This window comes from Arachis stenosperma, chromosome 8, assembly GCF_014773155.1.
Source record: "Arachis stenosperma cultivar V10309 chromosome 8, arast.V10309.gnm1.PFL2, whole genome shotgun sequence".
NCBI lineage: Eukaryota > Viridiplantae > Streptophyta > Magnoliopsida > Fabales > Fabaceae > Arachis > Arachis stenosperma.
Window position 1 is genome coordinate 38,119,138 of NC_080384.1, and position 65,019 is coordinate 38,184,156.

The following is a 65,019-nucleotide window of genomic DNA, read 5'->3' on the forward strand; positions in this document are numbered from 1 at the left end:
CATGAAATGAGTTTGTCGGCTTCTTTAATTTATGTTCCAACATTAACAATTCTCAACAAAACTTTAATAGATTATGGGAAGCATTTCAAGTGCACCGGGAGTACCGGTGCACCAATTATTTTAACTGTTGATCTGAATTATAAAAAATATATATAATATATATTAATTAAAATCAACGGTTAAAACAACTGGTACACCGGTGCTCCTTGGAGCACTTGAAATGTTTCCTAGATTATGATCTAGCATATAGCCTATCATAAACTTTAATTAAATAGTTGAAAGGATGGATGACAAGATGGATCAGAAGAAAGTAAGAAAGAAACAATATAATGTCATTACTCATTAGTAATGCACTACTTGTGAAGTTAGTTGGTCATCTAGTCATACAAAATCAGTTATTTTTTGTTGCAAAGCACAAACTTATATAATGTATGTTTAGTTGGGGTAAAACGTGATACACATTTTGATAGATAAGATTTATATAATTTTACATATAAAAAATTTCCCTTCATTTTTGTTGCCAAAACAATTATACCTTAATATATATTTATTTAATTTTTGGCTCATCAATTGGAATTAAAAGCATTCAATAAACTAAACAAGTTAAAGGTTACCTTATCAAAATCTTGTGTTAACTTGTAAATTCCTATAATAATAAGTTAAGTTCAGATTCCAATCAAATTTGTGAATTTCAAGTTGTTATAAAATTTTTTTAAATTAAATTTATAAAAGATTATACACAGAAAAAATTATATCTTTAAAATACTCTATTATTTTCTAATACAAGAGATTTTTTGAGTTTGAGTGAATTTTTTTCATAAATATTTTTTACTTTATTATTAACTTTATGCTGAATTTTTTAAAAGTTTAAATTGATAGAAGGTGATACAAAAATAATTATATTATTTAACACAAGTAAACCTAAGTTCCACAAGTTTAAATTAACTATTTCAATGGCTTAATTTATCCAAAGGTAAAGAACTTGTTTGATACATTTCAGAACTGAAATTCATGTGATCATCATCATGTCTAATATCTATACATACATACAGTTAAATCCGATTTAGGTGGAAAAACCTTTCAGCCCACCGTTTCTATCGTGGGACCTTGTTGAATTAAATACTCGAATACCCGAATCTTGAATTCAATTCAAGTACCAGAAAAAGTCTATTCTCTTTTAGGTGATGATTGCAGTCATATGGAGTAAGAGACATGCTTTGAACACTCTCAAAGTGAGTTCCATCTTTGTGTTTTTTGTTGGGGGTAAAATGAATAGTGTGACACAAATAGAATAATATTATAGGTCGAGATAGAGATAATAAAGAAAGAGGGTCCTTAAGACAATTTAATGTGTGGGACAATGTTGAAAAATAAAATATGTTACTAGGCTTGTAGGTTGTATCACAGTGTTCCTACCTTGCTCTAAATGGGATTAGCGGCTACCAAACTTTCCAATATAAACTCTTTTAGATTTGAGTTTTTTTTTTTTTTTTTTTTGGTGCTATGTTTTTAAAATATGTTGAAGATCATTCATAATCGTTCACCCTTAAAAATTTACTTAAACATTATATACTGTATATTAATAAAAGTGGAGTGAGATTAAAAAATGCATTAATTATGTTTTTGAAAAATAAAAATACTGTTTGTACACTAAAATTAGCTACTATATATTTGTGAATAAATATATGTGTAAGTTAACTCATTTTTAATATATATTTTATATTTTTATGTATATTTAATACTGGTAGCTGATTTTAATGGCTAATTTTAATATACACATAATATAATTATTTTAAAAAATATGAAAGTATTTCTTGACGAGTATAAAATAAGATATAAACAAGGTATATATATAGTATACTTTTTGTCTTTAACGTTTGCGATTTTTGTCAAAAATACTCCTAACATTTAGTTCTATTCAATTTTGTCTTTAATTTTTTTTATTTGTGTCTAAATTATTCTTAGACATCAATTTTATATAAAATATTAAGAACAAAATTAAAAGCTTTTAGGAATAGTTTTGACATAAATAAAAAGCATTAGAGATAATTAGAGATAAAATTGAATAAAATTAAACATTAAGAATATTTTTGAAAAAAATTATAAACATTAGGAATAGAACGTATGCTTTACCCGTATAAATATTTATATATTTCTACTCAATAAATTAAACGTTTGAGACAAGTAATTTTATTATATAATATCATAATTTTTTCTATAAAAGTATTTAAAATAAGAAATTTCTATATAAAGAAAATAAAAAATGAAAACAATTTGAACAAATTCACGTAAGCCAAAAAGATAAGTTGATTCACGACAATAATACTAGTTAAAAGAAGCTTGTACGTAGAGCATGATTGTTATGTTTAGATAGTGCTAAGTAATGTGGATATATGTAACATTGTATCACAAGGATTAAAATTGACCTGTGTTCAAAGTTATGAGGTTGTTTGAAAACTAAGTGGGAGAGCTTTGCATGGTGGATAAGTTGGTCCCATTTGTATATTAGCAAATGCTTCTAAAAAGAGAATGAAGTGGTGTGTCTAATGTCTTGTCCCCTCAAGAATGACCCCTCATGAAAGAGTGGGGTTTCATAATTATGTCTTATGTTATTTCGTATCTTTAGAGAACTACCTATATGTTTTTCTCGTGTCTTTAATATGTGAATAAATATATACCTTTATATTTACGCGGTTTTATATTGCTAAAGTACAGTTTTCACCTTAAACATTTTCTAAAGTTTTTGAATTTATCACTAATTTTTAAATTATTTTAATTTTACCCCAGATATTGTAAAAAAATTGAGTTTATCTCCCTTCTTTTTCAAAAGAATAGCAAGTAGTATGTTTAATATGTGTTTTAAGAATATATACGGTCAAAGACTAATTCGTTGTTGATTTGAGCTCTTTGCGGTTGACTAATGAATTGCTGCATATACAAGACGGGATTCGAACTTTCAAAATTTGCTTAAGCAAACGAGTGAATTGACTACTCAACAACTTTTTTTTTTTTTTTGTAGTCAGGGCCATTACTCTTTGATATTAAGTTTAGTGTAGTCGCAGGCTCACAGCATTTTTATTAGGTGGGTGCATTCTGGATCTAACATTTCTTTTTTCTTGGGATGTGTACCCTACTTCGTATAAAGCCCTGATCATTTTTACCGCAAAAGGGTCTAATTCTTGTTGGCCCGTTTTATTTATTAATCTTCTTTTACAGCGTTTTGTTAGGCCTGCTGTCTAAAAGCTGATACAAAAAACCTCAGAAAATGTTCGAAAATGAAAAACTGAGCCATGACTCTGGACTAACTTGGCCCAAACTCAAATTGATTGATCACATTCAAGTTCTTCAAATTGGGCCTTATTGGGCTAATATAGCACATCAACCGTTATAGAAATTCTTTGGAATTGTTGTCAATATAAATTTTCTTCAATCCGTCCAAAAACTAATTTCTTCTTCAAGAAAGAAAAGGACAAAAAGAATAAAAAAAAAGCATTAGTTATATTTGGATCATCAATCAAACTTGTCTCTATATATTTGGACCTTTTTTGGGTAGTAAAATAATATTATTTTGATGGGTCAAGCATCAGCAGATTGGAACCCTTACTCAATATAATAAAACAAAAAATTTGTTTTACCGAAAAAAAAAACATAAAATTTGCAAATACCAACAAAAAAAATATTTCCCAACTCCAAAAGTAAAAAAAAGACACCTGTATATATATATACTATCTACATGACCACATCCAATGATTGAAAAACAACAAATATTAAATCTAATGACCAAAAAAAAAATCTCATGACCAAAATAACAATTTCAAAATTAAGTCCATTTTAAAATAGAAAGAATTTGATTCACTCTAAAATATAGACAGAGCAACGAAGGCAGATTATATTCCCTAATAGCATGTGGATGAAACTTTTGATAAAAAATAGTAAAAAATAAATTATTAAAAATGAATATATATATATATATATTATATATATATATATATATATATATATATATATATTAACTAAACTCAATTCAAGTTTTTGGCTTTCAACATTTTTCATATAAGTGTGTCTTTCTCAAGAACTCATATATGACCATAAATTCTTTAAAATATAATGTAACATGAGTCTGATATATAGCTGTATGCTTTACATACAACACCAAACAGCTTTAACAAAATAATTGATAACTTTAATTACAAATTCAAAAGTTCCAATTTATACCAACCAAAAAATAAAAATCTGACAGTTGTTTACCAATAGCCCAACAACTTATGAGATTGTCAGAACAGCCATGGAGGAAAAGAAAATAGCTCCGTCTCTGTTTGATTTTATAATATATGAAAGGTGTTTCATTCTCTTTTGAATATATCTATAAATATGAGATTAGCAATAATTGCTAGTGAGGAAAGGAATGTAATGTGTAGGTCCAATTAATGTTATGTCTACTTCATATTTTCATCATTACTTATAAATGAATGGTCCTACAGTGTCATTGCCTTTTATAATTTATCCAATAAATATACATCAATATTTATAAAATGAATGGGTGGAGAAAATAAACTAATAAGCATTATTTTTTTTTAGTGTATAAGATGATAATAATGACGTACAGATGAGGTCACTGTGTGCAGTATGGTGGTAGCCAGAAACTAATCAGCATTTGGTAACAATTAACATCCTCTTAATCATAGATTAGCTTATTTTAATCATAAGATCGAGAAGAATGTATATATTACAACTTCTTGTTCAAACTGTACCTATAATAATTTTTAGTTGAAATCATGGTTAGATAATGATTAAGAGGATATGATTACTTCATATGGAGGCAGTTTCATGATACATATATCCATATTATTAAGACACATTGATTAATTACCACATTAGTATTTTGACGAAGGTGATGAAATCTTAGCTTAACCTTATATATACATGTAAGAGATTGCTTTCTAATAATGACAATTAAATCCATAAATAGAATCATAATATATATTCATATTAGTACTCCAGTTATTAAGTTATACTTTTTGCTATTTTTAAATTTTTTAAAAATATAATTATTTATGTATATTTTTTTATCAGTTAATTTTTTTAAATACTTCTATGGTATAATATTAAAATTTTTATGACCTAAAAGTTAAAAGTTCTTTTTTTTTTTAGTTTTTCATGATATTTTTTAACTCGGCAGGTCAGTAATTAATCCGTTGCGGATCGAAACTCTATTTAAGAATTTGTTATTGGCCAATGAGTTGTTGCATGCACAATGCGAAATTCGAACTCCCAATATTTATTTATACTAGTGAGTTAACTACTGAACTAATCCAAATTGGTTTAAAATTTAAAATTTAATGATCATTACTAAACTCCAAAAGAAAAAGAAAAGTTAGCATTAGCTAAAACAAAAAAGAAGTAAATTTATGCAAACCTAAAAAAAAACTTGTATGAAAGGATATCTTAAAGATTGATATAACAATTTATATGTTTCTTTTTATTAACTTAAATTTTTTATAGGAAGATTAAATTAGTTAAAGATCTATCAATTAATTAATTAACAACCATTACACCCTTAAATATTAAATTGTCAATAATTACATACAATTAGGTTATTAAATAAAGCAAGAATTGGAGGTAGTGACGATGCTAGAAGAAATTTTAGAAAACTGCCGCATTATACATGTGTATGCTTAAAGGTTGTCCTTAATTAATTGGTGAAAGTCTAAAAGATATTCCTATGGTGTATATAAAACATCACACAGCTGTAGACAAAGTAAAAGAAATAGTATAGGGTTTCTCTTATTAAAGGAGATTGAGTGAGAAAGAGAGAAGAATAATAATGCTAAAATATTATTAGCTCACAAGAGGACAAGAAAAGGAACAGCTTTCAAAGGGCGTCATCAAAATATTTAAGGATTTTAAGGAAGGTTGAGAGAATAGTGGGGGCCAAATAATGACTACAAGGAATGTTTCATCAAAGAGGGTCAAGATCCATGTCAAACCCCATCCCACTAGAATATGAACAGAGATGAATTCTTCAATTATTTTATAAGCATTATGTATGCTTTAATTTCACCTAACTATTAGGGTTTATAATGAATTTGTATTTAAAAATAGTTTTAATCAAAGATTGTTAAAAAGCACTAAATATTATTAGGGGTTTATTTACCGTAAAAAAAGTATCCATGTATTTATTTAATTGATTTTTATATACATTTAATTTTATTAATTTAATCATTAATTGAATTGAAAATTTTCATTAAATATATTAAGTGTATAAAATCTTTATATGTTTACAAATTATTAAGGTTCTGGTAAAGTAAGAGTTTGGAGAGAAAACCAAAAAAAAAAAAACGATGTTTGAAGTATAAAATAAGGGTTAAGTATGTTTTTCATTTCTAAAGTTTTGGGTCAAAATTAAAATCGTTTTCGACTTTTTTTTTTGTATTAAAATCATCTTTAATGTTACAAAATGTTATAAAATCGTCTTTTTGTCTATAAACATTATTTTTTGGATAATTTTACCCTTAAACAAAAATAAAAAAATCCTTCTTACCCTCACCACTAACTTCTCTGTATCATTATCATTGCTACGCATCTCTCTTCCTCTCCCTCTCTCTTTTCTCATCCCGTCACCATTGCCACCATAATTATCACACCTTCTTTCTTTCTAAATCACTATCACTCAGCCACAAACTAAATCCAGCAACAGCAACAACCAAATTCAACAATTTCAGTAAATTCAGCAACAGTAACAACAAAATGAATCAACAACAATAGCAACATCCACAAAATAAATGAACAACAAAAATTTTAAATTTAACAACAATTTAACAATCATTAATCGCAACTTAAGATTCAAAATCAACAACAACAGAAATTTAAAAACAAAAAAGAAATGATGGTTATGTTTTTCAAAAATTAAAAGAAATATAAAAAAAAAGAAGAACGAACAGAGAAGGAAGAAAGTGATAGTGCAGGAATCTACTGCCATCAACCTCTGGCCGCCGCCGCCTTCAGTGCACCGATTCTACCCTCCGTCTTCCTCCCTTTCTTTTCTTCTTCCTCTTCCTTCCAACTGCCACCCACCGTCGCCGTCTGTCGAAAGCCAGCAGCCACTACAAGCACCGCCTCTCCCTTTTCCAAAACTCGATCCCAAACCCGCACCCTCTGTTCTTTCGAAACTGCCGCCCACCACCTTTGATTTCTGGACAAGGAAGAATTTGAGGGCCTCCTATTGAACACCCCTCGTCCTATCACAATGCTTCCCACTCCAATTCCACTTTTCCTCTCACCCATCCCGACGCCATCTTAAATCAGACGCTGATAATCGCTCTAATGCAAAACTGCTGCAGTGCTTCGTCATCACCCCCAAAAAGAGCGAACCAGAAACAAAAATCTTCTTCTCAGTCCTTTCTCTCGCTTACCCAAATTTCAGAGGAAAAAAAAAATAAAAAATTTTTGCATAATCGTGCTCCCATTTAAACCCAGATCGAGTTTCTTCAGCTGCTGAATCCTGTTCCATCAAAGTTACAATATTTTATGCGTTTCTGAATCATAGAGAGTGAAGAGAAGGAAAATTTTGGTTTTGATGATTTGGTGAGGTAGAGCAGGAGTTTGGAGAAAGAAAGAGAGAAATAGGCTCGGTGATGATGATAAAGAGGGTTGGGGGTTGGGGGTTAGTGGGGAGGGAAAAGGGTTTTTTTAAGGACAAAATTGTCTGAAAAAAATTGTTTATAGATAAAAGGATGATTTTATAACATTTTGTAATATTGAGAATGATTTTAATACGAAAAAAAGATCGGGGGCGATTTTGATTTTGACCCAAGTTCTTAGGGACAAAAAAAGTACTTAACTCTATAAAAATTATAACAAGTTTCCCTCCTTATTATTTATTTTTACTTTTTTTGTGTTTTTTTTTCCAATTTTTCTCATTTTTTATTCTTGATACAAATTTAATTCTAATCGGTTTTTTTTAACAAGTGAACTTAACACAATAAAGTAGAGCGACGAAGTCACAAACAAAGTCTCAAACAATAAATACAACGACTTATAACATAAAAATAATCCCTATTGTTATCTCCGGCATTGCCATCAACAACCAAAAAGATCCAAACTACACCGTTCTCTATAACTATTCAAAGATCTGAGAAACACCTCTTTCACTCCAGTATCCTTGTTATTGAAGATCCACTTGTTCCTCTCTAGCCATACATTCCAAATAATTGCGAAAAAGCATATGAGCCACTTGTTACGCTCCTCTTTCCTATTAACAACTTCTGTCCAACTCTCAAAGTGTTCTTTTAGTGAACTCGGAATAGCCCACAGCCTCCCAGAGTCAGGTAGTCATTCACACCACACCTACCAGGTAAACTCACAACCAAGAAACAAGTGATAGATATGTTCGACTTCTTTTTTACACTATACACATATGTTATCATCGTGGCTAATAATTCCTAGCCTATGCAATCTTTCTTTGGTATTCACTCTTCCTATCAAAATAACCAGACAAATAACCCCACTCATGGTAGAACCAAACGTTTTGGTGAAATTGTAGCTGGTGATGTCCTTCGGGAGTATTTTTTACAGCAACACCTGCACAAAGGAGTTAGTTGAAAAAATACCTTTCTTGTAAAACTTTCAAATAACTCTATCTTGCATATCACAAGCTAACTTCACAAACCTTAAGGTCTCATGCAATTGATCCACCAATTCTAACTCCCATTGGAATAAAACTTGCCTCCACTGGAAGTTTCAAATCCAGTCTAACCCGTCCCAAAACTCACAGTCTCCTATGACAGATCCTCTTTGGTTTGAAATAGAAAAGAGCCTCATAAAACGCATCTTTAATGCACTACTTTGTAGCTAAATATCTTCTAGAAACCGGGTCCTTCTTCCATCACCCACCCCCATAGACAAACTAGTAATCATCTTATCTTTCATATTACGATCTTTGAACTGCAAATGGCAGATATCCTTCCAGAGACCCCGTGTACTAGGCAGTTTTTGAGATGATAGCATCACATTAGGGTACAAGTTATGACAAGAGCATATATAATCTTCCATAGGTGACACTCCTCTTTTCAAAATCGCCACCACCACTTGAAAAGGAAGGTTGTATTCCTTACCACGGCATCACCCACCCCCAATCCTCCCAACTTTTTAGGAGCCTGAACCACTTTCCACTTGATCAATGGCAAACCATTCCTACCTTCCTCCTTGCTCCATAAAAATTTTCTCTGCAATGAAATCAACTTGTCTGCTACTGCTTTCGGCATCTTATACAGGTTCAAATAGTATACCGGCAAGCTATTCTGTACTGCTTTAATAAGGACTAACTTACCCGCTTTATTGAGCACATTTGCCTTCAACAAGCTAAGCTTCTCCTCTACTTTATCAATTATTGGTTTCAAACTGCTCACTTGTCTTGGGTTTGCTTCTAAGAAAATACCAAGATATTTGACTGAAAGATTAGCCTCCTTACAACCCAATAGGTTGCACATATTGTAGGTCCAAGGCTGGTCACAATTGATTGGGATCAAACTTGACTTATCGAAGTTGATACTTAACCCCGACATCATCTCAAAACATCTTAGCAACCTGACATAGTTTCTAATGGTCTCCTCCTCCAACGGACAGAACAATATAGTGTCATCTGCAAACTAGAGAGTGATAACTCTATATTATCCTTACTAACCAGTAATAGTGAAATACGTCTGTTTCTAACTGCCTCCCCAACCATCCTATGCAAGACATCAACAAGTACAAATAAAAATGGAGACAGTGGGTCACCTTGTCTTAAACCCATCTCCATCTTAAATGGTTATATTAGTGAGTTGTTTATCGATATCGACATAGAAGTTGTACCAACACATTCCTTCACCCATTCCCTCCACCTCCAACCAAAGCCCATCTTCTGTAACACTATATCCACGAAGCTCCACTTAACCCGATCATACACCTTCTGAAAGTCTAATTTAATGATCGCAGCTTTCTTCTTCTTCATCTTTAACCATTGTACTGTTTCGCACGCAATAAGTGCCCATCATGTATTTTTCTACCCTTGACAAATGCACTCTAAGTCTCCCCTACCAGACCTGGCATCACTGATATCATCCTGCGGACCATCACTTTAGAAATTACTTTATACACGCAACCTACCATGCTAATCGGCCGGAGGTCCTTAATCTCTTTGGCTCTAGTGAACTTTGATGCTAGGGTCACCCACGTAAGATTCGAATCAGAAGGCAGCCTTGATGAATGAAAAATTCAAGTACAGCTGATGTGAACTCTGCACCAATTTTGTCCCAGCATTTTTTAATGAAATTCATGTTGTACCCATCACTTCCAGGAGAGTTAGATGACTCACAATCCCAGACCGCCTCCCTAACCTCCTCCATTGACGACATTCTCTCCAATGCTGTAGCCTCTTCTTTGTTGATCCGATTTACCAATCTATCCCTAAACCCCACAACAGGCGATCTCTCTTGATGATACAAAGCCTTATAAAACTCTCTGATAGCAATCTTGATCCGCACTTGATTTCTTATCAGCTTTCCATTAATCACCAATGCATCAATACTATTATTCCTCCTTCTTGCCGACGCCAAGTTATGGAAGTACCTAGTGTTCTTATCCATATCCCTCACATGCCTAGACCGCGACATTTGCTTCTAGTGTATTTCTTTTCTCACATACCACCGCTTACAACAGCTTACCAGAGCCTTTCTTCTAGCCTCAACTGTATCATCATACACTCCATTGCCAGCCATCTCATCTAACTTCTTTATCTCCTCCTCAAAGCATTGAATTTTCTTGTCCATGTCACCAAATTTGTCCTTATTCCATCTCTCCAAAGGTAGCGTTAAAGCCATCAATTTCTCTGTAAACTACAGTTCTCCAAGATTCCTCCATTCCTCCCTAATCATTCTTAAGAAACCCTCATGTGTAAACCAAGAATCTAAGTTTCGAAAAGATCGTGGTCCACCTCTGAATTTGGAATCCTCTATTATAATCGGGTAGTGATCTGACAAACCTCTCGCTCCACCTTTTAATTGAATTTTTTGAAATTCCTCAAGCCATTCTACACTTAACAAAACTCTATCAATACGACTGCAGGAGCCGCCTCTGAACCAAGTAAATTTTCGATCATACAATTGTAAGTCCACTAACTGCATATCTTGAATCCAGCTACAAAGCTCAGTTCCTCCCACATAGCCAGTTTCTCCATTTTAGTAAAAGCACCATATACTAAACGGAATGTACAATTGAACTTATTTTTTAAAAGTACTCCTTCACACATAACCATCTTTCTCCTTTGTAATAATTACTCGTTTTAAATTGCATGTCATCCCACATTAACAACAGACTTCTGGATTTGCCTTCCGACTCTACAAACTCTCACCCCATAGCATCGCTCCCCCAAATACGTACCACATCAAACTTAGTCACAAGTTGCATCTTAGTTTCAACCAACCCTAACATATTCACTTTTTGCTTTTTTTTTCAGTTCTTTCACCATATTCAATTTCCCAACACTCCGTAACTCCCTAACATTTCAAGAACTAAAAATTATTTTAAAATTGTTTTACCCACCTTTTTGACGTTTTTTGGTCTGCATCTTCTTGCCTTCTCTTTCTGCTTCGCTAATCTCCTCTTCTGAGCTAATGCCTCATTCTATTATTGAAGAATTGTCATGATATAATCTTCATCATTGTACTGGACAGCTCCTGATTCAACAGCCAGCGCCCACGTCTTCCTATTTTCCAGCATCTGCTCCTTTCGTTCCCAATCCTTACCATCACTGCTTCCCGGATTTGCAACACCAATGTCCCATGCAATCCCAGCCCCGACCCTGCCTTCATCAACCCCCACACAGTCCAAAGTTAAACTGTCTATAGATGCGTCATCTTTGCCTATAACACGACCAACTTGCAGACGAGCGATATTTTTCCGAGGCACTACACAACGCACCGCCGCTTCCTTGTTAATGTTGTCGTCCATGGAAGAATGCTGCCCTGCCATCGCCGCGTTTGAATGATACCCAGGTGACGGGACAAACTCCGTTGGTGGGCATGCCTCCGGTTGAAGATCGCGGGCAGCAATCACCGCTGCAGATCTAACAGCACCGTGTCCCACACTAGCCTATCGTTCCTCACCGGCTACAAGCTCTCCCAGGCTTTGCGAAACCGTTCCACCGTCACACCCTGAGATCTCCCCTTTAACTTGATAACGAAACGCAGTGCATAACCCAGGACTCAGAGCGGGTTCAACCCGGTCACCCCTCGCCCGACCCGAATTCACCAGCCCACCTCCCATAGCCGCTTTAGTATGAGTGTTAATGTGATCTGGGCTTTTAACTAAGGAAAGGAAGCCCACGCTCTCTCCTTTGGCACACCTGTTACAAGCTTTTTTAGGCCTACTAAGAAGCCTGCTTCGGGTTTCTTTTTTTCTCCAACAATCATTTTTCTTTGGCCCATCATTATTATAATCACAGCTAATTATTTTTTCTGATTCAGCATCATTAATTATCAAATCATTATATCCCATAAAATTCTCACTACCCTCTAAAACAGAATCATCCGTTTCCCTTGCTGCACGAATTTGAATTGAATTGCAATTACTCCATTCATTCAAAATATTCTCTGAAATTACTACTCTACCCTTATCTGTTTCTTCCTCCCTTGGCACCGCTATCACCAACTCAGCCACCGGATCTCTGCTTTCCACTCGATGCATGGTACTCAAATTGCTAGCAACCATCTCGCATGTTTTTGGGATATAAGGATAACCTTCTTCTTCAACCTTGCACTCCACTCCATAGCTCTCATAATCAACCTCTTTAACCAGGACATCGAATCTGCTAGTACCAATTGTGACATGAATTCACTCGTTGATGATGTTCATGATACAAGTATCTATTTGCACCTGTCCCACACTGAATGAGTGGCACGATTTAGTGGCTTTGTCACATCCAATTACTTCTTTCCATTGGCTTCCTATGATCCTGAACGTCTCTATTGACCATGTATGCATAGGAATACTAAAGCACTCTAACCATACCCTTCGAGTTTCACTGCGCTCCTCCTCATCCCATCGCCATACGCTATGGAAAATTTTTAGCAAGTCATTCATTTTGAACGTGTAAATTTCTTCTGCATTCAAGACATTATCAAAGGTCATGAGTGCCTTATACGCTCCTAGTTCTTATACTTGCACAACTTGAGGCACAATCTTCTCAATCATAGACTTCAAAGAAGAAAAGTCAATAGCCTTTGTCGACCCACCTATTAGACTCCTCTGTAGCCAATCTAGGTTCTCTTTTGCCATCGGAATTTCCATCTTCTTTGTCCACCCATTGCTATGCGGATCATCTTTTTTTCCATCCTTCCTCATATCTTCCACATTCTTCCTCTAAGACCTTGTACTTTACTCAACTTGAGTTTGAATCTTGACAATGTTCTGGACGACCTCTGCCTCATGAATTCTCTTCTTATTCTCCACTTTGTTGATACCTAATTTCTTCGACTGAAACAACCTTTCCTCGTAGCCTCATTCTATTCATCTCCGCAATAGCCTTCAAAGCTTCCCCTTTGTTGTATACCGGATGAACGCAAACACATAGATATTACCATTTTTTTGTTTTCGTGAGAGATAGATATCATTTATACGTCCAATCTAGTTGAACAAGTGGTACAACTCCCTTTTTGATATATCTTCAAGAAAATGATCTACAAAAATAATGAACGATTTATTTTCCAAACGACAATACTCTTCTCGATTCCAAACCCTCGGATCTCTACGAAATTGCCTAGTTCTACCCCTCCCAGTATTTCCCCCTCCTTCTCGCTCTCTCATTTTTTCTCTCATTTTTAAAAGAGGCCCTTTAGCTAATTCTAACCGATTACTATTCCAATCAATCAAATTCAGATTTGATCAGATCGGGTTCAATTGCAAAAATATACTAAGACAATCCGATTAAATTTAATCGGTTTAATTTTTAAATTTACTCGAATCCGATCCAATCGAGTCTGATTATACCTCTAGTCTCAATTTTTTAAAAGAAAAATTATCCAATCTAATACAATTCAAAAGAACAAATAAAAAAGAAGCTCAAATGTAAGACGTAATCAAATTAAACATAGATATAGAAAAACAAAAAATTAAAAGGTATTTTTCAAAATTTTCAATCAACCCTATGATAAATTTTTTAAAGATTAATTTTAAATGTAAAAGTACTTTGATTGATTGTGTATGCTTATTAAAGTCTAGAATTTTTCATGCGATAATAATATCCTCAAGAGCACCTTAATTCGGAAAACTAATCCTATAAATTTAATCATCAATTTGAAAATATAAAAAATGGTTTTGATTAATAAAAATTTAAAAATATTTTAATTTTTTTTAAAAACAATAAGATAAAAATATTCAAAAAACATTACACAATCATTATTCTAAAAAATATGATTTCAAATATTAGAGAAAAAAAATAATATTTTACTTTTGAAAATAATATCGCGTAGCCTATTTACTATTGAATGATTATGGTCATTCCGTAACCATTTAAGAATTTGGCGATCAACGATATTATAAAGAATAACAACTCATCATATTTTAGGTGACGAGACACAGAGGCCACTAACTTGCCCTGATGCAAGTCAAATTCTTTTTATATTTTCTCTTCCTTATCGTCATCGCACTCATAATCATATCATATATGCCCATCATCCTTACCTAGCTACCTTAGGCATCCTCCTTTTTTATATTTTTATTTTATATAGTAGAATAATACTCCGCACGCATATTTTCAAATCAAAGAATTTTCAACTAAGTCAATGAGAAGAGAGAGATGGTAACAAAGGACTATACATGAGTCAAATTAAAAAAATTTTATATGCTGAATTTAAATAATAAGAAGAAAAACATGCTAATAATACCAAAAAGTTCTATTTTTGTGGGTGTCGGGATTGATTAGGATAACAAAGATTTAGACAGGTTTGTGAACGACAAAAAATGTTTCCACACTTATTAATTGATTAATATTGTCCCACGTTAAAAGATGGGTACGGTGTTTATAATCTAATTTAATATACAGAAAAAGAATATTATCAACCTTATAAGTTATAATGGTGTGGCCATTCGGAACCATTAGGAGTGACCTTAATAAACATTATTGGCAGAAATATCCTTTTATTTGTTTATTTTATTTTAGGAAATTGTTGGGAAAAATATTTAAATACTAATAATTTTACGTTATTCTTTTGTAAGTGTCATTTTGCAAAGGACTTTTTGTTAATTATACAAGATCATGAGATGGAATGACTTAGTAATAAGAAGTTTTAGTATTATGTATTCAAATTCCATTATCGTGAATAATGTCAAAACAATCCATATACCATCTTATTATAAATTGAAAGGTATTTTATAGTTTCATTATATAGTATATGTTTCGAGGCGTATCTTAAACCAAAAATAATTCATGTGAATTGGACTTTTGAAAAAGAGTTTAAACAAAATAAATATAGAATGGATTAAAGAATACCTAAAGTGTTAAAGTATTTATAGAGAGAAAAAGTATAGGTAAAAAATAAGAATATTAAATAATGTGAACAATGAATATATCGGATGTTTAATTTATTAAGTGTTTAGATAATTATCTTAATGTTAGAATTTAGGAAGTAATTTGAGAATGAGTATTTTTTTATTTTATTGAGTTAATTTTTAAACATATTGTTTACATTGTACAAAAAAATTATTATTTACTTAACAAAATTTTTATAAAAAAAGATGATGACTTAATTATATGTAGAAGTCATCCTATTTGACGATAGTTAGTAATTACTTACTATATAAAAAGTTACACCATGATATATTGATTACTGCCCTTGTAATTATAATTGAAGTAGTGGGGAGAAAAATAGTTACTTACCCCTCAAGTCATATCAAACTTGGATCATAGAATCGAAACTCATTAACAAGAAATTAAAATAAAAAAAGATAAAGGGATAAAAAAAGACGATACAAAAAGACACCGTAAAAATATAAAAAGATAGATAAAGAGTGTTTTTTATAAGATTTTTAAGAAATTTGTTAGGCATCAAGTTACAGGCATCATAGAATTCATCATAAAAATTTAGGTGAATTTTATGATGTCTTTCATTATAGTGTCTAAATTGCCTAACTTATTTTTAAAGATAAAAAATAAAATATTTAAAGTAAAAAATAAAATATTTAAAATTTATTAAATATTATTTATTTGTCTTTTTTAATAAGTTGGGTACAATCTCAAAGATACCGTAGTATTCACCTCATATATTTAATTCAATTTATTAATTGGATTATTTTTAGATATTTATTTCTGCAAATTTTACATTTTAAATATTTATTTTTAAAGGAAAAAAAATACATTACAAATCTTATATTTCTCAATAATATAATCATTTACTTCTTGTAATATTTTTTAAATTGAGTTAATATCATTTGCTTCTAACATATGTGACAGAGCTACATATACACAAACTAAATTCTGTCATTAATTATTGATGAAAATATAATAATATAGATAAATTAAGCTAAAAAAACATACTTAAAAACAACGGTCCTTAGCTTTGACGATGCCACTTTTCCGAAGCAGACACATATAGTTGATATAGATATGCGGCTGTGTATTGGAAGCTAATAGGGAAGTGGAAATCATAGTTGGTTTCTTCAGAAAAGAGTGTGATTGGTGAAGGGACTTTTATTCCAAAAAACTGATGAGCAATAATAATAATTCCATTCTTGGTGGGTGAGTAAGCATATAATAATATAAAAATAAAAAAATACAATATTAGTATTGGCAGAGAATATGGGTAGAATTAACAAACAGGATCGGCCAAATTTAGGGAATAAATGAAAGCTTTGTCATCACTTTCAAGAAACATGTATGTAAATGTCTAAATGAATGTAATAACACCAGTGCATGAATCCCTCCTCAGTTTGTTGATTATCAAGTTCAAGTTGTTGTTCTCAACCAATTATTTGGACAAGGGTAATTAGTGAAGAGTTTGAAATTGGCTTCGCTTCGCTTCATTATTTGTTTTAATATGCGGCTAAACAATGGAGTTAAAATTCGAATTCCTAATATTTATATTTGTGTTATAAATATATTTATTGTGGATGTTTTAACGAGGAGTTAGGTTTTTAGTTAAAAGTTAAAATTTTGGCTATAAATATTTTTTTTATGTTTTTTAATGTACATAGTCAATAATAAAATTACATATCATTTTTTTTTATTTTTTCTCCCCTTCTCTCAAACTCTAATCCTTATGAGAAAGTATTGGAAGATAATAATTTTAGTATACAATGTGTACAATAAAAATAAAATAGGAAAATTAAATTATAATTAATAATTAAATTTTTTATTAATTTCAAATTTTAAATTTTAAAAAATTAGGATTGGCAATTAAACGTTTAAATACGTACAGTTAATCAACATCTCATCAAAATTTCACACTCATTGGTGTCTGACGTTGACGTCATAGCAATTCCCGGCCGACCGTTCTACTGCTGCCGCCTGGTTCTGGCCGACCAAAACCGCACGTGGTCTCTCCGTTGGCGTATCGGATATCTCGGTAGGTTCTTCCTTTCTTTTCCGTCGCCGCGGCCACTTCCAGTTACAACGCAACTAGTAACAGTAAAATGCTGCACCCCCTAGATTCTGGCAGCCGCGCTCAGATTCAACTCGCACCCAATGGCCTTCGTGAACGTTCCGTTACCGTCAGAAAGTAACAGAACTTCATCGTTAAGTTTTAGGAGGTATTTTTTCCACACCTTCATCACAAATGCGTCGCACGCGATTCTGTCCACGCCTTTCACCTTCAGCTCCGCTGACTGTTGGACGTGCTTTTGCAAGCAGGTTGGTGTGAAGGCTCTCGGGACGGCAAAAATGATGGCTTTTTTGCCCTTCGTTAGGTCAGAGATGATGGTGGTTTGAACCTCGCCAGCGTCATCTAGGTAGGAGAAGGTCGCTTTCGGAAAATCTGAGATAGATCTAAATCCGACAAATAATCATCCAGATACCTATTAAAATAAACATCTGACTACCTAATAAAATGAACATCTAACATTTGTTAATTATATTTACTTAAACTAACCATCCTTGTAAGAATTACAATAACCATCTGTCAACCTATTGAACTGAACATCCATCAATGGACACGTGGAGGGAAAGCATGAGTGGAAAAGACATGGGTGCCAGGCTGTGGGGCTGCAAGGTTAAAATTTGAAATTTAAAATCGGAAAATTTGAAATTTGAATTTGAAATTTAATGGTTATTTTATCGTATATTTTGGAAAATTCGGTAGTAAGTAAAAAATAGTTAAAATTTGAAAATGAAGATAAAAGTTTTTTATTATTAGAATTTAGGAGATTTTTTTATTTTTTAATCTACCATGGGCCAATAAATCAACCCATTGTATATATTGTTAAGATTCTTCGTTATCTTCTTAGCGAAGTTCAATCCTTATTTTCATAACACGTTATCAACACAAGTTGTTAAGTTCTACTCTACGGTTAAATAATTATATTTTTCTTACTACTCACCTTATTTTCTCTCTTTTTCTTAAATATTATTGTCAATTTTTTTATATATACATTCACGTATGTTTCTTTATATATATATACCACACATAAATAATTATTTTATCATTTTTTTTACAAATATTTTTTTTTATTTTAATCCATATATGCATATGTTTTTGTTTTAAATTCATATAAATAATTCATATATGCATATAATGTAATATCATGTACGTAAGCCATTTTTTTTTCTTTCCTCGGTTTTGTAGGTCAGTTTTTTCTTTTATTTTCGATAGTTTTTCTTTTTTTATTTAATTTGTTATATTATTATTTTTATTTGATTTATTTACATTATTTATTTTTTATATAAATATAATATTTTATTTAATATTAATATCATTTCCTAAAGTAGATGATAATTAATCATATACAAAATTATTTTTCGAAATTAATAATAATTAATTATTAACATAATCATTTTTCGAAGTGAATGATAAACATTATTTTTTTAAAGTGAAGATACAGTACCTGTAGTGCTAGTATCACAATTTTATTTACATTTTTAACAATAAATATATAGTTTTAATAGTTTATTTAAATTATTTTTACTATCTTAAAAAGAATAATATAATTTATCAATTTTTTTAAACAAATTTATTTATTTATTTTACTTATTTTTCTTTCTTTTTATATGTATTATTAATATTATTATTTTTAATTATTTACTTGCTTTTATTTATAGAGCTATCATATTAAATTTGTAAAAGTTTGAATTTGCCACTCTTGATTTAACCGACAAAAATTATTTAGAATGGATGTTTGATACTGAAATCCATTTGGTATCCAAAAAATTTGGAGAAACCATAAAAAAAGAGGTACAATCGTCAAGTGAAGATAAGGCTAAAGCACTAATTTTTCTGTGTCAGCACCTCCATGAGGGGTTGAAAGTAGAATACTTGACCATTAAAGATCCACAAGAACTATAGACAAATTTAAAAGAGAGATATGAACACGAAAAAGACTACTATTACCTAAAGTTCATTATGAGTGGATACACTTAAGACTGCAAGATTTTAAAACAGTCTGTGAACACAATTTTGCACTTTACTAAAGTTCTTCTACTCTCATGATCTTCAACAAAGTAGTGATATAGACGTTCAACAAATATGTTCTAATGATAATTTAGCATATATGTTCATTAAAGCACTACCTACTTCAACATTTGAGAAGGTAGTATACAAAATAGGAATGCGCCGACTAAGAGATATCAAGTGATGTAATTATCAGGGGGAGTAATACGGACTGTATTCTTTTCCTTAACTATGATTTTTATCCCACTTTAGGTTTTTCCTAATAAGATTTTTAACGAGGCAGTTACCTAACATATTACAAATAGTGTACTCTTTTTTCTTCACTATGTTTTTTTTAGTAAAGTTTTTTAATGAGGCACTAGTCTATTATTACTACTAGGAATATCCAAGGGGAGTGTTATAAATATATTTATTGTGGATGCCTTAGCGAATTGTTGGACTCTTAGCTAAGAGTTGGACCCTTGGCTATAAATAGCCCATCAGCTATAAATAGCCACTCTCATATTCTCTAATGTACACAATTAATAATAGAATTATCTACCATTCTCTTTATTCACTCTTCTTCTTTCCTCAAACCCTAATCCTTATTTTCATAACAATTTGAGATAATTACTGGATCAACTTAAATAGTTACTAAAGGACCCATTTAAATATTATACACCCAAATTAATAAAATTATATTCTAGGAAGTACAGACACTTTGTTAACTAATCGTGTTGGCGTATTGAATATATTTTGAATGTGATACTCATTGACATTCGTCTTATGTATATTTTTTGTATCTAACCATATATTAATAAAAAATAAAAAATTTTCAAACGTAATTGGACACACTTAAATACTATCATTTGTTAGCATACCAATTTTATTCTTAACATGTATTTTTAAAATAAATTTAAAAATAATATATTATTATTTATTAAAACAAAAAATTATTTTAAATACTTTATATAATTAAAAAATTATTTAAAATAATTTAAAAATTAATTTATATTTTAATATTAATAAAATATTAAAATATTATTATAATTTATCTAAAAATAATTTTATATTTTATATATAATATCTTATCTTTATATTTTATAAGAATTTAAAATTTGTTGGGTCCTCTGATATGTATCAAATATTATATTGCATAAAATAAGATAGAATCAAACAAAATTTTTTTTTTAAGGTGTCTAGCAACCAAAGATTATATAGATAGGTGAGTTCTATGATATTTTTGTTAAGATGTTTAAATTGTCTAATTTTTTTTAAATAAAAAATTAAATATTTATAATAAAAAATAAATTATATAAAATTTATTAAATATTATTTATTTATTTTTTTAATAACTTAGATATAAAATGATAGATACCATAACATTTATCATATAAATATTAGGATAAAATTATCATATTGACTTGATGGACGAAGTCCTTTCAGATATATCATTATTATTATGAGTAGTTTTTTTTTTTTTTTTTTATCAGAAACTCCGCTTCATTATTGATGTATGTTCAGATAATCAAATAAATAAAATAAAACAGATCCTATAAATACAAAATCTTATTTCAACTAACACAAACACAACTTAGGATTGAGTGTGGTCGTAGTAAAAGGAGAAGAAAAGAAGTTGTGGGATCAAATGAGATAATAATAGAAGTTTGAAAATAATTGGAGTCTCGGAGATGGCATAAAATTAAATTATCATTGGAAATTTGAGTTATGTTAGGTGAGGTTAAGGTTAAGTTAGAGTAGAAAGAAGAGTTTAAAAATTTTAGATATATTTTTAGATATTGAATAATTTTGTGAACTAAAATATATTTTTGATAAATACAATGATAGTTTTATTTTTTTTATAAATAAATTTATTATTATTTAAAATTTTTATAATTAAAAATATTATTTATCTTATTTAAGTCGATTGTTGGTGTATTCAGATTTATTTTATTAGAAGGTATATTTATGATGGTGAAAATTCAGGTGAAGTCGACTTTACGTAAAGTTGATATCTCAGAGTCAGTTGTTAGATGAAAATTTAGTCAAATCAGTCACATCATCTAACAGCTCTCAGGTATCAACTTCACGTGAATTCGACTGCACGTAAGTTTCCACCATTTATGATATGACCTACTAATAAAAATAGCTAGCTAGTTTAATGGTGGCCAGACAATTAGTTCCTGATCGATCATTTTGACTTCATGATAATTTTATTTGTGTGTAAAAATGTATATGAAAGGGCTTAAAGAGGGTTGAAAATAGCTTTTGTTCATTGTACTGTTCTAGTTAGATAATTTATTTTGGCTTAGGATAATGACATGAGAATGACTAAAATTGAAGTAATTAAGTTTCAACTTTCAAATGAATTTATTATTTGTCAAAGATTTAATATGAATAAAATAATGTATTATATTATATTAGGCTTCTCTCAAATAGGTTAGAAGTGAAAAGAAACTACTTCTGTGGTATGCCACGTGTGGGTATGACCATTAATTAATCAATCCACGCACTTAAACCAACAGTTTTTGTTTTGTGAAAGAAACTATTTTTAATATTGTAATTATTTAGCTTTCAAAACGAATAATGTTTTAAAAATCAAAAGAATTTTTTAAAGTTAAGAAAACCTAAGTTAATTCTCAAACCATTTTAAAGAGGAAAAAGTTTAAATATTAAAAATGATAAATTTATACGTGAAAAAGGAATAAATAATTATTTTGGTTTTCTAAAAAAATTAATTTGACAAAATAATCCAGAAATTAGAGAAAGGTGTATGACCTCCAAAATATCATAAATTTGCGACAAAATTCACTAACTAATGCATGTGATCTAATTGGTGGTCTTACAAATGCATTTTGTCACAAATGTATTAATATTTCGGAGGTTAATTTATTTAAAAAAAATACAAAATTATTTGAGAACTAAATCAGTCATTTATTTATATCTGATTGATGTTATATTTTTTAAAAAAGAAAGAGCAAATTGCTATATTTGCAAAATCCTTATTGGGTGTTTTAAGTCAAAGGCTTTGATTGTAAGCCATTCAATATGCAACCCCAAATATTCACCGCTAAGTTAGTCAAACTCCAAAATTATATCAGTTGACTTCTGTTCTAGGGTTATACACCGTTGACTTGTAACTAAGCAATTAGTAGTAGTACTACCAAACTTTGAGATCATCTATTGGATCATCACTAACAAGAATCTATCACATCAAAACTATTCAATTTCACATAGTTATCTATATGTGAAAAATATCTTCCACAACATGGATGATTAAACCCCATTCAATCATCCAACGTACCTAGGATTAATAACTTAATTAATCAAATCCATCACTTTCAAATTATTCCACAGCGGTTAATTAAGTGAGTGATATTATCTCATTGATGTTAATTAACAAAGACATAGTTAGACAAACATTATTGGTGATGATGTTTGAGAAGTAAACCAAATAATAATTGTTATGAGTCTTTTGGCGTGTAAAGCAAAGCGTGTTTCAAATACACTATCCCCAATTGAAACTCTGTGATTGACTTGTTAAAATTAAAATAATAAAAAATAAAATAAAATATTGGAGTTGAAAAAACAAGTCAAACACGTTGCCGGAGTAACAAAAACACATGGAACAATTGGACTCAACCAATTAAAGGAGCTTTGATGGCTTAATCTTATTCTCTATCTCCAATCTCAATCAATGTGACACACTCACAGAGAGTACCGAACATGTTTCAGCATGTACTTCATTTCAAAAATAATAAAAATAAATAATAAATTGGAGACGAGAAAAAAAAATTGGTTCATATATTAAAATAATGGAATCTACATATTTTCTATTTTTTTTATAAATCCAGACATATTCAAAAACAGAAAAATGTATTTTAATTCGTGTATAAAATAAAAATAAATTAATATAATAAGTAACAAATTTAATTTGTACTTGATAACATTTTAGGCATTTTTCTTCCTTATTCATATGATTCACTCGTGTGGCTTTTTATCCTCATTATTTCTTTACTCATTCATGTGGGGGAGGTCACTCCTCACTAGTTTGTGTCTTCACATATACACATATTTTAGCCTTACTTTCATCATTGTATTGTCACTTTGCACACCTAATGCTTACTTCATTATGACCTCATTTCTCTATTTTTCTTTTCTATTTTAGTTTTTAATATTTATATAACATTGTTTGTATTTTTCTATTTTTATTTTCTATTTTAGTTTCTAATATCTATATGACATAGTTTTTGGCAGGGCTTTCATCAAATGTTTAATTCGCTAAATTTGAGTAAAAAATTAGATAAAGTTTAATTTAGTCTATGAACTGTCTTTAAAAAAAATACTTGCAATAAATATACACTACCTCATTCAATTAGTTTTTTTTTTTTACTTTTGCATAAATTTTACATAATTTTTTTTATTTGTCTTATCCTAATTTTTTTTTGTGTTAATAACAATCAAGTTTTAAACTTCTTAGTTATAAAAATTCTGATAATATATCATAAAATTATTTTTCTTTCAAATTTAAACTAATAAAAAAATACAAAAATCATTATATCTCTAATACAATAATCCTCTTAATAACACATATATGTTGTTCACAAACGGTTGGAAATTACAATTTACATAATAAATTGTTAATGATTGCCAAAACAAAGCAAATAACAATGCATCCAAACAGGCTATACTTTCATGCATATATGCAATGTTTTTAGAACTATATATCTATATAGGTTAATTATTAGTGGGTTTGTCGGAGATTGTTTTCTTGTCTTCATTTGGAATTTTATGAGTGATTAATAAGTGGAGCTATTATCATTCGGTTAATCATAGGAAACACCTTATTTTGGCATCTATAATTTGGTGACTTCCACGTTACAGCATATACACTATGGTGGCTCCCAATAAGCTAAGGCCTAAGGGTCTTACCAAATTTTCCAGATCTTATTGCTATTCATCAAAGACAAATTAATTTTCAACTACTCATCGAATTTGAACACAATATGTGTGCAAAAATTTGTGATGCAACAAATTAAATACAGAACGTGCACTACTTGTCAATTAATTGTTGATTCTTATTATGTTTGTCTTGATGGATCTATATAGATAAGGATGTTTCAATGTTTTTAATTTTGACCATTGCTTCTATTGTCAACCATTCCCACTTCATTATATTCTTCATATTAATTGATGATTTGCTGAAATGTTGGAAAGTAATCAATCAATTGCAAGTGGTGTATCATATGTCTTAATCTGGGATGAGCCTTCAACTTTTTGGAGAGTTCATTTTCATCATCAACTAATGGGATTGCCAACTTGGGCTGCATTGTTGAAATAGTTGTAGTTTATGGGTTACACAGATTTTGGTGGCTTTGGGAGTGACTGGTTCTCAGTTTGGGAAGAATATTCCGACAATTTTAACGTACTTCAATTAGATATATATAAGGAGTTAATAACATGTACTAAGCTATATATTGTGAGAATGTTAACTTCTGAAAAAAGATAATATAATTTCACGATATCAAAGAATGAAATCGTCTTAAAGTAGAAAGTAATTATTAAAGTAGAAGAGTTCAAAATTTTATAAGCCTTTTATCTTATGAAATCTCATATAGCTAGGTTGGAAGAAAAAATGAAACATATCTTATAAAATGTGAAAATTTTTTTATGGACTCATTCTAATGAGTAAATGTGTGGAATTTTGCCATCATTTCTATTATCAATAATAACATCGTAAAGGCGGAGTGTCAAAAACGCAAAATGAATAATATCCACAATCGAATCAAATTAATAAGCAGTTACATATTTTAAGATAAAAAAGATTTAATTTATATCATATCTAAATCTAATTTGATCTGTTAGTACATAAAATCAAATACTTAATATAGCTATTATATTCGTGAATTCGATGTAACATATTATTCGGTAGATTTTCTTATTTCTTTTTTTGTTATTGGTTAGCTTATTTTATTATTTAAAAAATAATATTGAATAATACTTTTTAAGTAAAAGAAAAGAAAAGGAAAAAAAAATAGTATATTCCTCAAGAAAAATTAGAAGTAAAAGTTTTATTTTTTAAATTTTGAAATGCATCCTATCCTCATATTCGATGTGATTCAATCCGCTATATTTCTACTCTATAATATGTAGCATATATATAACATGAATATATAAATCATTTGAACATATAATTATATTAATTAATTTAATTTTAAACACAAATCACTCTTCATGTTAATTTATAAATTGTATTCCAAATATTAATTAATATAATTATGTTTAACAAAAAAATATAATAAAATAAAAAAATCAACTATAAAATTAATTATTTTTTAGTTCATATTAATATTTTTAAAATTTTAAAATTTAAATTCTAAATTTAAATCTAAATCCTAATATTAATCAATTAAAAATTAATTCTCTGTTTTTATTTAATAAAAAAATATTCAAACAAAATACTGCTCATTTTTTTGGATACGTAAATTTTATGTGTTGTGCATAATTATAGAAGTGGGTGATGATAGACATGAATGTGAGAACAGTTTTTTTTTGAACTATGAAATGAAGAAAACGGACTGTTCAATTTTTTTATTAAAAAAAATTAAAAATACAAATCGAATAGTTTGATTTGTGTGAGAGAGAAAATTGAAAGATCTAATTTATACTTTTAAATTTTTTTATTTTGAAAACAAAAATAAGTTGATCCAATTTTAATATTAATTTTTTTTAATTATCTAAAATACAAATCAGACAGTTCAATTTATGTGCTGCAAAATTTTTTAATTTTTTAAACATAAATTAAAAAATCTAATTTACTTTTAACACCATAACTACATAAAATATTCATACACTCTATAACTACGTCCTACACTATTCATTTTTATATCTAAATTAAAAAGTGACAAAATACATCAAATTGATGCAAAGAATTCTCCCATGGGGTGCATTAGGGGTGGGAATTAGGCAAACGAAATGATTAAGACGGCAGAATAGTATTTAATATTTAAAAAAAAAGTAATAAAAGAGAAAAAAAGAAGGTCATTTTCAGGGCTCTGACTCTCAAGAGAAGAGAACAGAACAGAAAGAGAGAGGAGTGGGTCCCATTTGTCTTCGCACGCCTGCACGCTCCGTGGGTCCCACTCGTTGACTCATTTTCCCAATTCCTCAAAGGTTTTATACTATTTCATAATCTTAATCATTTTTTTTTTATTTATTATTTAATTATTTTCCCAGTCTCTTCTTGTCTTCTAGTTTCAACGTGATTCAATTACTTTCACACTAGAACCATGTAATTCGTTGATAAATACCAAGAAAACTTCACAATCAGATGTTAGTATATATATATATATATATATATATATATATATATATATATATATATATATATATATATAAAATTATAATTGTATAAATTATTTTATATTATCATTATATTAAAATTAAATTCTTATATATGATTATACCATTCGTTTATTTTCTCAGAAAAATAATTTTTTAATCTAAGTTAATTATATAGTAATATATGATCCAAGATCAATAAGCCCATCGATTGTCATAATGTCAGTGTAATAATATGGCAATCATCTCTCTTTTTTAATACACAAATTTATGGGAGCCTCCTGTTTAAAAGTAAACTTGTAATTTGAAACAGTTACCCAAAAAAAAAAAAACTTGTAATTTGAAATAAAGTATATCATCAGATGAAACAAACGTGAGATAATCATAATTGTTGCAAAAGAAAATAGTATATATACAAGATGAAATTTCTGGTATCTTAGCTTTAACAACTCTCTTTGCTGCTAAAATTTTTCAACCGTTTAATTATAAGATTTATCCACGCCTTTACTTTCATGATGATGAAATATCAAACGCAATTGAATTCAGGAATAAATCCACACATAGTAAAGTATAAAGAACATATATAACATACATACATACTAGCTAGAAACAAGAAATAATATGATTGTCTAACTTAATTTAGTAGGAGGAAGAATGATTCATGTCAGTTGAGTGATTTATTTAGTTTTTAATGGGTAGGTGGAATTCCTTCCAAACGTGCTTCATAAAATCTAGTTGCTATTGTTATTGACAATTAATCAAATAATTATTTATCTATACTTACTTTTAAGATTAGGAAATGGAGTTAAAATCCAAAGTCACTTTTGAAATTGGCCACTTAATAGTCATACATATTTTTGTTGGGAATAAGATATTTTATAATTTATTAAGGTTAAATGATGTTATTTTATTAAGTATTTAGTCTCAAAATTAAAGTGATATTATTTTGTCTAGTACAATATAGAAGGATATGTGCCAAGTTATTCACACGTTTGAGTAATTTAATAGAAAGGAACGAAAAAATATTATGGTATAACTTTTTTAATCTCGATGATGTTTATAGTACAATTGAAATATCAAAAATCTTTTTGGTATAAACAGTAAATATCAAATACTATTTTAAAATTTAACTCTTAGAAAATGATTTCAATGCACTAATTCATTTTTAGAGTAAGTTAAACCTATTTAATTATAATATGAAAATACTTGAATATTCTTGAGTTAACTATGATGAATGAATAAATTAAAGAAGACGTATTGGAATACTGCACCTAGGACCATATTTTTATGGTTACGTACAAAAACTAAATATAAGATGTTACTCTTTTTGCAAATTTGTCATCGGTATAGGGATTACTTCCTCCAAATAAAGACGTGCAAATCTTGAATGAATCTAAAAAACAATTTCACCTTTTCTAGCGGTCAATTAATTGAATAAAATGATTATATCATTTGTCAAACATCAAATCCATATTTAAATCCCGTTTTAGATTTCACCAGGGACGGGAAGTGAGCTATCCTCAGTTTATCTGCATTCAATTTTGACTTATGAAAATTAAGCTAGATTTATGACTAGATGCATTAACAATTAAATTTGTTATAATGTTACTTTTTTTTAAATTTAAGTTGATAAAAAATATATAAATAATTATATTTTTAACGCATCTTTTTAAATACAAATTTTTTGGGTTTATTTAAATATATATATATAGTTTTTTTCTTTATCTTATACTAATTATTTTTTAAAAAATAATAAGGATCAAACTATAAATCTTTCGATTATAAACATTTTAATATCATATTATGACACTATTTTTTTTAAAAGTTCAAATTAATAAAAAGAGAGATATAAATAATTATATTTTAAATCGATTTTAATAATTTATTTTTTAAGCTAACATTCTACTCACCCAAAATTTATAATCGAGTTGACTCAAATAATATAAATATAATATATAATTCTATATAAATAAATTATAATTTATGTATAAAATACTATCAATTATATATATTATTTATCTATTAAATATGGTTTATACTTTTTATCAAAATTATACATAAAAAAATAATTATAAAGTTTTATATCAAAATACACTACAAAAATACTGATAAAATCAATGACTGAACTGTCGATAATATTAAAAATCAACGGCAAAATTGACAGTGCGATATGTCGCTTTTAAATGTATCGATTATTTAAAAATCTAATAAAATCAACGGCTTGTCAGACTGTTAATACTTTTTAAATAAAATTGACAACTCTTTTGTCGATAATATGAATTTAAGAGTTTTACATATTTACTAAAAGCAACTCCATGTTATGTAAAATCGACATCAAGTGTGTCGATATTTGATTTATTAAAATTGACAAACTAACTATCAATTTAATTATTAAAGTACCGACATCGTCGCCGGCTATTTTCTTCTGTCTATTTTTAAATTAAAAAACGATAACATTATCGTCGATTTTAATAGTCATATTTTTTAATTAATTTTTTCATTTCAAAAAATAGACAATTAATGCATATAAATTTTTAAATATAAAAATAAAATTTATACTAAATATTAGATAACGAGGCAAATATACTTTTAAATATAGAAATAAAATTTATCCTAAATATTAGATGATAAGTTTGCAAACTTATCAATATAATAAACAATCCTCTAAAATAAAGATTCAAGACAAGATAAATAACTAAATTTAGACTTATATTCGTCTAAATCGCAATCTATTAATAATACAAAATATTCAAAGTAAAGTAAATAACTTTACTCGTACTCATCTAAATAGTCTTTAACTGAGTCGTTGGGATCGTCGGTATCATCCTTCATCTGAGAAGAACCATGTGGCTGTCCTAGTGGTTGCGGAATAGGAGGGGATTGTTTGCATAGAGTTGTGCTTCTCTTAGAGTTTGGAAAAGTAAAAGGAGGGTGGGGGAGGGGCGCATGATCTAGAACTACTAGGACTCATGACCCTCACATACCCAATCAAGTTGTTGAGTTGACGACTAAATTGGTCCATTTGTGAGTTATTGGTGTTGAGATCCTCACCCAAAGATTCAACAGTCTGTTGCCACTTCATTTTCTCCCTTTGGTAGCGATCTTCAAACTCTCTATATTTAGCAGCATGTTGTTTAATTTTCTGCTCAGAGTGTTGTGACCCGTTCCCTAAGATCCAAAATATCGGTGCTGGTTGTCGTGGTTGGCCCATTAATTCGGAGTTGCGCCATGGAAGAGTTCCTTACCTCACCCATGTCTTATACCTACCTCTTCATTTTCCACCCACTATCTCAATCCATATATTTTTCTTAGAGACAAGTGGTGGATCTGTTAGACCAGCTTCTATAGCATCCTGTCATTCTTGTTCAGCGTGAAATATGCATTCTTGAAATATCTTTTACAATGAATAGAAATGATTGGTAAACTACTATAAGTATCAATAATACAAAAATTAAGAAGATATATGACAAAAATAAGTACAACCCTACAATAAAAGAAGGTATCAAGTCATTCTTTTTTACACATTTTAATTTATAGAAGACTAATTACAAGGAAAGAAGGTAAGTTACCTTTATCATTCGGAAGTGTTCATTAACCTATTAAGTCTTATCCTCTTTGTAAATATGAATATGTTCAAAAAATTCATCCATACACAATAATCTTTTAAATGATACATTTTACATAATATCAATCAACATGGCAAAAATAAACTACCAAAAATACCAAGCATAACTATGTAATAAATTCCCTAATGTTGCAAATTATTATTATTATTATTATTATTATTATTATTATTATTATCAAATAATTGTAATAGGCCTATCAAAATCTTTGACCAACATGTTTATTCTCTAATTACAACTCACCATATATAGTATATGGACCAAAACTAATCACTATTAAATTACATAAACAAATTTTTAAATAGAGATTATTAGTGATGTTAATGACCTAAAACTATGATCCCTTTGACCTAAATTATTATTCTATATTTTTCTCTTTTTTATGGTCATTTACCCTGATGTTGTATTAATATTTGTGCCATTTTTAAACATTATTTAGATGGTCTTGTTACACTAAAATTAAATTGATAGGAGGGCAATGTCTAAAGATTCGTATATTTTTAATTTTGTTAGTCAAATTTTCACTTCTTACCAAAAGATTATGATTAATTGACTATCCTATTATTTCTAAATAAGCTACCAAAAATACCAAGCATAACCATGTAATAAATTTCTATATAAAACTTACTAAGCATAACCTCGCTTTTAGAAAAGTGGTGCCTCCTGCAATGTAAAAGAAGGTACCTCAAATCGATTTTTTAGTAGTTGTATTTCTCGTCTATAATTGTCTATAGATATCAGTATTATAACATCTCATCAATTCACCAAAAATTTTTGGTGGGATCCAATATGCACGAGCATTTTTTTTTGAATGGCATGAAACATACCTCATAGGCATTTGGTAGTCCTAAACCTCCAAACTTGATAGATGTCATTCTCTTCTGTGTCAAGAATGTCAAAATTTTTTTATTTTAAAACAACAAATAACATCTTGCTATTATAATACGTACTATGATATATAACATTGTAAAATACGTAAAACAAGATAGATAAAATTTATCCTCTATTATGTCCACCATATTTTTTGAGTATCATCGTCTGCCTTATCAAAATTCAGCCAAAGCTTGTTGTAGTTTTTCTTGAAAATCTGAGAAATGCATTTCAAACCAGGCTTAGGTGGGTGCCAATTACATCAAAAACAAAAAAAATAGTAAACACATAGTACTTAGTAAAGATGAAACAGTAAAATTTAAAGGAAATAACAAACCATTTGATACCATCATATCTAAGCCTGGGAGCATTTGTGGCGGAGTGACCAGTGGCAATTGATGTTCCTTGACCCTGAGTATCTTGGGTACTATCAGATGTGGTTTGTCTTTTCTCAAAAAATCTTTTTTGACTGGGAGTTAGATCACTTTGCACACAATGTGAGGCAGTCTTAGAAGGCTCATCGACTTGTTGAGCGCATGATCTTAACACACCCGAAGTAGGTATCATGCATATCTGGGGCTCTTGATGAGAGAGGGTACTAGTGGCAACAAGTGACAATCTCTCACTACTCAGAATAATTGTGCCTGATAATGACCCAACGAGAGTGTATAAATCTGCATACAAGTCAACGGGGTAACCGGTAGAAAGCCTCGGCCTCCCCTTTCGACCTTAGCAACAGCCACGACCATAAGCAAGTTATTATCCATATCATTACCGATACAACAAATTACAAAAAATATTAAAGTAAATTAACATATTTACAAACTAAGAATATATTATTATCTTCTATCATAAATAACTTAGTTAGACTTATCACGTTCTAGCTTATTATTTATTCATTCTAGAATAAAATAAAATAAAACATTACGATTTAGATATCAAAAGAATAAAAAATAATACACCATTATATATTTAACAAATATGAATGTTATATAAATTCTTATTGGAATTTCATCTGTTTTTCATTAGATTTCGTATTGTTGCATTTTTGCCAAGTGAATTTATAGGGTTCCACACTTTGAATCTATTTGAATTTGGTAGCCATAGTACACTCATATCTTGACTATTTTCCCATTCCCAATTCTCCACAGCCCTCTTATGTTTAATACCTCTTTTGCACTCTAAATGCTTCTCCAAGTGTAACTGAAAAAGTACCCTGTTGATGACTCAAGAAAGTTTGATCTAAAAAAATATCGGACTTTAATGATTCAAGCTGCTATACATTCTAGTTTCTTCATTACGCGCCACCCCTGTTTTGCTAGCAGCGCCGAACTGAACGCCTCAAAATTATTTCTAAATCAGAGCCCCTCTTCACTCTTGCTCATGCAAAGTTCTTCCTATTTGACCCAGTGAATCATCCTTTCTCCATTTTCGCTTCCCCAAAATCTTTTAATCATTGTATCAATGTGTTGACAAAGATCTTTGGGTATTTGAAAACAACCCATGATGTATGTAGATATTGATAGTATCACTGCTTTAATGAGAGTTTCTTTTCCCAGTCATGAGACATACTTTTCTTTCCAACCCTTAACATTCTTTTAGATTATCTCTTGGATGAAATTGAAAACTTTCTTTTTGGATCTACCTACAAAGGTTGGAAAGCCCAAGTACTTGAAATGTCGTTGCACTGCCTTAATTCTCTGTCTCGATCCTGTTTGGTATTGGACTAGTACTTCTTTGATCCTTTGAATATATTGGTTCGAAGCTCTTGTAAAAAGAATGTTGTCATCCACAAAAAAGAGCTGGTTCACCTCTGGTGTTCGTTCGGCCAACTTGATTCCTCTAATAATCTTGCTGTTTTAGGCTCTAATAAGCAATTTTGAGAGAACCTTTGCACAAAGCACACACAAATTTGGGGACAAGGGATCTCCTTACTTGAGACCTCTGGAAAGCTTGAAGCTTCTACTTGGTGCTCCGTTAATAAGGATTGAGAATGAAACTAATGACATACAATTCCAAACAATATTAATCCATTTTAGAGAGAATCCCGTAGAGACCCTCACTTCTTTGAGGAACGTCCATTCGATCCTATTGTATGCCTTTGCCATATTAAGCTTCAAACCTATATAATCTTTTTGTCCTGTCACTTTCTTCTTAATGAAATAAAATATTTTCAAAATCTATCAAATTGTTATCTGTAATAAGTCTATTATGCACAAACGCACTTTAGAATTGTCCAAAAATATTTGGAAGGATTTGTTTGAGTCTACTTGCAATTGTTTTAGTAACAAGTTTGAATATCACATTACATAAAGAAATAAGTCTAAAATCTTTAGGGGGAAGGGTCAACACCTCGGTTTAGTATCTCCAGCGCTTGTTCTATGACTTCTTTTCCTACGATCTTTCACATCTTTTCCTATGACCTTGGTAGGATGCATTTGTTTGAGTGCTTGCATAACTTCTTCTATCATAAAGTCTTGATCCAGCGCTTCGCTTTTATCTTCATCAATTCTTTTCTCTACCATTAGAGTCGTCTCTTTGACATTTTCTACTTTGTCAGAGGTGAAAAGCTTGTCAAAATAATCCACCGTAACTCCTTCAATATTTTCTTCATCTTCAAAGCTCACTCCTAAATCGTTCTTAATAGATTTCACCCAATTTTTACTCATTCTTTGTGAAGCCTTTTGGTGAAAGAACTTGGAGTTTTTGTCTCCATGTTTGAGCCAATTTGTTCTTGACTGTTGCACCTACCAAATTTCTACTCCTTTTTCTTACTTCATGGAATTAAGATGTTGAATCTTATTTTAGAGGGTTCTAATCCTTTTGGGAATGTCATTGAAGTTCTCCTCTCCACACTTATCTAGATGTTTTCCATAAAGTTTTCAGCTTCAAATGGATTGGTTCTTTATTCATCTCCTAAGCTTCTTTGACTACCTTTTCACAATCTTCATTCTCCAACCAGCATTCTTCAAATCTAAATTTGTATGTTTCTCTTCTCTTTCATCTTCGATCCCTTTCCAAATATACTATGATCAGGCTATGATCAGAATTATACCTACACAAGTGCTGAACTATTGTCTTTGGGTAGTTTTCAGTCCATGCCATTGTTGTCAAAGCCCTATCAAGAGTGGCTGAGAGTTTGATAAACCAAGCTCTTGGAGCCCATTTAAGACCGTGCACGGCCTTATGTATCCTACAAATATGAGACTGAGTTCCTTGATGAAAACGTGGGGGCTAGGACATATACATAATTCTATTAAGATCACCATTCAAAATAATATTGTTAAAGTCAAATTATCGAATTTTCTAATTGAATGACAATATAACCCAAATTGTAGTAAGCTTTATGATAGGAGCAAAACCTTAATCATAGTCAATCCCTTATTCTTGGTGATTGCCTTTGAAAACCAACCTATTTTTGTATGTCATAATGTCACCATTTGGATATCTTTTAATTGTAAAGATCCATTAGCAGCTAATAACCTTCACAAAAAGATCAACAGTGACAATAGACCAAGTTTTGGTATTGTCTAGAGCTTCTAATTCATCCGTCATTGCTTTGTGCTAGTAAGGATCCTTAAGAGCACTAGATATAGGTTTTGGTATGTATTATTTACAAGATCCAAAGTGGTAGTTGTAGTAGCAGTCAGTGCCTTAGGATTTATTGCACCATATTTTGCTTTAGTAATCATAGGATGCCTATTTTAGACACACAATGGAGGTGGTGAGTTTTCTAATTAAATAACACCACCTCTAATGGAGATACTATCAGGATGCAAAATATTATGAGAAACATTACAACAAGTAGTTTGAATATGAGTAGAAGATGCAAGAGAAGTATCATGTTGATGAGTGTCAAAATCGAAAATAGAAGTAGTTTTGTGTGAAAGTTGTGATGTATGAGTATCAATGTGTGTGCTAGATGAAGTGGTAATGTCAATAATAGAAGATGTAGTAGATGATGAATTTGGTGTAGAAGATGGAAAAGAAATATAAGGAATAGACAAGTTGGTATGAGGAAACTGAGTTGGTAAATTTGATGTAGTGTTATCTAAAAACAAGTCTTTGTAAGGAAACCTATTTTCATTAAACACAATATGTCTTGTTATAATGATTTTGTCTTCTTTAGTCAAGCATTTATATGTTTTGTACAAGGGAATGCAGCACAACCTAAAATTTTTAGGAAAGAATAGTCATGCTTATGAGAGTGTATAAGTTGATAGGGAGATACATGATTAGTTTTATGTGAGGGGAGAGTCTATTAATAATGTATGTAACACTTAGAAAGGCATCATCCCAATGTGAAAGAGGAAGAGAGGTAGTGGCTAACATTGCCAATCCAATGTTAGTCACATGGAAATGTTTTCTCTCCGCCCCTCCCATTTTGTTGATAGATATATGGATAAAAGTATCTATGAATAATACATTGTTGTGCAAGATATTAAGTGAAAGAAGAAGAAAGATATTCACGCCCATGATCATTTTGCAAAGCTTTAATAGTACAGCTAGTATGTTTTTCAATTTGCAGTTTAAATTGCAAGAAAGCTTGAAATACTTGAGATTTAGTATAAAGCAGAAATATACAAGTGTAGTGAATAAATGCATCAATAAAGGAGATATAATATCAAAAACCATTATATGAGGTAACTAGAGCAGAGCCCCAAATGTCTGAATAAACCATGTCTAATAATGGTGCAATAAAATTAAAATCATCAAGATGAAACGAAAGTAATTGCATCTTTTCTTTACAGCATGAATTAGATAAGCCACTTTTTATTGATTTATTTGGAACTGAAACAATCATCATACTGATTATAGTTTGTGTAGCACGATGACCAAGGTGTTTATGCCAAAGATCATAAGAACTAGAATGAGAAGTAAAGGCAATAAGAGATTGATTAAGATGAGCAAAATTCAAAGAAGAAAAATTAACAGACGTAGGATCAACTCTAGTAACACCAATTTTATCAAATATATATTCCATTTTTAGGAGTTCCTTGGAGTAGAATCTCCTCAGTATCCTGGCATTTCACAAAACAAATATTAGCATGGAAGTCAAAATAACATCTATTATCAGAGGCAAATCGATAAACACTCACAAGATTATATGTCATGTCAGGAACAAGTAACAATTTGTTTAGTAAGATTTTTTATGAGTATTAAGATTAACTAAGTAAAAATGACCAAATTTAGATATATCACTACCTGAACCATTACCTAACATGAGTTGATCATTTCCATTATATTCTAATGAGGTGAGTAAATATTGTGAATCTGAAGTATGTGGTGATTTTCTCTTGTGTCAGACAGCCATAATATATCAACAAGAGTAGATGGTGTTGCAAGATAAAGTATTGGGTTGGGAGCACGGAACAAAGTCTCAACTTCAAAGTCTCTAATTCAATTTTTCTTAAGCACTCAATCATATCTTTATGAGCACATAACAAAGTCGTCTCTACTTCAATCAGTGTCAAAGAAACACTCTTTGTGAGTATTAAGGAAATGAACAATGCATATTCCTTAGTAAGACCCTCAGTAATTGCTGCAACATGATCATCATGGGACAAAGGGTGACCAACGGCAGCAAGTGAATCCACAATGACTCAAATTCTTTTCAAGTATTTTGTAGCAGTGATCCCTTGCTTCTTCAACGACTTCAATTGTTGCTTGAGAAATTGAACTTTGATTTTAGAAATCTTTGCAAAATAGCCTGTGAGTGTAAGCTAAACTTGATGAGCAAAGTTGCAATCCAACATTTGATTCTTGAACGTGTTATCCATGAATGTAAGCAGCCAAGTTATAAGATAATGATCTTTCTGCTTCCACTCTTTGAAGGCTTTTGATTCTATACCAACAGCACGTGCAACTTCATCATCAAATTATTGAGGAATTTTGTTAGGAAGAAGATAATCTTAAAGATCATTAGCATTGATAAGATGCAATGCTAGTTGTTTCCATGTTTTATAAGTGTTTTCTGTGATCTTATCACGAACTGGTGCATTGAAAGAATTTGCAGAATTTGATGAAAAATATGAAATGCGGATTATTGCAGCCGTGGTTGATTGAAACCTAGCTCTGTGATACCATGACAGAAAGTTAAAGAGAGTTGAAGAATTATGTATAAGCGAAACTATGAAATGGTTATTATTGATCAGTATGTTGATGAGTTACAAACAATTATATATATAGAAGTTTATAGCCAATTTTGTTATAACAGAATTGATATGAAGGAAACTTAACAGAATCAACATTCTAACTACACAATCTTGGAAGCATTGAGTAATATCAACTAACTCTAATTGCCATTACAAAAAATGTCCTATCGCCACCTCTATTTCTTAGCCACGCTTCAAAGCATAAACCATCTACCACCACACTTTTAATGACAATGGTGGTTATGTTGAGTTTTCGCCACACCTTTCATGTTATAGTTAAAAAACATGGCGATAGAGTGCTATAAGCACGTTTTTAAAGCATGATCAATTTTTTAAGTTTAGATTACACTTTATAAGTGTGACCGTTTCCTTTAACAATCTAGGAGCTTTTAAAAAGCGTGGCAAAAAATGAGTATTTGAGTTTAGCGTAAAATTTCAAAAATACCCTTACACCTAATACTACTATCTTCACTAAAACGAATGCTAAGTATACCTTCTCACACATCTCTCAGCCGCCACACACTCCCATACCCACACAGAGAAGAGAAATAATCAAAGAGAGGGATTGCAAAGAGAAGGGAGTGGAAGAAAAGGGGATTGTGTCGACAGTGAGCAAGGCCAACACCATTGTCACCGCTGAATTCAAAGAAAGAGACACGAGGGTAGAGAGAAATTAGAGAGAGAGAGAGAGAAAGAGAGAGAGAGAGAGAGAGAGAGATGTTGAAGGAGAGAGGACGTCATCAAGTCCTTGCAGCTAGTGTCGTCGTTATCGTCGGAATTAAAGTCGAAAGGAGTTGCTGCCACCTTGCTTCCACCGTGGAGCAAGGAGGAGAGAGAGCTCGCAGAGAGAGGGGGGAGGGAGAGAAAAAAATGTGTTGCGATGGAGAAAGAGAAGGGTGGAGGCCGTGAAAGAAGGGGATGGTAGAGGGTGACGCCGTTGCTGATACCATTGCTGCTGTAAAAGCACATACCATAATTTTTTTTAATTTGATAAAGATATGCTCATGCTTTAAAAGCATCGCAATAGATTCACATCTAGGCATATGATTCAATAAGCGTGGCCATAGCTCACATCGATCTAAGCACGTTTCTAAAAGTGTGGCAGCCATGCTTTAAAAGCATGACTATAGATCTCCTCCAACAGTCATATTTTTTGGAGAAAAAGCATAGCTTAAAGTATATAATGTGGTTGTTAATCACATAAAAAGTGACAATAGAAAATTGGCTACAACTAAATAGGTGACCGTTCAAAAAGCGATGTAGTATCTCAAAAAGCATAGTAAAATTTCAACGGCTACGTTTTTTTTAACTTTTAGACACATTTTACAAGCGTGGCAAAACGAAAAATTTCTTATAGTGTGCCTTCTATTCTTGACAATGTGGGAATCATTATCATCCTTATTAAAGAATTTTAAAAATTTCCACCTCAAATAAAAATTCATATAGTACTTTTTTCTACATTATTCTTTAGCTAAAAAAGTTTTTAATAAGAAATTTTTTTAAAATAAATATTTAACCAATCTTTACTTATTTGCAATTTACTTTAATATAATTGATAGAAAATTAAGGAAAAAAACTGATTATTTTGATTAGAAAGTTAAATCAATGTGGTTGATGATGTAGAATGTTATCCTCAGAAATGACATAAGAAATTGCCTGTTTGACTTTTGAATTCCCTTGACGATCACAAGAGAGAGAGCCGTTGTCAAAATGATCTTATCATTGACAAAAAAATTTCAACTCTGTCTTACACGCAAAACTTTCAAGCCTTTGATAATGTTTCCCGGACAAATTAAAGGAATTACTGTTTTTCAAGAAATAATAATTATTATTGTTCATTACCTGTGATCTGCGGTTGAAAATTAGGTACATCTTGTTAGGGCGAAGTACATCTTGGGCTGTTAGTAAGAAATGCTTGGGAAATAACGTTATAGCAGTCAATTTTAATTAATTTTATTTAATATTTTAGTAAATTATTAAATAAATTTAATATAAAGCTCACTCAAGATAAATTTTTATTGAATTTAAATTTTAAATATTTTTTAATTAAATTTTCAATGTTCTTATTTTTTAAATTTTTTATTTTTTTATGTTAAATATTAGCTGTAATTTTGTAATGTTGATCGTATAGTGTTTGGTTCTTTAAACTTTCTCATAAAAATATATATAATAAACAAATCTATTGTATGAATTTCCTTTCAAAAATGCTAGACGCTAAACAAAAATTTAATTAAGAATTGTATTTTATGATTCATATAACTACCAAAACTCAATATAAAAAGCATTTTTTAAATGTGTGATTAAGAAACTGTATCTATAATTATTTATTTAAATTTTAATAATATAAATTATATAAAATACCGAAAGATCGGATACAACTATACGAGTGATAATTTAGAAATTTTTGCAGTTTGCTTTAGTTTGATTTTGAGAGAAAATTTAGCCCAACTAAATTATAAATTTTGATTTTATTTTTATTTATTTTATTTAAAAATTTGAATCAAATTAAAATGAATTATGATTTTATTAAATCTTTATAAAATATAAAAACAATATTTTAATTTCATTAAAGTGGAACAATCATCACCATCTTTCATAAAAATTATAGAAACATAAAATATAACGTTGCTATACATAATGAATTCTATAATGATAAGACATTACAGAAGTAGCTTCTTAATTCAGCTCCTTTTCATGTTTGACAAAGTTATATAATGTCTAATTTAGTTAACCAAAATATATAGTATCTCAACTTTATATGTATGTATGTTCTACAAATGCTGGTTTAATCCGGTTTAATCCAGTCAATAATAGGTTAATACTTTTGACAAAGATCATTTAAACCTCAGAAAAAGTGATCGCTTAATATCAAAATTAGACCGAATTTGGGCTCGCCCTAATGCGATCCAATCCTTTAATTTCTTTGTACAATACTGAAAGCTGTGTAACAGTGTAAGTAATAAATAACTTATAACTATTTAGATTAATTTATTTATGGAAAACCATTTATAGTGTCTATTTTTATTTCTATTCTTTTATTCAAACTTTATAAAGTATTAGTTGATTTAACATAACGAAGATGCCATTAACAAGAAAAAGAAAGAAAAGCGAACTGGCATTACGCAAGGAAATAATCATTGGCAAGAGCGTTTCACTTTTTCCTGTTGTTTGTTTTTTTTGCAATGTAATTTGATTTTGCTAAAAGTAGTAAAGATTCTTCATTCTCATAGAGCTTTATATAATAATAAAAGTAAAATAAAATCGTGATTACCTTAATTTAAAAATGACAATATATTTTTCAGATTAATAACAAACTGAGTTCAATTTTTCTTAATGTTCAGTGTCTTAGGTCAGTTAGGTGTGCTTGCAAGTTTGGTTTAGAAAAGTTTTAGAGAAAATAAAAAGGCCATGGAGAATTTAATTTTGCTCACAAACTGTACAGTAAGTACCTTAGTTGGAGATTTGAGGTTAGGTGGTGAAGACGAGTAATCGGCACGTATAGACGGTGGCCATTTTGGCAAAAAAAAAATGACAGTTATGCCTGTAAAAATACTACGACGCTCAAATAAAAAAAATTTAAAGGAATACAATGATTAGGGTTTTGAGAATCATACTTAGAGGTGTTATGTAGTATTATAGATGGCGTATCGAGAAAATATATCTCTTTTCATGATGATAGAATCTTTTCGTATTTAGAGATATCCTTATTGGTAGGGGGTGTAGTGCCTCCTTTCTACACTAACTTGTGTGTCTATCTAGGTCTAAATATGAAGCTATTACTCTTTGAAAAATTTAGGTTTATGTGAAATGGATATGACCACTCTTTAATATAAATTTTATTGTCTAGAAAATAAATTTGGAGGATTTTATCTAATAAAATTAATTTATTTTTTTTCCACGCCATTCCTTAGTCTAACAGGTTACGGACTAATCTATCATATTTAAAAGTTTATCGTTATCAATAAATTTCTGCATACATAAAATGAAATTTAAATATTTAACACTTGTTTAAGTAAACAAATTAGCTAACTTCGGCTAACCTAACGCTTCTATTTTAATTCCTTCAAATTATGGAATTTTCATTAAATTTTAATTCAATTACCATCTTATTTTAATAAATTATCTAAACAAAAAATATATAAATTTTTCAAAAAATATTAAAAAGTCTTTGTTTAAACTATTTTATTAATTTTAGACTCAAAAATAAAAAACATTAAATTATCCCTTCATTTTTTGGTTTCTTTCTTCAAAACCACATCAATTTTCTTTTCTCTTCCACAACTTGCGAACATAGTCTTTAAGAGAGAAAAAAAAGAAGAAAAATTAAAGAAAGAAAGATTCCATAAAGTCCCAAAGGAGGCAACCTGGGATGAGCCAGGGCAGGCCAATAATGCATGCTTCTTTTTTCAATTATTTGCAAAAGGAAAGTACCGCCAAACTCTTCATATTTGGGAAAAGATTAACAGTGACACTTGTTTCGATGCGTGCTTGAAAAATAAAATTATTCTTAAAAAAATAAATTTTATAAAAGCTATATTTTCTTTTATATAATTTGGTTCGATGTATATACTTTGATATATTCATTTATTATTAAAAAATAAAATAATTATTTTTTATCCTATAATTTTTTTTTGTTGATTTTTTTATTAAAAATAATTGACCTTAGTGACCATAGTAAAAGTAGTGAGAAGAAAACTTTTACTTGCTTCTCAACTCCAGACTTGGACTAATGGAGTTGGGTGCAGTTCGTTTAGGTAGTATTTATTTTTAAATATTGAAATTGAGATTAAGAAATTGAAATTTAATATTATGTTTGGTGATTAATAACAAAAACTAAAATTTTTGTTTTAAAATATTAAATTTTAATTTTTTATTATTTTCAGAAAGTTAAGAGACAATAGACTGAAATTTTTAGAAATAAAAAAAAATTAATAATATTTTTTTAATAACTAAAGATATTTTAGTAAATATTATTATTTTATCTCCATATTTATTTTGAACCGAATAAATATTAAGACATAACTCAACAATATATATTTTATACCAAACGTAATATAGAAATTTAATTTAATCTTAATCTCTCATTCTTTATCTTTTAGTCTCTGTTTCTTAGTTTCAATCTCTTTTCCAAACACAATTTTAAGATTGACAGTTCATCATTTAAGTCTTAGTTATTACTATTTAGATCCAAACATGAATACTTAATAATATATAAAATTATATGATCAGAGTAACTATCTCAATAGTGAATATATTTAAACTACTTAAAATATCATATTCAAAATAATATTAATATTAGTAGAAAAATTAGTAATATCTTAATATTAAAATGGATTTATACTGAAATTTTTAACTTTTAAAATTTGATAAAAGAGGATAACGGCTGTTAAAAATAAGGTGTATGAGATATAAGTTTCAGATTCCAGGAAAAAAAATTTAAGGTAGAGGAAGAATTGAAATTAAATTTAATATATCGTTTAAGCTACTAAAATAATTAGTTCATAAGGGGGAGAATAATAATAAAAATCTAATTTAATTTGTACTAACAGCTAATTTGTAATTTCCATGTACGTACATAGGAAGTTATGTCAGTGAAATAAACGACGTACAGAAAATATTCTCCTAATTATAAAATGAAATATTAAATAAGAAAAGATTATTCTCTTTAATTTAATTCCCCTCATCATACGGTGTCACCCCTAATAAAAAAGAAAAGATTGAATTTTATTAATTCGTGTGTTGAGTCTTATCAAATGTCAAAGTTGCGTCAACGATATTCCGGTTAGTCGGTTAATTTCTACCTCTCTTCTCTCTTTGATCTTATTAGCTTCCTTCTCCAAATATAAATACTCACAACTACCCACCATTTTCCTCTTCCTTTCTTATTATCAAACTCACTACTCTTTCATACAAACTAAACTAACCTATCTATGTTCGTTTTCATAATTAGCTAGGAGGCTCAAGCATTTTCTCAAGATTCATTTTCATCTAAGAAGGAAATTAAGCATGGCAGAAGATCAATTTCAGGCAAGTGGAAACTGGTGGGAGAATCCAGCTATTAGGAACAATTGGCAACCGCATCACCAACAACAAGATGAATCAGATCACATGATGAAACCGACAAGGGTTTCCATGGATTCCTCGGGTGGTGGCGGTGCCGGTGGCGGTTCGTCTTCTGTGGTGTTTCATGACCCACAGAAGCTTCAGCCTCCGGATTCCGCCACGGCCGCCACTTCTTCCACTGACCCCAACTTGCACTTTATGGCTTTAGGCCTCTCTTCCCCGCCCATCGATTGGAATCAACAACCATCCTTCTTGTAAGTCCATTATGATCTTCTCATTTTTTTAATAAAATAAAATAAAACAAACTATACAATTTTAAAAAACTTTGTAAGTATTTCTTCCTATCATTTTAATCATTCATTTTTGTTAATATATATTATATATTTTTATAATTAAGATCAACAGTTTTAAAATACTTAATTTTTTTTATAATTTTGTCATCTTAATTATATTTCTATAAGAAAATTTTAAATTTTACTAATTTTAAGTAATAATAAAATTTGATTTTATTATATATAGACGTGGTGAGAAGGGTGGAGAGAACAGCTTCAGGTCAATGCTACAAGAAGAGGGTGGCGGCGGCGGCGGCATGGGGTTGTCACCACAACAAGTCCATCAATGGAGATCACCAGAAACCGAATTCAAGAACAATAGAGGTTTCTGTTTGGAGCAAAACCAATTCAGTCCTCAATATAGCTCCGGTGACAGCACAGTAACAAGCCAACAAGGATTTCATCACCAAAACATGGATCATTCCGCAGTTCTATACGGTAGCCCTTCATCAATCTTACAAGGACTATTAGGACCTGATCATCATCACCATCATCATCAACAACAAGCTAATCATAATTTTTCATATCCAACTTCAAACTATGGGTTGAGTTCTTCTAGTAGCAATGACTTTGTGCCTTCTTCTTCTTCTTCTAATTGGTCTAATAACAACAACAATAATAATAACAATAAAGTGCCTCAGTTCTTGAGAGGCTCGCCACCAAAACAGTTATCGAATTCGTCATCATCACCGATAACAACAACAAACACTAGTTTGCATTTCACAAACAACGCTCCTTTTTGGAACGCTGCTGCTGCTGCTGCTTCTGACCCTAAAGATGTTAGGTCCACCACCTTCTTCCCTAATTCATTGCAGCCACCATTCTTCACTAATCCAAGTTTTGATGTCCAATCTAAGGTACTATTTTCCTCTACAACTTTAATTATTTTTTATACAGAATAGTTTTCATGTAAAGTTTTTGCTTTAATAACGTTAAATTATTTGACAAATTTAATTGAACTGTTTAATATAATATATATTCACATCTCATTTATTAATCTCCATACGAACAGTTAATTATCGTATTATTAGCTATGACGTTATTACTAATTTTACTACTTTTATTCTAATAATCAACTATCTCTATGTTTTAGATAGACAATTAAGAGACATTAAATCATTCATTAATTAATTTTATTATATTTTTCAAATAAATTTATGTCTTGCAATATATAATTATATCTCCTACCTTTCTGTTGTATGATAACGAAAAATGTTAATGGTAATTAAAATTTATTATTTTTTATTATTAATTAATAATTTAATAACATATTTTATTCGATACTTTTAAATATTATTGACTAAATATTTATAAAAAAATAAATTCTGACAAACTTCTAATATTCTTCTGTAATAAGTTATAGACAATTGTGTATACACATATATATAAAGGTTGTTTATATAAGAATTATGATGTTAATATTAGGGTTTAAATATAATATTTTGAAGTGATGTGAGCATGGGTTTTGCAGAATATGAGTGAAATGAGGGATTCAGGTGCAGTGGTGAAGAAAAGTGGGAGTGAACCAACACCAAAAAGGCCTCGGAACGAAACTACCCCATCTCCTTTGCCAGCTTTTAAGGTACAATAACTGCAACTAACCTTTTTAACAGCAAACCCAACCTTATTAGCTTTGAACTTTTTATCTTTATCTTTATTTTATTTTTTAAATTTTAATTTAGTTTCCCTAATAATCCTTATATAAACATTACATGAATTTCTATTCTTTCTTTCTTTTTTTTCTTTCTACTTTCTTTTATTTTTAAATTTTTTTTGGTCTCTTAGGTGAGAAAAGAGAAGATGGGGGACAGAATCACTGCACTCCAACAATTAGTGTCGCCTTTTGGAAAGGTGAGTTTTCAAAAATATTATGATCAAATCTATGTGTATAGTCTCCTTAGTGATAATAATAAATGATCATTTCATTCCTGAATTTATGTTATATGAGTGGGAGAAAATTAATAATGATCGTAGCCTTTGATATAGTAATGCTTCTTAATTACTATTAATTAATACAAGCTTTTTTTTTTAATTTAAATTTGTTATAATGTTGTGTCAGACTGATACAGCCTCAGTGTTATCTGAAGCCATTGAATACATCAAATTCCTCCATGAACAGGTCACTGTAAGCCCCATTACCCATTAAATATACCTATCCTTTATCAAAATTAAAAAAATAAATAAATAAATAAAATAGTAGTAGTATTTTCTATGTATGTATGTATTCTTATACGTTTTCCTCTCTAGGTTTTGAGTACCCCGTATATGAAAAGTGGAGCTCCTATACAGATTCAACAGGTATTATTGCATGTCTATCTACATATAATCTACATTTATATACTTCCACAATTTTAAATATAAGCTTATTATTAGTAGGGTTATTTATATTATGCATTAGTGCTGATAATTTTCTCCAAATGTTATTAGTGTGTTGGACATTAAACTTTTCTATAGTTTTCATTTTTCGACATCATAACATGACTATAGAATTTTAGATGAATATAACTTGTCTTATTCCATGGGCTTTTCATGTAGATATATAATTATTTTTGTATCTCTTTCTATTAGTTTAAAATTTTGAAAAAAAAAAGTTTTAAAACATAATATCAGTGCCTTTATAATTTAAAGGTTTAGATTTCAATTTTTGTTAATCTTAAAAAAAGAATTTTAACATAAAATAAAAAAAACTCTTATATAAAAAAATGCGTTAAAAATATAACTATTTCACTTTAATTCGCTTTATAACACTATGTATTGAATGAGAGTTTTTGGACAGAGACTCATACTAGTAGCTTGAAACTCAACACTATAAATTTAAAGAATTTTCTTATAATTATTCCAGTTAAAGAATAAAACAACTTAGACTTTTAATGTATTCAATATATTAAAAGCTTTAAAATCTAACTTTTCCTTTTGATACAATCTAAATCTTTCACCCTCAACTTCTTATTGATTAGTACCTGAAATATCAAATAATTACCGTGTATGTAAAGAGTCTTACAATATTTTTCAGGCTGCATATCATTACTATTTATTTTGTTAAACATCGTTTTTTTTCATTTCAAAGAATATACATGTGTTTTACTCTTTTTATTTATATCATCACATTGTTCTATATATACGAAAAAGAATAGATATAGTCACATAATTTTGCTACCAGCATTATTTTTCTAGAGAAATTCTAAGAATAATTCTAGATATGTAACAATTTATTTTCAATTTTGTTGAATGTAGGGTTCCGGTAAATCTAAGGAAGGTGAGGGTCCAAAACAAGATCTTAGAAGCCGAGGGCTATGCTTGGTGCCAGTTTCAAGCACATTTCCAATGACTCATGAAACCACAGTTGATTTTTGGACACCAACATTTGGAGGAGGTTCAAGATAGAATAAGATAAGAAGACACAACACATAACATTGGTGTATTATGCAACTAGGGCACAACTAACATGATCTTATCAATGCCTAGCCAAGTTGGGAATGATAAGAAGAAGAAAGAGAAAAAAAGGAGAAAAGAGAGAAGCAACAAAGAAGGACACAAGGTAGCCCACATTTATAATATGTAAAGGTATATAGAGTTATTAATTAGTTCTTATGGGGTGTAGGGGAAAAAAAGAGATAATAAAAAAGAAAAGGGAGAAAGATAGAGAGGTGTGGGGGGAAAATGTGTTGAAACTTGAAAGAGAAAGAAAGAAAAAGAAAGGGAAATGACCCTCCTAAAAGGATTTTAGGCCATTTGTTGGGCCCAATTAAATTCAGAATTATTCAGGGTTTATCAGAGGAAAAAAATATATATTGGGACCATTTGAGAGCACAATAACATGTTGTAATAATTGAAGAATTATCATGCCTATTAGGATGGGGAGGGATGAGTAATGTTACAAGTTTAAGTTTTTTTATGAATTAAATCCAACTAAATTAAATAATAAAATTTTGAATAATATTAATTATAACTGATTTTTATTATATTAGATTAATTTGGTTGGATTTGATTAATAAAAAAATTTGGATGTATAATATTAATCGAATGAATTATTAGGAATGATTAAAAGTTGCTGAATATAAGAAAGTTGTTCTTACTTCTTAATTAGATTAAAAACAAGGAGGAGAAGAATTTAATTGTTGTTATTAGTAGAATATGATTAAAGGATCTTTATTTGATTATTTATTTTTCTTATATTTTAATTAAATTATAAAAACCGGAAGAATATTAGTATACAAAAAATATTAGATAGCCAATATTTTTATTAAAAAAAATAAAATCTAAGTAATATCGACTCAAATACAAATAAATATAAAAAAATATTAGTTATCTAGCATTTTTCTTAATACATTATTGAAAAATTCATTTATTCGACTAATTTGTACTGTTATTACGATATATATGGTGAACATAGAGCTGGCACTAACTTTAGTTCAAGAGAGAAAAAAAAAATTGACCATTGAAATTGAAATTAAGAAATTAAATAGAAGAGTGAGTAAGTGAGGGGATATGCTATTTGAATAGAAATCTCACTTTTGATTTGTTTATGCCTTTGGAATAAGTAAGTGGAAGTCAGAGGGTGGTCCACACTCTTTCCCCTTTCATTTTTTTCTTTTTCCTTTTCAAAATAAATTTCCAATAAATTTTTTTATTATTTTTATTTATCAGGTAAGATTAATAAGAAAGATATATATATTTTGGAGATTCTTTCTCACATGCTTTTGTGCTTTATACCGAATGGTCACATAGAGGGGCTTCAATTGGAAGTATGTGTAGAAAAGTTTTTTTTTTTTAAAAAGAAAGAAAATGATAAATAATAATTTTTATCCTCTACGGACTTATGGATGAGGACACACATGGTCCCTCATCATTTTTTGAACGAAGTATGTGGCCGTCATTATCTTTTGTTTTTTCTAAAAACAATGAAGACTCGCCAAGAAATTCAAACACCACCGAATTTGAAAAGAAAAATATATGACTTAGGCCTAAAGATTATATATTTTCTATATAGGATATCACTAAAGCTTAATTAATTTTATTATCCCCGTACGGCGGTTGGTGAAATGTGAGATTGTAATTTGTTTAGAGAAGTCCTATTTTTTTTTTTTTTTTGTATATTGAAAAGATATATAGATAGCATAATGATATTGTTGTTGCTAGCTTTTCATTCTAATTGTGTTATATTTAATAAAATAGAAAAATAAATAATATTGATAGAAATATATAATTTATAATATAATATCAAAATTTTATAAATAAATAATTTAAAATTTAATATTTATTGTATATCGTTGTTTAACAATTTAAACTTTAATTTGAAGTATTATATACTAAAAATCATTCAAACTAATTACATATATAACAATCGATTAGAATTGACCAAATAGTTAATTTATTCGTCTATTTAATTATCAAAAATTTTAATTTCGTTTTATACATGTTATAATTTATTAATTAACGATAAATTTTTAAATAAAATTTAAATTTATGATAAATTATTCTTTAATTTGTTAAATTAAAAAATATAATAAAAATAATTATTTATATAAATATATATAATATCTAATTTTAGGGTATACGAATGCTTTTAATTAAATACCAAGAACATGGACAAGAACACAGCACATATATAGAAGAGAATAAGAAAATAATAGTATTAAAATAATTTAAATCCTATTCCTACATGATTGGTATTAAAAACTTTTATGTCATTAGGACTTTGCAGCCATTGGGCAGAGAGTATTATAAACTAACTTTGCTTCTGGCCCCAGATTCGGGGTGGCGCTCTGATTAAAAGTACTTTACCAAATCTCACTTTCTAACTTCCCTAGCAAGATCGAACATACATACATTAATAACGTTAAAGATATGGAGCATCTATAAGCATTGCTCATTATTATGTTAACAAAGCTAGCCTGTCATGGGCCTCCACACTCTCTATATATTACATGACTAATTACTTTCTAGCTACAAATTTTGTCTTCACTTACAAATTGTCTCATAATTGACTCTATTCTTTTCTTTTTGTGTTATCTTAGCAATTTTAATTTCTTTATCTTAGATGATATTATACATGATATATATGACATTCTATATATATGTCACATAATATATATCATAATAATGTATCTTAATTTTTATTCAACTGATCAATATTAGCAACCCTTCTTTCTCGATAAGTGTAATCTTATTCTAAAAATTTAAATTATTAGATAAAAATATAAATAGTTATATGTAAACTATATAATTTTTTAAAAGAAAAAAAAGGAAGAAAAAATTATTTCTTATCTCATAATGTTTTTTCTAAAAGATTAAATTGATAAAAAAAATATATGATTATATATATTTAATATATAGTTATATTTTTAATTTATTTTTTTATATAAGAGTCTCTTTTTGAGTCTGTACAAATTTTAGTATAGACTTTTTTTTTGCGTATCCTAGAATTTTTTATTATAAAAAAATCAAACTCTAAATTTTTAAGTTATAAAAATTTTAATACTATGTATAATGTCACTTTTTTTTAAATTTAAACTGATAAAAAAATACATAAATAATCACATATCTAACAATTAGTTCTCACTAGTTTTTCGATCTTTAGATAATAACAAAACTCGTTTCGTTTGTGTTTTTTAATAATTTGTGTGGCATAATTCTAAACGTGATTGCTAATTAATCAATCGAATGTCATCGATACCAAATAAAAGTACAGTATATATGGATCAATCAAAGATGAGGAATAGAATCTTCTACAAATTGTTTAGTTCTATATATTATCAAAATGTCCAAATTAGATAAAGATTCCTTAGTTTAATTATTGTATGCCTTTAATTTTTCTCAACTTTTGATGCTGCGCTGCCCCTATAAATATAAATACAACTCTAGCTTAGGGACTAATATTTGCTTAACTTTCACTTGAAGCTGTTAGTGTTGCAAGTGTGAGGAGTGTTGAAGTTAGTCCCACATCTAAGAAAGCATGGAAGAGTGAGGAGTTTATAAGATGAGAGACCCATTAACTTGACACCTTAAGATTTTGAGTTGGATGTGGCGTCATCTCATCTTATGTTCTCTCACTTGATTCCTCCCCGAATCTCCCCGATTGTCGAGAGCTCTCCACGGTTGGCCTAACAGAAGCTTCATTCAATCATGTTGAGCAGTTTATAAATACACAAACTAAAGAGAATAGAACAATATATAATATACTTTATTAATTAGTTATTAGCTCATCAATAATAAATATACTCCAACGAACCTAGCTTGTTAAGAAGACCACGTATTAATTATAAAGTTTTATTTTTGTGTAGATTCCATTCCAACAAGATTTTCTTAGAGAGTCATGTGTAATGTCAGGTCTACTTCATCATGTTTGATAGTCCTTGGAATCCCAAAAGAATAAAAATAAGATAAAAAATTTGAAATTGATATGGTGAAATTGATGAGCGTGGCTATAATAAGCTTTTGTTTTACAAATTTTGTCATGAAAAGATGGAACTATAGATGGTGCGTGCAAAGCCAGAAGTAGAGACTCATGGATCCAAAGGAGTGATAGGAGGAAGAAAAATGGGACAAAATTGGACAAGAATACGGAAAAATGCTCTGTGAATCACATGACACTCATGCTTTCAATTTCATTTATTTCTTTCCACGGATGCATGCCAATTTGCTTTCTTATGCATGGATCATAGGCTGTCTAATCACTAACTTTATTATTACCATCTTATTTCAAAACCCAAATAAATCTTGTTAGAAATTTGAAATTTCTCCAGTCATGCCAATTTTAAAGTTTGAATATGCTAATTTTATGTATACGATACAAAAACTATTTTGCTATCATACATTAAATTTTATATTCATGTTATATAAAGTAAGATTCAAACTCTCAATTTTAAAACTATTAGACTACCACAAATTGGCTAGGAAGAGTAGAAATTAAATTTTATTCAAGTCTTACATTATCTATTTAAATACTAAAATAAATTCAACTGAAACAAAATTATATTCTAGTATTGAGTAAGAAAATAAAAACTCTTTTTCCCCCTCTGGCATTCATCCAAAAGGTGTAGTAACATGTTGGTACTCTTTTGCTGCCGAAGAATTTAAGGTAGTTAAATATGATTAAATAAATGATTTAAATATTTTTCAAATGAATATTTTTTTTAATTCAATGTGTTTAAGAACAACAAATATGAGATTAATTAAGTCGATAAATATTTAAACTTTTTAACTAAAGATATTGGATTTAAATCTTAATCTTTTAGAAATAGAAAAAAAATTATTTACGATATTTTTAAAATTTTATTACTTTCTTAAGTTGTGCAAATTAATAATCTTTTAGGATTAAAATGGGTAATTAAAATTTCAATAGAAACCTAAAAGTAAGAAATTCTTGTTTAGGCCTAACATTTGGTTGATCCAAGAATAGATCCTGTATGGGAATACAAAAAATTTTCAAACACGATGGCACAATGTTAAAAGAGGTCAAATGCCCTTGTTAAACTAACTTAAATTAGTCTAATTGATAATTCACTAATTTGTTTAAACAATTATTAATCATTCGAATTTCGCCTTAAACATGCAACACAATCCAAACAGGGCAGTGTGTTTGGTTAATCACCTCAGTTACTATTATCTGATATTGCTAATCCACTCTTATCTTGACCTCATTAACCATCTAACTGCGTATGAGTTACCAATTAGTAATGCACTTAAAATAATTACAACGATATCATACGTTGTAGTTTTGTACATACTAATAAAGCCTCTTTTTGTTTGCCATATATGCATGAGTTGTTAATTTTCTTTTATAATACTTGCTGTTCTAAACAATGCAACAAGTTTGATTCAAATAACTTCCAACACAGGGTGCTTCAGATAAAAGTAAAACTTCTTGTGAAACCTATATGTGCTTGCTTATTGAAACTGAAATTCATAATGGTAATAAAAGAGGCTAATATGAAAAAAAAATAACACAACAAACAAACCTTTTCATCACCATCAATAAGTAGCAACAACAATTGCATGCACACTGTGAACACACATACAAATCACTTTCTTTCGGGTGTGAAAAAAAAAAGAAAAAGAAAAATTATATATTACCTGCAAGAAGTGAATATATCTCAAGGGTGAAAAATGGGGTAATGGATTTTTCAAGCAATAATTTAAGTGTAGTTCAATAATTATTATTAATATTGTTTATAAGTATTAGGCCAACATATTTTATGCAGCTTGTTCGTTTTTGAGCTTCTTTGTGATGGATGCAAGGTACTTTCCTTGGTGGAATGCTTGGTCCAACTCAAGCTGAGATGGCTGCCTTGAGCCGTCACCGGCATAAGTTCCGGCCCCGTATGGACTTCCACCTTTCACGTTCTCCATCTCAAACATGCCGGCACCAAATGTGTATCCGATCGGAACGAATATCATTCCGTGATGCACAAGCTGAGTGATAGCAGTAAGCCTAAAATGTATTGCAAAAATGTCTTAACATTTACCATTTCATGTGAATAAGAAAGTAAAGAGAGATAAGAGGGTGTTACATACGCTGTTGTCTCTTGTCCACCTCCCTGGGAACCGGTGCTATAGAAGATTCCGGCAGGCTTGCCTGCAAGCTGTTGTGTCCTCCATAGACCACCAGTGGAATCTAGGAAAGCCTTAAATTGAGCAGGCATCATCCCGAATCTAGTAGGGAAGCCAAAGACAAAACCATCAGCCGTGGCCAGCTCATCGGCGGTGATGATTGGTGCATCGGTCTTTGGTGGTGCACCCATCTTACCAAGCACTTCTTCTGGCAGTGTCTCAGGCACCTGTTAGAAAGGGAATATGACACGCCATTTATCTACAGATGTTGTTTGCTATTTGTAAATTTGCAATTTTATGTTATGACATAATGCACAGGAAACTTTGGGATATAAATATACATGCCTGCCATATTTTGACCTCAACGCCTTCTACCGAAGCAGCGCCTTTCTTGATTTCTTGTGCTAGCTTCTCAACATGTCCATACATGGAGTAGTACCTGCCAAACCACACAACAACTAATATTCAGTTCAAGCTTCCAGAATCATGTTCACCAATCCACTTTACTCATAGTGTGCTTATTAGCTAGGAAACATAAACCTTTATGTTCTTAGTAGAATTACTAGTAAACAATGTGTCCGTTAATAAATTACTGCAACAAATTTAGGTTCTTATCTCCATAGCTTACATTGCAGATCATACAATCAGAATATTCGACATAAAGTGCACTAAGAGATTAAGAAACAGAAACCTTAAGAAATAATATCATCGTCCATAACAAAGTTAGTATCTCAGGCCAAACCATTAAACTTGTTTGTCATATTTTGTCATGCCAAAGCCTCTGTTACAAGTTTGCTGGATCAACTAAATTCTGATCCACATTCAACTATGAAAAACATCATAAAACCATGATACAAGATACAAAATCAATACCTGCAACTTACAAGAAGTAGAATTAGTTGATCCAAAAATCAAGCATAGTCTTTAAAGTTACCTTTTCTAACCTAAGATAGACTTCAGGATACTTTTCTATTAAATCCATTCTAAATAAAGTGTCATTTTTTTTTTCTAATTGGCATGAACAAACAAATATTATGAATGGAAAAGACACTTTCTCCACAGATATATATATATAAATACACACACACAACTGGTTCAATATAGGTCTTGGTATCCACCAAGTTTTTTTTACTTTTAGCATTCGTCTACAGAGTCAATTTTTTAACTTTTCATACTCTTCAACTTTTATCTTATGATATCGAAAGATTCAAGTTCGTTACAACTTTATGATAAAAAATATAAATTTAAGACTTCCACAAGACCACATGCATAATAACTGAAAACAGAATCATGTGTGATGTGTCTATGTGATTAGCTATTGGGTATTATTATAGAATAAAACATGAAACCATCTATGTTTAGGACAAGCTATCTATTGGATAATAATAATAATCAAGATAGTTAAATAGGAATTCAAGAATCAAATCACTAGGTAAAATTTTGAATCGTAAATCGTAATTCGAATGGAATTGTAAAATTCATACAAATGAAGTAATATTATAATATTTATATTATATCATTAATAAAATAATATTTTAGACACAAAATTTACAAAACCATCGTTATAGATAGTTACGATAGTTATATATAAGGTCCGAAAAACCAAATAGTTACCCACAGAAGAGAAAGAGGTAAATGAAAGTAAGAGAAAAGAAATTAAGACGTACATGAAAGCTAAACCAAGAGACACAAGCAGGGCCAGTGAATATTTCCTCTTTCTTATGGTTATAAACGCACCGTTTGGTGTACCGTTTGATGCAATTAAATTTTAAATTTTTTAAAATTAAATTCCTATGTTCTAATAAAACACACGCATGGTTTAAGTGCAATAGTTATGATTTGAATTTTTTAAATTTTAAATTTTCTTTTACAGAATAAAATATGATCTATCATTATTTATTTTATAAGTAGGATAAAAAATATAAAAAAATATTAAATAGTAAAAAATTTTACTTTATCTTTCAAAGTAAAAATTTAAAATTTAGAAGATATAGTTATATATAATTTAGGGCATAGTTATTATTTATTAACATTGATTGTTTTCACTTCTCACTTTTCCTAATAACAATGCGGCATTTATCATTTAGGAGTTGGGATCTTCTTCGCGCTTCAGAGTCTCAGACTTATCTTCTTCCTCGTGTTGAACTGCGGGGTCATTATTTTCTTATTTTTTTTTTCTTCTTTTTTTGAATCGTAAATTAACACACAATTCACTATTTCTAATTATATTATTGTGCTCGTTCAATACTAAAACCATTCGATTCTTGCGACTGAATCGAATCGCTGGTGTACTATCTCGTATCTAATTGACTACCATGTTAATAATAATAAGAAGGTGAAGACTTATGAAGACAAAGTAGTTAGAATGTTAGATTGATAATGTAGTCAATTTTTTAAATTATCTAAAAAAATTTAAATATTAAATTCACAAGACCATGTGAGTTTCTAGCTAACAATAATATAAAGTTAATAACCAAAGTTTTACCTAGACATTTGAAAATATGAAATCTTAGTACTCAATAAATTAACAGCGACAAAACAGAGTTTTTCCTCTTTAACATTCAAAATGAAATCCAACTCAAAGTTTAAACCAGAATAACTAAGTACAAAGAAAAAACAATTTTGAACTGTACTTTGTCTTTGGTCAGTATAATTCTAATTCCAATTACTACCAAACAAGACGTATAAGTATTCTGAAAAAACGCAAATGCATCAAGATAAACGATCTTTCAAACACAATTACCACTCGTATGAGTATATGACACAAAACCAAGAATCAGAAAAATCCAACAACACGGAAGAGAGATAGAGAGAAGAAAAGGAAAAGAAAGTCAAAAAGTCAAATCAAACAATGCATTAGATCCAATGAGATCACCAATCACCACACTCCTAGATCTTCAAGATATCCTATAAAAAGTTTCGAAATTTAAGGACCCAATGGAGAAGCAAAACAAACCCACTTATCAAAATCTCACCTTGCTAACCACCAATGGCAGAGCACGGGACCATGAAGAAAGAAGGATAGAGAATTTTAAAAAAGAAAAAAGCACTAACGACAAAAGCAGAGATTAACACAGCATAAGCAGAGATTAAAAACCAAACTAAAAAATAATATAAAAAACTCATAACTATTACATTTAAAAAGAATAAATAATAATAAAAAAGGTTGTGGAGAAACATACACAACATAAACTTTGACCGCCATTGACGAACTCTTGCAAGGTCGAATAATGTTTCAATGTGTTTCTGGACTCTGTTTCTGTTATGCTTTTTTGTTAGCTAATGAAGTTGACGATTGCAAAATGGTGGGGGAGTGGGGAGAGCATATATATAAATATAAATAAATAATACTATAATAATTACATAAAATTATTATGAGTGTGTGTACTTTGCACACTTAATTGGTAAGATTGGCTAGCCTAATAATAGTTTTTAATTTAATTAGTGGCTAATTTCATTGTGGGTGCGTGGGGCGAGTGAAACGACAGCGTTGCACCTAAAATGATTAATGATGATAGAGTGGTGTCACGCTCACTATGAAAGCCATCATCATAAGCTTCCTGAACTTAGCATTTGATCTAGAAGACCTATATTTTCCTAAACTTTTTATTTACCTCATTTTCTATTTGCTGTTATTAACTATGGTGAGTATAATATGCAATATATTTTTTTTAAATATTTTTCTAGATGATTATTAAGATACTCTAAATTGGTTTTTAGAATATCAAATAAGTTATTTTTAATTTTTAAAATTTTAAACAATTTAATCTCTTAAACATATATTTTTTAAAATTAAATATTAAAGTATTATTCTTAACTAATGACAAAGATTAATTAATCTAATATTTAAAAATTCAAAAATTAAATTTTCATTTTTTTATTAAAAGCTAATTTGTATGGAACAAAAATTTAAAATTGTCAGAGACTAAATAATATACAATATATACCTATATAACTAGTTTTAAAATTAAGATAGAGCCAGCATTTGCAGTAAAAGTGCATAAATTCAATAAAATTGTGTAAACATCTTTCTAGATGATGATATTCTTTCCAACATAATAGGTTGCCATATATTAGTTTAAGTTAAATTTCATGATTATTAAAAAGACTAAAACACTGCAAAATGAAGATTATTTTAGCTTTTAACAACTGCTTAACAATGTTAAATATACTTCCCATAACAAAATCAAGAGTGTTATTATCATCAGATGTAAAACGTGACGCAAGGATCAATTATTCCCATTTAGTGTTAAAATTGTTAATGATGGGAGCTTTTTTTTTAGATTAGTCGGAAAGAAGAGAAAACTAATGAGTTATGAGTTATGAGTGGTGATGATGTGGTGGGGTAAGTATGAAAGGATTAGTTGGGGTGATCAGAGCCGTTGAAGTGGTTTGGTTGGTCAAATTTAGACCGTAGCATGCATGAGCTGTGAATGGGACCCACATATGAAGTGTGATTAGTGACAAAATAATTACTAATGGGATTTTGAATTTGTGTTTAAGAAATAAAGAAATTGTATTGCAGCAATTGCTGAACAGGGTTTGGTTGATCATGGCCTTTGACTTTTTTTTTAAATGCTTTTGTGTTTGGTGTCAACAAAAAGGAACTAGATGACATATCATAGGTTGTATGCTGATCAAAGATTGAATTTTAAACTACAAATAATATTTTTTAATTATTATTCTCGTACCTTAATTAGAACTACAGTTTATAGGAGTAGCAATTATAGTAAAGTTGAATAAAATCTACAAATTTGTAGTAATATTTCGTTATGTAAACATTTGCATATTGAATATATTTGGGACACGAAATTCATCCGATATTCGATTATATGTATTTATATTTTTGTAAAAAGAAATAAAAATACTTTTTTTTTTTTACATTTTTAAGTATATACTCAAATATTTATGTAATGATATATTTAATATTATTTTTTAAATTTAATTTAAAATAATAATATCATTGATTATTAATATAAAGATTTATCCAAAAATATGTTATACAATTAAAAAAGATATTAATAACATTTTTAATATTATTTTGTAATTTAAATAAAAATATTAAGATATTATTATAAATAATTTAAACAATTTTTTCTATTTTAAAAGTATCTAAAAATTTAAAATTAATATATCCAATGCCGTGTAGTATTTTGTATTTGTGTCGCCCATGCTTTATAGAACAAAAATAAAAGATAATTATATAATTACTTAACGTACCGTTTACAGAAAATACAGATGTGTATATATGTTTGGTCGGTTTCTTAAGATTGTATATGGTAGCAGTCTTAAATGAAGAAATTATTAAGTGCCCATCATGATATATTGATATGATTATTATTATTATTGACAAGAAAGATGAAACATGAAAATGGTAAGATATTAGAATAACACGCTTTTGTAAAAAAAAAAACAAACAAACAAAAAATCATTCACAAAAATGCAAATATGATATTTTCATTTTTTTTTTGTCTCTTATTATGTTTTCCATTCATGTTAAGAAGTAGTTAGTAATTAATAATATTTCTTTTTGAAAATACATTTAATTGAGAAATAATGTGTTATGTTAGCTGGCACACTCATCAGCACCGAGTCTACCATCTACTATATGGCTAATTAATACGCGTTATTGCACCATGATCGATCTTAATTATTGCTTGTTACAAAAATTTAATTTCATTCTCTATTTGCAAATATTTCTGCAATTTACTTACGAAAATACTTGATAACTAAAAGAAATCAATAAAAATCAATCAAATTTTTTTATTTAATATTTATTAATTATTACACCAATTAATAAATATTAAATAAAGTAAATTTTAATTTTTTTTATTTCTCGCTAACATTATTGTTTGTTTATATATGGTTTATTTGGATAAAGTTATATATTTTTATTCAGTTTGACCGAGATATAGTTCGTCCGCTGATGAAAATTTATAAGTAAGGTTTAGAAAATTGAATCGGTCATCGAATCACTTTAGTTATAGATTTATTGTTTTATTAGTTCAACTAGTCCAATCGTGGTTTAACTAAAAAATCGTTTTAGAATAAATAATAACTAAATTATAAATAAAATTATAGTCTAATATAAATTTTAAAATATCTTCTAAATTTAAAACATTACATGAAATATCGTCAACTAAATCCATATGATCTTATCAAAATATAATCTCAAAAGTTAAAAGAAATATCTAAATATCATGAAGAACTTGTAGACAAAACAAACATTGATATTGTGGTTGAGCAATATATTTTCAAACTAAATCTATTTTTCTTCATAAATTAAAAGACAAAAAAATTATTACTCACAGATATATTGTTATCAACAACTATTTCTTAATTAATACTTTTGTCCATAACTAAAATCAATAAATCATAATCAAAATTAAAAAGTATAGCTAAAAATCAAATAATCATCTATAACACCATAACTAAAATAAACAAGGCAACAACGCAGTGAAAAACAAGATTTATTACAAGCTAACAAGTATTTCAGCATTCAGCAACTTTATTACAAACTTCCTTCAAAGGTATTGGCACACTAAAGACTTTACAACATTACATTACATTACTCCACATAAGGGATTTTTCACATTTTTTTTTTGTTTTGCCTAATTAGGCCTTAGGAGTTAGGAGCAAGAATCTCAGATAGTGAAGACCAAGTTCCAGAAACAGCAACAACAAATCCAAAAACCACAATTGCCCGTCAGAAACTAAACACTTTTAACCCAACTCATTCTTAAACACAAGACAATGGAACATTGCAGGCAACACAAAACTAAAATTAAAAAATGGCAACATCGCCACAGTTCCAAAGTAGCATTCACACCGGCACTACACTAAATTAGTTTACTAAGAACTAACAAAAATTTAAAAACGGCAACAACAACATAACAAATCATTTATCACAAATTTCAAATTAAAAACAGTGATCAGAAATTAATTAATTTTAGATTCAGAAATCACAAATCACTTATCAGAAACATTCAAAATCAAACTCAAAATCCAGAAACAGACTCAACAAAAATCACAGTGTCACTAACCTTTTACTGACAGCAGAACGATAACGACGAGAGGACGAAGACACGACGGCCTAGCAGTTAAAAGCCTCGCACAACAAAGTCACAGGGGAAATGGACGACGTGCCGAGTTAAAAGAGAATGTCTGACCGTATGGGTTTGGGATAGGGGAAGGAGGAGGCCGCGAAGAAAGGTTTTTATTTCGAAACCCCCACACCAATTGTTCTTACTCAGTTTGACTGAAGTATAGTTCGTATCGTTGGTGAATGTTTGTAAACTCTCCGTCAAGATGAGGTATACGTCGATAGTGAGAAAACAAGGGGTGGATACATACCTATAAAAGGCATTTCGACGTTCAACTAAGTAAGTGAGTAATAAGTTTTGCAGAATGCAATGAATTGAACAATTTTTTTTATTGTTCTCTTTATATTAGAAAGTGAAAAATAACGGTTATATCTCCAAGTAATGATATTTTAATCGGAGAATAATAATAATATATCTGGCGTTTTAGTTTAATTATTAATGACCAATCTATAATGTTTGTGGTCGAATTATAACTTTATAATCAACGTATAACGGTCGTATCACTTTATATATGCCATTTCCCATATTATTCATTCTTCAACGAAAAATTATTCTCCTAAATTTTGAGTTGAATTCGATACATATATAGCATTAGAATCCACTCCTTCCACTCTATTTGTCTAAGATCAAGATTAGTTTAATTTGTAGATATCTAGATTGATTGTGATAAGTCAAATAGATGTATGAGTAATGAAATAAAAATAATGTCAAGAAGACAATAATTTAAAATTATTTTATTTAATTTAATATTTATAATTTTATATTAATATTTATAATTATTTATTTATTATATTTAATATCATAACTACTTATAATTTTCAAACTATGGCTCTCCACAATTTTGTAAAAGAAAAGTATAAGCAAATAATTTTTAATTAACTAATTTTAAATAATTATAATTATTAATTATTAATTTTGTACTTTTTAAGAAATAAAATTTAAATAATTATTAATTAATAATAATTTAAAAAAATTAAAATTATCAATTGATGACAAATTAATTAGTAATTGGCTGGTTGAGTATTGGTTACCCAACTGAGTTCAATGCCTTCATGATTTGGTAGCAATGTCCCCAATCTCCTTAATTGTTCAATGTAATTGCCATCATGTTGTTGCCCCAGGTACTAGATCATATCATATATGAACTTACCTACCGGCATGTCATAAATAATTAATTTGTTTTGCATTAATTAATGAAAATTGTACTTCAGCCTCTACTTTTGTAACATGATGTGTCTATGTTTTTTGCAAATCTTCTCATGCAATTTAAATTAAAATAAAAGAAAATAGGCAAGAAAACTATGGTCTTCCGATCCCTCGGAAATAATTAAGCATGTACGTACGACTTAATTATCCCTTCTTATTATTATTTTTATTATTATATGTCCTTGCTGCTTAATGATTTCATAAGAAGAGTAGATAAAAGGGTCACATTGTCATAAATTGAAGATGAAAATTATTGGCTTTTGCTTCACGGATTAATGTTTGAACCAATATGTATTGAAACTTCAATGTCATCATATCGTTGCTTATTAACAAAGCTTGCTTGCTACTATTTTTGTTTTGTCCCATCTCTTCACCTTGACTCCATCCTACTACTAATCTACTATACAACTCCTTTTTTTCTTCACAAAAAAATTTAATAAAATTTTCATTAACGTGGCTGATCAAATGTTTACCCTATAGCAATTGATAATGGAATTAACAATTGAGCAATGCTTAACAGAACATATTATTTTTGGCCAACAATTAATTAGTAACGTTTAAAAGTATTGGCTAAAAATATGTTATTAAATTATTAAATTAAAAATATTAGATTATTAACCAAAAATACTAACTAATATAAATTAAAATTACTAATCTTTCATCTTTTCTCTTATTAATATCAATTCTGGCTTATAATACTTCCAACGACTGCAACTCTTTATGTGAAAAAAGTTTATACTTTAATTTTAATTTTTGTTTTATTACTTAGTAACAACGCTTATGAAATATAAAAGTCAACATTTCAAATCTTTTGATTAAGCTTGGTACCAAAGCATACTGCATGCTCCCGAAGCTTCTGCCTCCTCATATGCAATCTTCATGATTTGGTTCATGCAAAATCAAATGAATTCAAGTAGCTGTTTTCTTTTGATATTATTCAACAAAAAGAAAAAAACCATAAAATTATATTACGTAAGAGCTTGATTTAGGTGCAATAAAATGTGTTTGTTTATGTGTAAGATGAGGATATATGATTTAACTAAAGACTTTGGGGCAACTTGTGATTAAATTGGACCCATGAAAGATGGTTATATAACACCTAACTCAAACATATTATGACCCACAAACTCTAGATCCCCCCCCCCCCTCCAAAAAATTTTTTGTTTTATTTAATTTATCTTTTTTTTTTATCATAATCTCATCTATATTAGCTAAATTGGTGTTCCGTTATTGCTGGTCATGATCGTCCATTTTATGATTATATTCTAATTAACGTAGTAGCTTTAATTTGAAATTTTCAATTTACAACAAATTCAAATGGATTGAAGTGTACTGCAAAGTGCATTATGGAGAAATCTGAACAAGTTATGGTATGCTATTTAAGCATATGGAGATGCACCTTGCTTTTAATAATGAAGGTTCTTTCATTTATACAAATCTTTTGTGCACGTCTAGGACAAAAAAGTGAAAAACTGTTAGAAGGTCCAAGGTCATCCATCATTTCTTTTTTATTTTGCTTTTTTGGTTTTAAAGTTTAGATATTAAAGAAGATATAATAAATTAAAAGAGTAGTAGTTAGGCAGAAAGCACTTTAAGCAATCCTGGCCCAGCTGAAGCAATTGGAACTTCTTTAATTAATTAGCTGATGTGAACACAAAATAACAAAAAAAATCAATAAGCCTCCACAAGAATATAATGTGACTACTCAATTAATTAATGTTTTTCTAATTTCTTAATTGTTCTTAAAGCAGACTATTAGTTGACTTTTTTTTTAATGTTATTTAGATAAGTCTTTAAAAACTTGATTGGTCTTAAGCTTCTAGTTTTATTTTCATCACGTTCCCTGTCTTCCCATATTTTATATATTTTTTTATTTGTTTGCAAATTTAATGAATTCTAATTAATTGACCTGAGTTAAGCTAATAATAAAGCTTTTTTTCATTTTTTTTGGAGATACCGTCAGATAATACGAAAACTTTCATCACACAAACTACGACGAAAGTTTTTTTTTTAGTATAATATAATTTTTTTATTGTTGTGGTGTTTTAAGACATGAGAAGTTGTGTGATATACCATGTTTATCACAAAGAAATTCAAAATATTAGTTGTTAAATTTTTTTACCATGATCACTTCTAATGAAAACAATTTTTAAAATTTTTTCGTTTTGAATCTTTTTGTTAAATTTTTTAAAAACAGAAAATACTTTATGTTTATGAATTAGCAAGAACACCCAACCGAACCTTATATAGTCATCCACAATAATTATTTCATAGCTTTTTTTTTTAAGATTTTTAGTCCTAATTGATGGTTTCAGTGGCTAAGAGAAGGGGGGTTGAATCTTAGCCCTCTTTTTAAATGCTGGCACTTGCTGAACTTCAGAAAAGACTTTTCTGTTTTTGCTCGTCACTTGACACGAGCAACTTTGTTTTGTCTCGTCCCTTGCCACGAGACTTTTTGTTTTGTCTCGTCACTTGGCACGAGATAATTCTGGCTTTTGCTCGTGTGTGGTAGAAAACAGAAATGGAGTAGAAAGAGAAAGAACTTGCACCCAGATATATCCTGGTTCGGCTGCTAAGTGTAGTGCAGCCTACATCCAGTCTCCATCACAAACATGATGGAATTTCACTATAATCAATCTGATTACAACTTGTAAAGTGCTAACCCAACTTACAAGGGGATTCCCACAGAATCATGATACACAACAAAGATGTACAAAGGAACTCTAAGACATCAATGGCTTTTCTTTTAATTTTGCACTCTCTGCCTTTTTCTGCTCTATGGCTTTTTCATTACAAACCTCACTTGTTTGCCTTTTACCATGAGACTCAAGACATGACAAAATTAAACAGAAAAATTACAAAACAGAGAACATTGAAGGAGAAGAGAAATCTGTTAGCTCAGGTAGCTCTGAGAACTCTGTGCCTTGCACTCTCAAATTTTCTCCTTGCCTCAAACAGTGGTTGTTTCCCCTTTTTAAACAAGAAGAAAGCCTCCACTCTTGAAGCCAAAACCGAACCAACTTTCTTCCTCCTTCAACAAACAGAACCGGTTCGGCCACTTAGAGAGAGAAGAGATAACCATGCATTAACCAACATGCAATTACCTCTAGTCCTTTCTTGATCATCACCCTTCATCAATCCGGGCTCTCCATCCTTGGCTT

At 29.4% G+C, this 65,019-nt stretch overlaps 3 protein-coding genes across 4 annotated transcripts; 1 reads left to right on the forward strand and 2 right to left on the reverse strand.

Moving 5' to 3' along the window:
* Positions 1-17,676: 17,676 nt before the first annotated feature.
* LOC130945945 (peroxiredoxin-2E, chloroplastic-like) lies at positions 17,677-18,174 on the reverse strand. The gene is made up of 2 exons (XM_057874632.1): positions 18,120-18,174; positions 17,677-18,005 (listed from the first exon to the last, which is right to left on the reverse strand). The coding sequence occupies exons 1-2, from the start codon at positions 18,172-18,174 to the stop codon at positions 17,677-17,679; spliced, it is 384 nt and encodes a 127-aa protein (XP_057730615.1).
* A 25,145-nt stretch (positions 18,175-43,319) lies between these two features.
* LOC130943884 (transcription factor bHLH123-like) lies at positions 43,320-48,027 on the forward strand. Of its 2 annotated transcripts, none has more exons than XM_057871961.1 (8): positions 43,320-43,383; positions 43,553-43,919; positions 44,185-44,854; positions 45,469-45,579; positions 45,783-45,848; positions 46,057-46,122; positions 46,245-46,295; positions 47,232-48,027. In XM_057871961.1, exons 1-8 carry the CDS (start codon positions 43,356-43,358, stop codon positions 47,379-47,381), a joined length of 1,509 nt encoding a protein of 502 aa, XP_057727944.1. In that variant the 5' UTR covers positions 43,320-43,355; the 3' UTR covers positions 47,382-48,027. The 2 variants fall into 2 exon arrangements, with proteins under 2 accessions (XP_057727944.1, XP_057727945.1); XM_057871962.1 differs by having other exon boundaries at positions 46,057-46,116.
* A 4,902-nt stretch (positions 48,028-52,929) lies between these two features.
* On the reverse strand, positions 52,930-56,930 carry LOC130943696 (probable NAD(P)H dehydrogenase (quinone) FQR1-like 1). The gene is made up of 4 exons (XM_057871695.1): positions 56,732-56,930; positions 53,895-53,988; positions 53,514-53,776; positions 52,930-53,430 (listed from the first exon to the last, which is right to left on the reverse strand). The coding sequence occupies exons 1-4, from the start codon at positions 56,752-56,754 to the stop codon at positions 53,193-53,195; spliced, it is 618 nt and encodes a 205-aa protein (XP_057727678.1). The 5' UTR covers positions 56,755-56,930; the 3' UTR covers positions 52,930-53,192.
* Between the last annotated feature and the right edge of the window lie 8,089 nt (positions 56,931-65,019).

What these genes read in the sequence shown, in the direction of transcription:
- LOC130943884 (XM_057871961.1), top strand. Translation starts at nt 43,356, where the DNA reads ATGTCAAAGTTGCGTCAACGATATTCCG. An exon ending in AATCAACAACCATCCTTCTT is followed by an intron (nt 43,920 to 44,184) that starts GTAAGTCCATTA and finishes TATTATATATAG; the next exon opens with ACGTGGTGAGAAGGGTGGAG. An exon ending in TCCTCCATGAACAGGTCACT is followed by an intron (nt 46,123 to 46,244) that starts GTAAGCCCCATT and finishes TTTCCTCTCTAG; the next exon opens with GTTTTGAGTACCCCGTATAT.
- LOC130945945 (XM_057874632.1), bottom strand. Translation starts at nt 18,174, where the DNA reads ATGGATGTTCAGTTCAATAGGTTGACAGATGGTTATTGTAATTCTTAC. An exon ending in TTGTAATTCTTACAAGGATG is followed by an intron (nt 18,006 to 18,119) that starts GTTAGTTTAAGT and finishes GATCTATCTCAG; the next exon opens with ATTTTCCGAAAGCGACCTTC.
- LOC130943696 (XM_057871695.1), bottom strand. Translation starts at nt 56,754, where the DNA reads ATGGCGGTCAAAGTTTATGTTGT. An exon ending in GCGGTCAAAGTTTATGTTGT is followed by an intron (nt 53,989 to 56,731) that starts GTATGTTTCTCC and finishes GTGGTTTGGCAG; the next exon opens with GTACTACTCCATGTATGGAC. An exon ending in TTGAGGTCAAAATATGGCAG is followed by an intron (nt 53,777 to 53,894) that starts GCATGTATATTT and finishes CCTTTCTAACAG; the next exon opens with GTGCCTGAGACACTGCCAGA.